Source organism: Apium graveolens, chromosome 3, assembly GCF_009905375.1.
Source record: "Apium graveolens cultivar Ventura chromosome 3, ASM990537v1, whole genome shotgun sequence".
Lineage (NCBI taxonomy): Eukaryota > Viridiplantae > Streptophyta > Magnoliopsida > Apiales > Apiaceae > Apium > Apium graveolens.
The window spans coordinates 191,109,394-191,181,482 of NC_133649.1; the positions used below are offsets into that span (position 1 = coordinate 191,109,394).

Consider the following 72,089-nt stretch of genomic DNA (forward strand, 5'->3'; position numbering starts at 1 on the left):
TCTGCCATTCCTCTTTTTCCTCCATACTTTCACCAAATATACTCCCAAAAACCTCATCTAAGTTTGCAATCTTGTCTTCACCCCTGACTTCAATTCCTTTCTCATTTTCAACTAGACTTGACTTTAGCTTTTGTTCAAGCTTTGCTTGTGCTCTTTTGTCAGCCTTGAGTTTTTCAGCTTCTTTCTTTAACCTTTTGGTTTCTTCCCTCTTGGCTATTGAGAATTTGGGATGTCCTTGCATCACACATATGCTCTTTCCCTCTCTAAAGATAATAGCCATGTTTCTCCTTACTGCCTCATCCATGGTCTCCTTGTGTTTTATGATGCTAGTACCCAAAACTTTGTCTTCATCAGGCTTTGGAAGAGGAAAGTCCACTTCTTTCATCTGAGCAAAGTCTAGAGGGTTCTTTGTGGAGTCCTTGCTGGATCTAGTGTTGGGCTTGAGAACCATAGGTTTTAGATTCTTGAAAGAAGTCTCTCCACTGGCTTGTGCTCCATATTGATTGGTTCAACCTTTGTGCTATGTTTCACAGATATTGATTTATCTTGTGTAGAGCCAAACAGTTGTTGCATCCTTTCATCAATTCTCCTCCTTTGCTCTTTCACTTGAATTTCAGCTGCTGCTAGCTGGATTAAATCAATTCCATCAGGCTTTCCTTTGATTTGAATGATTGGAGAAGTAGTGATGGCAGGAACTAGCACTTTAGATATTTGGATTTTTGTAGATGGCTCTCCTTCCCCTTCCCTTTTACTCTCCCCCTTTTTGTTATCATCAAGGAGAGGGGTCAAGCCCTGTGCTTTTGCCAGCTGCATAAGTAGATTTGTTTGAGATTGTTGGTTGTGAAGAATGGTGGCCACAGAATCTTCAATAACTTGAACTCTGTCTTCCAATTTGGCCAGCCTCTTTTCAGTATGTGATTCCTTTTTCAATCTCAACAAAATGTCCTGCATTGTACCATAGGGCATGACTGAATCCAATTTTTCAGAATTGTAGGATTTCAAGTCAGCAATATCCTTTCTGAGTTCATCCACACTCAGATTCTGTCTTACTTGCTGCAACTTCATGAGATGCAGGGAGTCCAAGTGAGCTGTAAGGATAGCCTTTGTACCAGCATGAGAAGTTTTCTGAATGGCCTGTTTGATAGTACTGATTTGTTTGACTAAGGAGACATTGAATTGCCCTGTTGTAGACTCCTTTATGAAGGCCCATTCAGGTAGATTTGGAATAGAACTAGGGCCTTCATCTCCCCCTAAGTTCATGCTTCCATCAGAAGAAACAAAGTCATCATCATCAGAATTTACTCTAAATTCTTCAAATGACTCACCAGCTGTTGAAGGCATCTTGTTAATAGCAGCTTTGTCCCTTTGAAGAGATGTTGTTGTATGTACTAGATGTAGTGTCTTTTCTGCCTCCACATTACCCTGTGCAGCCAATAATTGATAGGCTGAAACAGGATGAGTAAAAGTGTCAGCATCCAAGGAAATGTTATCAATAACAGCTTTGTAATGTTGCTGAAATTGTCTTTCCTTTTCAGCATCATTCACAATCATTGACTCACTAGCAATGGCTGGATCCATCCTTATTTCTGCTGTACCTGCCTTTCTCTCATTTTCTCTATGTTCTTGCATCAGGGGCTCCCCCTGGCTCACACAACTCACTCCCTCACCTTCACCTACTAAGGTAGTACTCCTCTCACTTACTTTTGCCATGCTGGAAAAAATAGCATGCATGTTTGAGCTCTCAATCTCTCCTTTTGCCTGGGAGCAACCCAGCCTCTCACTCAAATTGTCACTCCCTTCCCTCAGTCCTAGAAGTGATTGTACAGTAATCAAGTCTTCTACACTTGGAATTGTTTCAGTTGTGTGTGTAGAGACTATCAACGGATGAGGAATAGCCGTTGAAGGTGAAACTGATGGTATCAACGGATAACTGCTGTTAAGCTTATCCGTTGAAGAACAACCACTTGTCAACGGATGAGTGATATCCGTTGAAGAAGGAAAAGAAGTAGAAATTGAAAGTGATATAACTGTTGAATCTGTGTAGATTGATATGAGTTTTGGTGACACAGATCCTTCAATTACATCTGAAAGAATTTGCGGGTGATCCAACAAATCATCTAAAAGATGATGATCACCTGTATTTGAGTGGGGCTCCTCCCTGAGTTGTAAAGAGGGAGAATCAGGAATTGATGGGAATAACATATCCACATCTAGAGATGGTGAAGAAGTGTGTGGTGATTGATGTGTGTTAATTGTGAGAGAATGGGGCTGTGACTCCACATTTGTTGGAGCCACATCAAACTGAGTTTGAGAAGGCATAGATACAGATGGATGTATCTGTGCAGTGTGTGCACCCTGTGTAGAAGATTGGGTTCTTGCTCTCTTTCTTCTAATAAAGGCTTTTGTTGGTGAGTGTTTGGCTTTAGTGTCCCTCCCTCGTTTGTTCTGTGTTCCTGGTTGGGAACTATTTTCAATAGTTACATCCTTTTGGGAGGATGCAGCTAGGGATATGCTAGTAACCCTTTCAACCACCACAGCTTTTTGAGAAACTGTGGCTTGGCTAGCTTGGGAAGCACTTATCTCTCCTTCCTTATCCTGGGGGTTTCTTTGATGTTCACCCCTCCCCTCACCACTCACACCCTGTTCACTCCCTTCAAGGTTAATGGTAGATGTTACAACTGTTGTCTTTTGAGAAACAACAGAGGTAGTTTTCTTTGTCTTTGATTTTGAAAGTTTAGTTTTGGTGACCTTGGTAGGAATCTGTTGGGGCATTGTCACAGATTCCATGGCCACACTAGAAGATAAAGAAATAGAGGGGTTGGAAGAAGTAGGAGTTGTAGAAGCAATTACCTCACTTACCTGAGGTGCATTCATGATTGGTAAATATACCAATGGTACACTGCTGTTGAGATCCATTCTCAATAAATCTGCAAGAACTCTTTTCTCTTGTGCCCAGCACTTGAGTTTATTATTCTCATTGGTTATGACCAAACCTTCAGCAACATGGTTAGCCAATAACATAAAGAATCTAGCATAATAGATGTTATTAGATCTATTAGCTTTGTTACCTAATCTAGTACCCAATTCTAGCATAACATAGTTGCTAAAATTAAAATACCTATCAGAAACAAGCATATAGAGCATATTAACAAGAGATGAAGTTATGGCATCAAAATTTCTAATTTTCCCAGAGAAAACCTTGATAAAGGCATCCCCAAGAAAACTCCATTCTTTCCTAAGGCCTTTTCTTTTAATACTCCCTAAACTAGCAGAGTTAAGAGAATAACCTATGGAATCTAACATGCTGGATACATCATTATCAGTGTGTGGTGTCATGGCATTGTTCTCAGGTAATTTAAAACATGCTAGTAAATCATCACAGTTAACACAGTGATTTTTACCTTTGAGAGTGAAGAGATGGTCATATCTATGGAGTTGAACTCAGCAGTTGTCCAAATCTCCTCAACTACTTCACAGTAAATCGTTGGGGCTTCCAGCATTGCATAGCTAAGTTTACAGTTTTTGATGAAGTCCATCATTTTGTGATAATCTGAGTGGGCTTCATTCTTTGCTACCAAAGCTATGAAATTGTTCTTCTCATAGATGAATCCCAGATTGAGACATAATCTTTACTACTGGTGCCATTGTTGTGAGTAGAATTTGCAGAGAATAACTTGAAGGTTTTGCAGAGAGAAAATGGTAAAAGCTTTGAAATTTCAAGAAAGCGTAAAGTAAAAAAAATGAAAAATCAGAAGGGCTTATATACTTTCTCAAATTAAAAAGCATAAATAAGAGATTAAACAATAAATATATGTAAGTGAATTTCAGCCGTTTAAGAATAAACTGTAAGTATTCTAAAAACTACCTTTAAAACAAATACATACAGCTGTATGTATGAGTATCAACGGTTAAGATAATAGAATCAACGGCTGTGAAACACCTGAATCGACTGATGTGATATTTCAATGGATAAGGTAAACTGTCATCCGTTGAAGAGCACTTTAGTTTTATCCGTTGACGGATAAAAATTCCAGAAATGTATATGACTTTCAACGGATAATGAACATCCGTTGACAGAACAATTTTGACTTTCAACGGATAGGGAATATCCGTTGATGGAATAATCTGTGTTAAAAATCAAATTTGTTCTTACAGCTAATACATTTCAGGCTTCAATTCAAATTACAATAAGGACATGAATTTTAAGAGTAATTAAGCATACCTAGCTCACTTACCAATCTTGTGAATGTTGATTCATCAAGTGGCTTGGTAAATATGTCTGCAATTTGTTGTTCACTTGGAACAAAATGAAGTTCCACTGTACCTTTCATCACATGTTCCCTAATGAAGTGGTACTTGATATCAATGTGCTTGGTTCTTGAGTGTTGCACTGGATTTTCAGTAATGGCAATGGCACTTGTGTTGTCACAAAATATTGGAATTTTGTCAACAGTCATACCATAGTCAAATAACTGGTTCCTCATCCATAGTATTTGTGCACAGCAACTACCAGCTGCAATGTACTCAGCTTCAGCTGTTGATGTGGAAACAGAATTCTGCTTCTTGCTGAACCATGATATGAGCTTGTTCCCTAGAAATTGACAGGTGCCTGTTGTGCTTTTCCTGTCTATTTTGCAACCTGCATAATCTGCATCTGAGTAGCCAATTAGATCAAAACCAGACTCTCTAGGGTACCAAATTCCTAGATTTGGAGTTCCCTTGAGATATCTGAAAATTCTTTTAATGGCCACTAAGTGAGATTCTTTAGGGTCAGCTTGAAATCTAGCACAAAGACATGTAGAAAACATTATATCAGGTCTACTAGCAGTTAAATATAAAAGTGAGCCAACCATGCCTCTATAACTTGTAATATCCACAGACTTTTCAGCCTTGTTTAATTCAAGCTTAGTGGCAGTGGCCATGGGAGTTTTTGCAGGTGAACAATCCATTAAGTCAAACTTCTTTAAAAGATCATAAATATATTTAGTTTGACTAATGAAAATTCCACTACTAACTTGTTTTACTTGTAACCCAAGAAAGTAAGTTAGCTCTCCCATCATGCTCATTTCATATTTACTTTGCATTAATTTAGCAAACTTTTTACAAAGCTTATCATCTGTAGATCCAAATATAATATCATCTACATAAATTTGTACAAGTATCTTAGAGCCATTAACATTTCTAAAGAAGAGAGTTTTGTCAACAGTACCTCTTGTGAAATGATTATCTAGAAGGAACTTTGACAAAGTCTCATACCAGGCTCTAGGTGCTTGCTTTAGTCCATAGAGTGCTTTCAACAGATAATACACATGGTCTGGAAAATTTTGATCTTCAAAACCTGGAGGTTGGCTTACATAAACTTCTTCCTCCAATTCCCCATTTAGAAATGCACTCTTGACATCCATCTGATAGACTTTGAAATTGGCATTAGCTGCATAGGCTAGAAAGATTCTGATGGCTTCAAGTCTTGCAACTGGAGCAAATGTTTCATCAAAATCTATTCCCTCTTGTTGAGAATAGCCTTTAGCAACCAATCTGGCTTTATTCCTTATGACAATGCCATTTTCATCCATCTTGTTTCTGAATACCCATTTTGTGTCAATGGAACTCTTGTTCTTTGGCTTGGGTACCAGCTTCCAAACTTTGTTTCTCTCAAATTGGTTCAGCTCTTCCTGCATAGCTAATATCCAATCTGGATCCATTAAGGCTTCTTCCACTTTCTTAGGTTCCTCCTGAGATAGAAAACTACTATACAGACATTCATTTTGAGTAGCTTTTCTTGTTTGCACTTTAGATGATGCATCACCAATGATCAGTTCAAAGGGATGATTCTTGGTCCATTTCCTTTGAGGTGGAAGATGTGCTCTAGATGAGGTGGCCTCAGTATTGTCGTGATGTGAGACAGAGTGTTGATCAGTTGAAACTCCCCCTGAGTTGTTGGTCCTTTGCAGGAAACTTGGAGTTCTATCAACTGATGATGTAAATCGATTATCCGTTGATGAACTATGATCAACGGATGCTTCATTATGTACTTCAACGGATGATGCACTATGTCTTTCAACGGATACTGCATTGCCTCTTTCAACGGATGCAGAATTCTGTGCATTATCCAAGGGCATATCTTGAATCCCTTTTGAAGTGTCATCTCCATCAATCTCCTCTTCACTATCATCACATATATCTCAATGTTGTCAAATTTGAGTCTTTCATGGTGTCCCTCATCTTTTAGTCCATCAATCTTTTTATCATCAAACACAACATGCACAGATTCCATAACAATATTGGTTCTTAGATTGTAGACCCTATAAGATTTTCCAGCTGAGTAACCAACAAATATCCCTTCATCAGCCTTTGCATCAAACTTCCCTTTATGGTCAGGTTGATTTCTCAGTATAAAACATTTACATCCAAAGACATGAAGAAAGTTTAGAGTTGGTTTTCTTCTCTTGAACAACTGATAAGGAGTCATGCCTTTAGCTTGATTGATCAAAGAAATATTCTGAGTGTAGCAGGCACAATTAACAGCTTCAGCCCAGAAATATGTTGGTAACTTTGATTCTTCAAGCATTGTTCTAGCAGCCTCAATTAAAGATCTGTTCTTTCTTTCAACTACCCCATTTTGCTGAGGTGTTCTTGGAGCTGAGAACTCATGCATGATTCCATTTTCTTCACAGAACAACCTCAGTGTCAAATTCTTGAACTCAGTTCCATTGTCACTCCTGATATTCCTAACCTTCAAGTCAGGATGATTATTGACTTGCCTGATGTGATTGATAATGATTTCACTTGCTTCATCCTTTGATCCAAGACAATAGACCCATGAAAACTTTGAGAAATCATCTACAATCACCAAGCAATATCTTTTTCTTGCAATTGACAATACATTGACTGGTCCAAACAAATCCATATGTAGCAGCTGTAATGGTTCATCAATTATTGTTTCAAGCTTCTTTTTGAATGATGCTTTCCTTTGTTTGCCTTTCTGACAAGCATCACACAAACCATCCCTTGAGAATTCAACAAGAGGAATTCCTCTAACTAAGTCCTTTTTGACTAGATCATTCATTGTCTTGAAATTCAAATGGGATAGCTTCTTGTGCCATAGCCAACTTTCAGCTGAACTTGCTTTGCTGAAGAGACAAGTAATAGATTCTGCATCTGTAGAGTTGAAGTCAGCTAAGTACACTTTTCCTTTTCTAACTCCAGTTAGAACCACTTTGTTGTCTTTCTTACTGGTGACAACACAGGCTTCTGAATTGAAGGAAATTGTATTCCCTCTATCACATAGTTGACTGATGCTCAGTAAGTTATGCTTGAGACCATCAACTAATGCAACTTCATCAATTATGACATTCCTTGTTGAAATCAAGCCATATCCCATAGTAAACCCTTTGCTGTCATCTCCAAAGGTTATGCTAGGGCCAGCTCTCTCCTTAAACTCTGTGAGCAGGGAGAAATCTCCTGTCATGTGTCTTGAACAGCCACTGTCCAAGTACCATAGATTTCTTCTTTTTCCCTGCACACCATAAAATCAATCAAGTTGATTTTGGTACCCAAGTTTCCTTGGGTCCATTCTTGTTAGCCTTTCTCCTAGACTTCATTCCTCCTGCATCTTTAGACTTAGGTAACTTTGAGTCAACCTTGATCTTAGATGTAGTTGGTTGAGGTGTAGGGTTAGTCACAGAATCATTTAGCACATTTGGAATTTGATAAGGCATGGATTGTGCAAGCATGTTATTCCATATTGGCATATTGTATGGCAATTGAGGCATACTAAATGCAGCAAGATAAGGATTGTTAAAATATGGCATGTTTGCAAAATGTGCATAAGGATTATGTTGAGACATAACAGGCATAGCATGCAGAGGTGATGCAGACATATTAGGCATGGAAGAGGGCACAGGTATGGGAGTTTTCTTAATAGATTTGCAATTAGCAGATAGATGATTAACACTACTACAATGCACACAACTTTTTCTAGGAGCATACTTATCAGGTGTGTAATTGTTATGTTTGTTAACCCCTACCTTCCCATTTCTATTAGATTTCCTTTTAGTTTCCTTTTTATCCTCAACCACTTTGAGCCTATTCTTTAACTGTTCTAAGGTCATGTGTCCTATATTCACCTTACTGAAATCTTTGGATGTGCTTGCTTCTTCTTTGACAAAGTTCTTGGAAGTTGAACCAAACTTTTTGTTGAGTTTCTTTAGTTTTTCACTTTTAGAAACATCTGCCTGTTTTAATTGAGGAACCTTCAACGGATGCTCCTTTTCTTCCTTCAATGGATAACTTTCATCATCCGTTGATTCCACATCCGTTGACAGCCCGTCAATTAATTCCATTTTCTTTTTGTTTTTATCCCAGGCAGTCTCACAAAATGATTCAATTCCTTGAACCTTGACAATTTGAGCACTAACATCCCTAGATGTCTTCCAGGCTTTAATCACCTCTTGCTCTCTCTCTAATTGATTGGAAAGTATTTCTACTTTCTTAACAGATTCAGCTAGTTCATTTTCAACAGATATACAATGTAGCTTAGTTTTCTCTAGGTCAATCAACTTATCTTCTAACACAGCATTTCTATTACTTAAAAACAGATTGTTCTCTTTAATCCTACTATTTTCTTTAGCAAGAGATTTAAGAGACACACGCAAATGATACAATTCAGTAGACATGTCATTAAAAGCATCATTGCACTCTTCTTTAGTAAGCTGTGTTAAATCAGTAGTGATTACCTGGTTGCTTGATGAACTAACTTCATTTTCCTCAGAATCAGCCATGAGAGCCAAGTTGACATATTCCACATCTTCATCCTCTTCTTCTCCATCAGCTGCCCAGTCTTTTTCTTGAGTAATGAAAGCCCTCTCCTTTTGCTTGAGCAGATCAAAATATTTCTTTTTGTAATCTACTTGGTCAAATTTCTTCTTTTCAGAAGTTGGCTTTCTGCACTCACTTGCAAAGTGTCCACTTATACCACAATTGAAACACTTGAACTTGGATTTGTCCACCATGTTCTTATGAGGTTTAGTGGCTCTAGTGTTTTTCCTAAATTTCATCTTTGCAAATTTTCTGGACAGAAATGCAAGATGCTCATCAATACCATCAGAGTCATCTTGGCTGGAGTTGTCTTCATTCTCAGCAACTTGCTCCTTACCCTTGCTTGATTCTGATTTGCTTGTGCCATCTTTGGAGTTTAATGTTGATCTCACAGTTTCTTGTCTGCATTCTTTCTCATTTTCAGCTACCAAGGCAACTGAACCTCCTTTCTTTCTTCCCTTCTCCAATACCTCATCCTGTTCCAGCTCTAGTTCATAAGTCTTCAAGATTCCATATAATCTTTCAAGAGTGAAGTCCTTATAATCTTGAGAGTTTCTCAAGGAGACAGTCATGGGTTTCCATTCCTTTGGCAAGGATCTTAAAAATTTAAGATTTGAATCCTTCACCTGGTACACTCTACCATACAGCTTCAGTCCATTCAACAGCTTTTGGAATCTATTGAATGTGTCATTTAAAGATTCATTTTCTTCAAAATGAAAATACTCATACTGTTGAATGAGAAGCTGCATTTTGTTTTCTTTTACTTGTTCTGTACATTCACACAGTAGCTGAACTGTGTCCCAAACCTCTTTGGCAGTTGTGCAATTTATCACATTATCAAACATATCCTTGTCAAAACCATTAAACAAAATGTTCATAGCCTTCTTATCCTTGTGGACTTCTTCTGTGTCTTCCATTGTCCATTCTGCTCTAGGTTTTGGAATGGATTGACCAACAGCAATTGTGGCCGTAGCAACTGTGGCTACTTTGTGGGGAATGTGAGGACCATTCTCAATGCAGTTTACATAACCTTCATCTTGGGAGAGTAGATGAAGGTGCATTTTCACCTTCCAATGGTGATAACTGTCTTTGTCAAGAACTGGGATTTTTACTCCAATATCCTTCTTACTCATCTTTGTTAGTTTCCAAGATCTTTAAACTCTTTGTGTGTCAAGAGCTTGCTCTGATACCAATTGTTATTCCTAATGAACTAACAATGAGATTTACAGAAGGGGGGTTGAATGTAAATCTCAAAACTTTTTCAAGTTTTGAGCAGTTTCAAAGGCTATGTGTTTAAGATAAACAAGTGTATGAATTGCTTTAAGCTAATACTGACAGATATATATTCAAACACTAATGTAAAGAACACAACAGACCTTAAAAACTTTTCTGGTGGATTGTTGTTCCACCAGAGATGGTATTTCAGAAAATCTGTGATTCAAGAAGTTGATCACAGCTGCGTCCTAGTACAAACTAGATAATTTTTCTCTCAAGATTTTTCTAAACAGCTCTGGAAAAATTCTCATCTAATTACTAGCTGCTACTTGGTTTATATATCACCAAGTTTACAAGTGAAGGCAAAGATAAAAAGTACAATAATAAAATAAGTTCTCCACTTGTTTCTTCTCCATTTTACTCCAGTGCAATGTTGACTATTGCCTCTTTATACTAGAGTAGAACGGCTGCTTTTTCTGATGATCCTGAAATAGGCTACCACATCTCAGTTGTCTCTGTCAACCCATGTGCCTCTGTTTGTAGGTACAACTACCACTTGTTAACTGCTATTTAACAGAACATCCGTTGAAGCCTTCATCCGTTGATGGCTTTATCCGTTGATGTGTTAGCAGTTGAAGCTCTATCCGTTGATGCACTCATCCGTTGAAGGATGTTATCCGTTGAAGCTTTAGAGACATCCGTTGAAGCTTTGTTTCTCATCCGTTGAAGGTCTTTAAGTAATCCGTTGACACCATTTCATTTATACAAAACTACAAGGCATGAAATACTTACAATTGGCCTTCCTATCTGCATATCCTCTAGTAGTCAACATGACTTATAATTTCCCTCAACATTTAAGAATTTATATCTCAAATTCAGAGACTGAAATATGCTACAACACTAGACTTATTTCTAAGTAAAGCTACACCATCAACGGATAGCCAAAATGGTCTTATCCGTTGAGGCTACAAACACTAGATTTCTACTTAAGTGTTTTGTTAAACATATCATCAAACTAATGCACATATATTCCTAACAATATTCAATATCAACTAGAATTTATCTTGTAACTGTGTAGTATATAAACACAGACATAGGATTTACACTATATGTGTTATCATAATCGAAGTTATTATTCATTGTAACCCTAGCAGCTCTCGTGATAAGTTGTTCATCACTGAGAGAGGATAGTTCCATATTGTAACAGAGTTTATTGTGTTGAATAAAATCTGTTTTTTGTTACTTGTGTTCTTATATTCGATTTGATTGTGATAAATACTGTATTCAACCCCCTTCTACAGTGTGTGTGTGACCTAACAGAGTCGGATCCCTAAGATTTTGAGCGAGTATTTAAATCCCCCCACAAAAAGAAATATTTAAATTATAAAGGAGTTCTGGGATCCGTTTTAACTTTTAAAATCATTTTGAAGATTTGAAAAAAAAAATTGAAACGGTTGAGGTAAAGATTATTCAATAAAATAAATCAGTTTCAAAATATTAGAAAATATCTAAATATTCTTTAAATAATATTCTAATAAAGAACAACATTTTATAAAAATATGAAGTAAAAGTTTTTAAACTAATGCTTGAAACGAATAATAATTAGCAAAAGATATACTTATACGAAAGTAAAAAATTTATTTGGATATTCGAAAAAAATATTTGATTATTATTCAAAACAATCGAATATACCTTATTCGATCAATAGTTATAGAAAACTATATATAATATACTCTGGAACCTCGCCTCCCGGTTTTAGGAAAATTGTTCAACTTTGGGTCCCCTATACCAAGGGTATACACAAATAATGTTTATCTCTAACATAGGTATTATGAAGTTCATAATCTCTACATTAAAGCAATTGTATTTGACAAAGGAACATCACGATTTCAACACGTGCATGCATATATATATACATATCATCATGATTTCCAAAACATAAATCATGATTCCCAAAACATACATGCATATATATATATATATATTAAGATTTTTCTAACAATATTCATGCAATTATCGCAAGATAACGCATATATATAACACATCACAACAACAGTATTACGGGTAGAAAACTTGCCTGAGCGATATGGGGTGGGAATGGGTCTGTGAAAAGTCCGGTAACCTATAACAACACCTAAGTCGGAATCAATCCTCGGTCGCTTAAAAACTAGACTTTATTCATTCATACCCTAACGCTCGCTTCGACGCTTAAGGATTTATATTAGTCGCGTGAGTACTATCGGCTCCACCATTTTCATAAAATTAACCGTTAAACATTTTAAGGTGACTCTTTCGCGAGGGATTTACAAACTGCCTAATCCACTTTTCATAATGTTTCGTGTTTCAATAAGTTTTTTAGGGGCCTTAAACATGGTCTTAAATTTACTCGAGGGGTAAGGGTCCGTTCACGAAATGCCGTTACTTAAAACGGTCGTTTCTCCCAAACCGTAAGTCGGATTTAAGCGAATCACATATCAAAACGAAGCTTAAATCATATACTATCTAAGAATTGTAGTGGTGAGTTCATAATATTGGGTGTTCGGATCCAAAATCTAAGAACAAAAAAGTCTCTAGAAAAATGGCCATTGCGATGGCTATAAGTTAATGATTCCCAATTTTTTAACTATGCAAATCCATACCAAACCAGCACAATCCACCAAAAACTCATTCATCAATAAATATCACTCAACAACCATTCTTTTACCATGGATATAAGTCAAAATAAGCCAAGAACCATCAATAACACAAGTATCAATACTAACTCTCAAAATCAACAAAACACTTTAACAAACCAAGCTCTAAAACATGCTTAATCACCTACTATACTTAATCCACCATCTAAATATCATAACAACTCAAACTAATCACTTAATACTAAGACCTTGAAGAGTCATACCTTCCTTGGAGCTTCTAAACAATGCGAGAGCCTTGGACTGCCTATGGAGCCCTGATCTATGCTTAAACTACCTTGATCTTACATATAAAATCAAGAAATCAAAATTAGTTCTTGAAATTTACTATTCTTCATCTTCTTTGATGAATTGTTTGAAATATCTAGGCATGGAATTAGGAGCTCAAAATCCTAGAGAGTGTGTATCTAACCATCAAGAAGCTAGGATAATTACCTTGATAAATAACAAGGAGTGGAGCTTGGACTTTGATTTCCAAAAAAAGGGGCTGAAAGCTTCATGTGAGAAAATGGGGGAGAAATCTTGCTTGCTTCCTTGGTTGTATTGGTTTTGTATGATAAAGGGTTGGCTGAGGCTTAACCTTAGTTAATCAAGAGTTAAAATGCTTGGCATATAATCAATCTTGCAAAATATCTACTTAACTTGCTTACATCATCTTGATGATCTCATTTCCATGCCACATGTTATTATCTTTTGGTTTAATGATGTCACCTTATTTCTAGTCCACTTGTTCAATCCCCCTTGCTTCTTGCACAAGCTTGTTCCTTGACCGTTTATTTTTTTTACGGTTCGCTTAACTCTCGTTCTCGTTGTTCATTTGAAGGATCATATCCGGGATCCTATTACTTGGGCTTCCCTAAACCTTTCTTAATATTTTATCTTCCTTTAATGATCCTCTATTAAAATCCTTGAATTGAATTCCTTTCAATCATGTTACCTTATACTTAATTCTTTCAGTATCTGGTGGATTTTCGGAAAAAACCAAAGTGTTCGAATTCGAATTCTAACGACCTGTACATACACTCATTTACTTTATGGAATACTAATCTGATCTCAGAATTTCCATAACAGTACTCCTATATAGTGTGGTTTGATAACTTTTTTCAATCAACAAAGATTAGCAAAAGTTATTATTCATCAGGGTTTCGAAAATTCCAAAAATTGGGGTTATTACACTGACAACAAGAAGCTCTAAAACGTTGTGGAAAAATTCAGGGAACGCTTTTTGAATATTCATGTCTTCTTTCACGAGTTCAGTCAGATAATCACTGATGTGACGGTGAATACTTTTAAGAATGAGTGGAGAATTTATGTTAATGATATAGACGGGATCTCAATAAAAATATCCACCAGTGTGCTGAGGAAGTTAAACATAGTTGAACTGTTTGTCCTAAATACAAAAATCCCATGGTTGACTTCACTGGAAAATGAATACTTCAAAGGAAAGCATTAATGAATGTGTGTCCTCAAGCATTCCTTGAACCATTTATGATCAAGATATTTTTAGATGGAAGAATGATGAACATGACCTTATCTAATGAACATTTGAGACTCATTCGATATCTTCACCTCACTTTTTCTTGAAAGTCAACTTAGAAGCAAAAGAGAAAACCTGGAAGCTCCTAGAGTGAAAAGATCAGAAGCATAACTCAAAGCTGCTGAAGAACTGTATGCTTACATGTTGAATGATAAGATGATGAAAGAGTCGGAAAAAGACAAGAGGAATCTAACAAGAGCATATCATGAGATGATGTTTATAAATGGGGTGGCAGAAATTGATCTCCTGAAAGATAGTGAACCTATTATCAGCAAGGATAATGAAGGGGATCAAGTCTTTGAGACAATAAAAAGAAGATTAAAATCAAAGATTTTAGAGCGAGTGAATCAGATTCAATCAAGCAAGCCTTGTTGGAAGTCAAAATTTCAATATGCAAAGATGACAAGCGTGCCTTGATTTCAATCATGGAAATACTTGAAGAAGTGTTGGAAGAAGTAACTATCAACAACACAAAAAGAGTACAAGACTTTATTAAAAGGATAATTGTCTTTGTAATGGCAAGAAAATTAACATTGTTATTTAGTCTTCTCACAGAGTTGTCAATATCAGGTATCTTCAACTAATGCTCAAAGAGCTGAACAATCCACCACCTAAGAATTCACTTGAAATTGAAGCTCATGATTCTATTCAAGCTAGATTGAATGAACTTCTGAATAGAAAGAAAGAAAAAGAGAAAGAAGCATCTCATCCGGTCTCCACACAGGCATCAGATCCCAAGAAGAAAGCTACCAAAAGAAAATATGTTCAGACTAAATCTACTCAGGAAGGAGAAGGTAGTCAAGGAAAGAAGCTGAAGAAAACAAAGACAAAGAAGACTTAGTTTATTTTTTCCGGATATAGGAACACTTCTTATCTTTTTAACTTGTAATTTGAGAAATATGGAATTAAATATGTGATCCATAATGCATTAATATTATTCTTGATTTTCAGTAAGTACTTTTTTCATTGTCAGTTGAGTTATCCTTTAAGGATTTGATTGGAGAACTCTAACAAACAAATAGGGGAGATTGTAAAGTATAATGTAACGTAATATGTAACTGAGGAAATATAATTTAACCTGAAACATAAACTAATAAATAATATTAACTGTGAAGCATAAGAACCCTGAAGATGAATACTGGATAAATACAAAGAATCAAAACATGGAACTAATGCTCCAAGTCCGTAACCAGGTCATGGAAAGAAGTTCATTAATATGTTCAAGCCTCCATGAAAAATAAAATGTCAAAGGACTTCTAGTGACAATAAAATGTATTGATTTGAAGTATTGGAGATCAAGGGTTTCAGTGATTAAAGCAATGAATGACTAACAGGTTGTATCAGCTCAGAATTGTAAAGAGATTGTGTGAATTCTATCTGGTACTACACTACAAGAAAAACATCAATAGACATCAGTTATTGACCGTTGTGAAAGATGTAAAAAACCGATGTCTACGTGGGTGTAGTAAAAGGTCCCTGTTTTTCACATCGATTCAGGACCAATATGAAAAATAACATTATACATCATTTCTAGATAAATAACCGATGTATTAGATATACTAAGACATCGGTTAGTAATCAATGTGGAAAATAAGAAACGATATCAAATGTGCATATACAACAACGCTTTCATAAATTAAAACGATATATTAGACATAATAAGACATCAGTTAATGACTGATGTCTATGGTTACATATTTACCTATTATATATATAATAGGTATATGTATATATATACATTAAAATACCAAAAACTAAAACAAGTAAATTGAATCACATCTAAATAACCACAACTTTCATTATTATTATCAAACTAATACAAAGTATTCAAATATATCATTGACAAAATCAAAAACATAATTCTCAAATCTAGACATTATCAAGTCAAAATGAAATTTTCCTACTACTCTCCTATGTTGAAGCAGATCATATTCCACAGCAGGGCAAGCACCTCTCTGGAGCATTGTAGGTCTTCAACAGAAATCATCATACCCCTTCATGTCACAGGGCCTATTCAAGAACTACAAAGAACTTCTACAGCTAAGCTTTTAAGCATTCCAGGACAAGGGTCCCCAAGTATAGCTGCGGAGACAGGTATTGAACATTTTTGCTTTCCAATGCAAAGCTGCGGTTTTTATTAAATGTCAAAATTCTGATATTTGCGATGAATAAAAATGTTATAAATTTATCCAGCAGCAGAGGAACTATGAGCTAACTGTGGAATAGAGCAAAGCATATTCATTATTATTAATTTATACTAATACATCATCGCCCGCTATATAAGGAAAATAAGAAGATTGCGATGTTTTTCCCAAGGAACCGAACCTTTCTTGCAAGAAGTTTAGGCAAATGACGATATAAATATCAAAATCAAAAGGAAGCCAACATCTCCTGAACTTTTGGGCAGACCATATGCTTTCATGGTAGTTTATGGCCTAAAATGTGTCATTTATGTATGTACAATTATATATGAATATATTGCATCTTTACATAAGAACTGCTCCAAAGATGCAGCTTATTTAAGATGCTCACACATATCGTATGATTTATTTACTCTCGTTTCATATTTCAACTTTTAAGAACATATAGCATGCTCCCAGTAAAAAATTGACAACTACGAATTTGTAACACCATTTCCGGTATGAACCAAGGAACTCCAAAATAAATTTAGATAAAAGTTCATTGCAAGATAAATCTAGATAAAACTTGAAAATATCTTAAATACCAGTTTGATTAATATAGGAAAAATTTACTCACCTTCTAGTACTGAACCTTCACTGACACCTTTGTATGCCCAGTCACAAGCTGCTCTTATACCTTCAGTAGCATATCTACAGCAAGTATAGAATGTTTAAATTCCTCCTATTTTTTTTTAAAAAGGACCATGCAGGCCGCCTCTGCATTCTTCTTACTTGGTTCTACTGGCAATGGTCTTGCCCAAAACCTTGCCATGCTCATTGTTGGAAGGCTTTTACTTGGTGCTGGAATTGGATTCGGAAACCAGGTCTTTTAACTTATGATCAACAGTAAACATTTTATTGATAATAATGCACTTGTTTTCTTTTGAGTTATAGCCATGTAATGGTTGATAATGCAGGCAGTGCCACTATTTATATCAGTGCCATTATGTTCCAGTTGCTAGTTACAGTAGGCATTTTAGTTGCAAATTTAGTCAACTTTTTCACATCTCATCTCCCTCATGGTTGGAGATATTCACTTGGCAAGAAAGACCGAGTTATGAAAACACTAAAGAAAATCAAGGGCAAGCATATTGACGTTGACAAGGAGTATCAGTCAATTGTAGATGCTACAGAGATAGCTCAGAAGTTCAAGCATCCTTTTAAACATTTAGTAAAAAATTGCATGCCACAACTTATATGCGGGACCATAATTCAAATGTTTCAGCAGCTCACAGGGATTAATGTTATCATGTTTTATGCTCCTTTTTGTTCAAAACAATGGGATTCAAAAATGACGCCTCTAAACTTTTCAGTTACATAACTGAAGCACACTACTATAACATCCAAACTTACATGTCTGGGCAAGTTGGCTTATTACCGCCACAATTCTCCCATGTTGGGACTTGGTCTTTCCATTCACCCTGATAGGTATAAATTAAGGCGATATAATAAGAATAAAGGTGAAACAGCAAAATATTTCAATTAGTCTGCAGGCGGAAAGGCTGCTGTTTAAGTATACCGTAATATTCTTCCGAAGTAAATCCTACATGAAGTGGCTGCACATACATGTATCATTGTGTTATGATAGTCTTGTAACGTGCTCGTCAGGATGCAAGTTTGAAACAAAGAAAACTTACTATCAGATTAAATTGCATACCTGATGAATATCTCCAATAAAATGAGAGAGAAAGAGAAGAGCTTCCGTTATATTATCTGTGGGCAAGAGAAAGATTGGTCATGTTTTAGGATCTGTAAATCCTATAGTTGGCTATGTACTAAAAGTATTTATATTGTTATTATTACAGAGACTGAATTCTACGACATGTAGCAGTGTTTTATTCTTAAGCATCACATTGTCAAGTAATTATACCATTATCAAAAAAAGATGCGACAAACTCAAGTAACAAGTGTTTGTAAACAAAATTAAAAAGGAATATCGTGAAATTTGCTGAAGAACTCTACCTTGTCCGATTTGTTTTTACACAGTTGAACTCCGACTGCACCTCAAGTGACCTTCCAAATACTACTATACTAGATTTATCAATGTCTATCCTTTGAACAAGATGATCTAATGCAGCCTAGCCAACAATAAGATACATGCTTTTCAGAATCGATAACATCTCTGTTACAGGTAAAGTAAAATTATTAGAAATAATAGAATAGTAACCTGGGAATCTTTTACAATGCCCTGCTGAGATGGGAAGCCTTCACTAGCACCAAATCTGTCCTTTCAAGAATCATTACATTCTAGATTTAACAAGTAAATAATTTTCCGAAAAATCTGCTATTCTAGAAGGTAGGATGCATTTACACAACAAGGCCAGAAGCATGACCTTTAATGCATACCCTCTATAAGAAAGCATAAAGACATTACATTGTAGTTTTTGTAACATCATGCACACCATCTCAAGCCGGTGAGCAATATCTGTAGGAAAATTATGAAGGCCTCACACGAAAGTTGAAAAATAAGAAAGGACTTTGTAAACATAAGCTTTATGGAACATGGAACAGGAGAGCAATCTAATAAGTAGGTTAAAGAAAGAGTAAGGCCATTCCTCCAATAAAGAATTACAAACACAAGCAAGGATACTTTCAGCAGCCAGCAAAGTGTTGTTAGAATTTTAGATTTCACAGAGCTACGATGAAATTAATGAGTGAATATAACTTGCTTCATTCCCAGTTTTTGTTGTTCTCATTATCTCTGCCACAAGTTTTCTCTCCTACAAAATTCAATACACTCACGATCAAACTTCTAATTCATGTCAACAGAGTGAAAAATTCACCTACTGCACACGCTAACAACTTTTACATACGAATACAAAAACAACAAAAAACCCACATCAACAAAACAATCAAGAACCAAAATCAAGCAACCCATTTCACAAAAAGAAAGAATTAAATACCGAAAATTGAATTTTGAAAAGAAATTAGAATAACACTTACTAATTACAGCGGATTCGAGCTAGGGTTCAACCTCCTTTACACAAATCGACCAATGTTCAACCTCCTTTGCACAAATCGACGAAAACTTGCAGCTAATCGGCCATTTCAGTTGAAAGTTAGGGTTCGATTACTTGAAATCTAGGATTCAAATTAGGGGTTTCAAATCAACGACTTTAATTAAGGTAGTATAAGTTTGGGTTTCAATGTTTAAGGATGAGAGTGAGTGAGTGAGTGAGAGAGAATCGGGAAAAAGAAGGAGATGAAGGAGAGAGTCGGGCGAGAGAGAAGAAAGAAGCAGCGAGAGAGATGGAGTAGTTTAAACATCGGTTTTGATTTTAACTGATGTAAAAAATGGTCTATCGGTCATTTTCTTGTAGTGTAGTTTTTTGTGAATCAGACCAGCGCACTAAGCATCAGCACATAAAAAAAGGATCAATTTAATCATTCAGAAGATATCAAGCTGGTATAGCATAGAGAGAATCAAAGACGGCAAGAAATTGAGGTATGGTAGGAAGAAAATCAAAAAAATTAAAAAACCCTTTCTTATCGTAAGTGGAGAGAAAATATTTTAAATACAAAAAATTCTCTCCTTTAGCGCAATGGCAATAATTTTCTGAGGTAAAAGCACTTGAATCTCTCATGGCGTAAGTGGAGGAAAGCTAAAGGTTAGAAACTCTTCATGGCACAACTGGAGAATAATTCTAACTGAGAATTATTTCATGGCACAAGTAACAACTCTAGGGAAGCCTCCAGGCACAACTGAGAGATATTCTAAGGCATGGGGGTTGTTTTCTTGTTGTCGTAATTAAGGGAAAAGAACTTCCTCTCTTGGTGCCAGTTAATTTATTCTCCAAGTGTGTGCACACTCTAAGAGTAACTAATGACTTGGTCAATTCATTTGTTTACAGAATTAATTAAAATTAAGTGGTTATAATAAAGCCACATAATTTGGAAAATTAAAAGTCTACACAAAAGAAGCAGAATGAATTGAATTCAATCATTTATCTTCTTCAGCTCCCAATTGTATTTTACGAAGCTCTATTGAGGCCAAATTGTTAAGTTTGTAAACATATTATTATGTTGTTGAATTTATTGTAGTTAATCATTTGATTGATTAGAATGTAGCAACCTCAAGATTTATATTAATAAAACAATATATTCCTTCAATTGTTTTGTGTCTATTTTGAGTCCGTAGATTTAACGAAGAACTTGAAACAAATCGAAAAAGATTGCAGGTATCGTATTCAACCCCCACTTCTACGATACTTTGGGACTAACACTTAACATCTGAATCCTTAAACAAGACATCATCACTCCTTACATCAATAGTAGTAGCAGGAGGAATGGGGTCATCCTCCATAGGAGTCACATCCTGGAGAGGAGAAGTAGCGGCCTCGACTGAAGAGGTTGGAACAAGAGAAGTCGTGAAAGTAGAATCTCACGAAGACTCCCAAACCTCCTCAGATGATGACTCTTGTCCATGGATAGGAGGTACTGGATACACTTTGAGAGTCACTCCGGGAACGTCTTCCCGATTTCTTCCACGATCTGCTCCTAGCAAGGGGTAAAAGTATCAGGGAAGCTCGCATCATACTCGGCATTAAGGATATTCTAGAAGTCCTTAGACGCCTTATACTCGCGATCACCTCAGCACGGCCTCTTTGAGCGGCCAACTCCAACCTACAAACTTTCTCCTTCTCATCCGCCAACACATTCTCCACTTCCGAAAGTGAGTAAAGTTAGCCTCTGAGACATTGAGATACCTATCCCTATCCTTCTTGGCGATAGTCAGGTTAACTCTCACCTCCTTCAGGTTATGAAGAGCAACCTGAAGGTAGGTGTTCATCTGCAAAACCATGGTACGATAAAGTACAAGTGCAAGAATAAGCAAGTAAGAACGACACAAAAAGAGAAAACGGATTTACCGAGGCCACAGCCTAGGAGCCAAGGCGCTCAGTCTGCAAGTCTACAGAAGACTCCACGATCTCAGCCTAGTCGTGTGGTATAACCACACTCTCAGACCAAATAGCAGCAGTATTTGAACTCCCTACCACTGTATTTCTTCTCTGTCCTCATCAAGGCTGCGAGGCCTCTCGGACACAAAGGTGGGGATGGTCTCCGCGACGGTGATCGAAGGGACGTGTCCAATCATCACTCGTTTTTTGTGCTGAGCCACAACAGAAGTACCGCGGCTAGCACATGCCTCCCTTCTCTTGAAAATGGAGTCCAAAAATCGCCTTAGTTGAAAAAGTTCGCGAATATTAGTAAAATAATAAAGCATGAGAAATAAACAACAAAGTCAGAAGGGAAAAGAAATACCCTCAGGACCCAGGTCACTAAGGCCTAAATTTTTCAAATTGCCCTCAAATAGGATGATAGCACAACAATGCAAGTTACAAGCTGTTATGGCCTTGATGGCCGCATCTTCGTCTATCCCTAATTTCAAATCCCTCAAAGAACCATCTACGCATTTGGAAAACTTGGCCTGAAAAAATGGTCTCAATTCTCCTCGGCATTTAAGTAAATATAAAACGACTCACTCTTCCAGTCAGGATAAGAATCAGGGTTAGTGTCAGAGATGAAGCAAGAACGAGTCAAAGACCTATGAACTATCTTGACCCAACCTTGGTCATTAGGGGCATTTAAAAATTTAAATAAATAAGAAAAACACACATATTATGCTCAAAGCCATTTTTGCGGGATTGAGCCATATACCAATGAATAAAATGCCATGATTTGGGAGTAAGTTGGGTTGGACATATACAGGCTTCGACCAACAAAAGAAACACAAAAGGGTGAGGGGAAAGACGACAACCCGCATAAAGAGTTTCTTTATAGATACGAATATCCCCTATCCCCAGGCTTATGGTAACACGCCCTGTCATTTGAGTCGGGGGCCTCAACCCTATAGGGAGCGGAAATACCAAACATATGAGCTATAAACCTACTTTATCATAATCATATCCATAAGGATACATATATGCATCTAAATGGAGCATGTTGGGGAAGACTTGGCCAAATTCAGTCAAAAAAATCCCCAAGTAAAATAACAGAAGCATGAATGAAGACTCTTTACCTTGATTAGCCTAGTGGAGCGAGAAACGGTCTGAGGAGGTTTTGAAAGGGACGAGTTAGAATCCGTCATTGATATTTTTGCGAAGAGTGCTTGAAACCCAAAAAACTTTAAAGAAGGGGTAAAGAAGATGAAGATTCAAACGGAATCTTCAAAGAAACCCCAGAAAACGGTAAGGGAAGTGGTGGTGCGGAGCACCAGAAATTGCCTTGTGGTGGACAAAGAGCTGAGGAAATTGAGAGAGGATTTTTGCATATTAATTTTGTTTGAGTGAAGTGCGAGAAATTAACCACTCTTTTACTCCTTATATAACCTCCACCAACCGGTCACTCAGCGGCTGTAGAATGTAATTGGGCCCAAAAACATGGGTCTGCCGGTATCCACGGACGGGAAACCCACCAATTTCAAAATTAAAAAATATTCCATCAAACTCTGGAAAAGTATAGAATGTTTTATACCAAAAGGAAAGACTGTTTAAAAAGTCTTTAAATATTTGTAAAATATTCTTTTTCCTCAAAAGATAAAAGAAAATGAACAGTGTTTTCTAAATGAAGAACGCCCAGGAAGCATAATTCCTAGACGCAGTTCAAACAGCGTTTCCTAAGCGGGGTGACCCATGCCTAGGATTTATAGAGTAAAAAATCCTTACATTAAGAAAAATAAAAAAGTAAATGTTAAATTAAACAACGCCTAGGAGACATAATTCCTAGGCGTGGTTCAAGCTACGTCCCTAGGCGAGGGTTATCCACGCTAGGATTAGAGATGCACAAAATATATGAATTCGAAAAGCCTGTCCGATCCAATCCGGAAAAAATCCGGTAAAAACTTGATCCAAAAAAACCCCGGCCCGGTCCGATCCAGCCCACGGGCCTTAAGGGGCCTCATATTTTTCGTAAAAATTCGGCCTGAACCTGATCGGGCCTGTTAAAAGCCCGAATTTTATGTTGGTTTTAAATAAATATTTGAATAGAACACTGGAAAAATTATGCCTTATCCAAATTTATTTTATAATTAAATATAATTTCGAATAAAAGTCCTAAATTTATAATAAATTCTTTAGAGAATTGATAGTTACACATCTTTTACTTATACGTAAATATCTTTTGTTAATATTAAGATCGAATTACGAAGATGTAAATTTAAAATTTTAAACTATTCTAATATATATTATGAATAATTTTGTCTAAATTTTAATTAAGAGTGTGTCCGTATAAATAAAAGCCTAAACTTACAAATACAATCCAAAAAAATACGAAAATCACATATTATTACTTAAAAAAATAATATTATTTAAAAAATTCTAGCGGCCCGGCCCGATCCCTCCCGATCTGCGGGCCTAAACGGGCCTAGTTTTTTTGAAGGAAATTTGGCCCGACCTGGCCCGATTTAAAAAAAAAGCATCGCCCGACCTGATTTCAAAAATTCCAACATTTTATAAATCCCGGCCAGAATCTGGCCCGATCTAGTTTTTGTGCATCTCTACCGAGGATTTATGAAGCAAAAACCCTTTTATTTATAAAAAATAAGAAAAAACAAATATTCTGGAAAATAACGTATAGGGAACATTAATCCTAGGTGTGGTTCACGCACTACTTCCTAAGCGGGGTTATCCACGCCTAGGATCTATTAGAGCATTAAAATTTCAATTTTATCACTAAAAAAAAATTGGGGGAGCCAAAGCTCGCCTAGGAGACATAATTCCTAGAAATGGTTCAAACCATGTCTCCTAGGCGAGGGTTTCCCACGTCTAGGAATGACTTGAGCAGTGGAAAGCTAAACCACGTTTAGGAAGGATACTTTCTAGGCGTGGTTCAAACCATGTCTCCTAGACCGGGGTTACCCACGCTTAGGAACACTACACCAAATATGGCCTATTGCAAGCACAAAATATAATTGTGTTGCAGAAAATGTTGCAGTAGAACAAATTTTTCAACTATATTGCAATAATTTATAAAAGTGTTACATAAAATACGTTAGTGTTGCATGGTTAAGGTCCAATTTGAAAAAATTGTAAAACGTGTAACATATTTCAAATAATGTTGCAATAATAGTAACGCTTTTGGTCAAATTGACCGAAAAGACATGCGGGAACACTGAAATTGGGGATGGCGGGATACCAAAAATTATTTTACACTTTTATTTTGGCACCAAAAATTGAATACACTTTTATTTGGACAAAAATTCACCCCCAAATCTATTACACAGAAATTCACACCTCTCTCTCTTTCACCTCCCTCGCATCTCTCTCTCTGACCTTCCTCGAATCTCTCTCTCGCACACCTCTCTCACACCTCTTTCACATCTCTCCTTCACACACCTCTCTCACACCTCTCCCACATTTCTCCGTCGCAACTCGAAGCTCATCTCGAAGACTTTCTCACATCTCGAAGGCTTGAAGCTCATCTCTCTCACTTGAAGCTCGATTGAAGCGCGATTAAACTCGATTAAAGCTTGATATAAGGTAAAACTCATCTCTCTCACTCTTCAAACACTCCTCTCTCTGATTATTTGTGAATGCATGTAAAAATTTTGTATATTTTTTGTGCTTTTTGTGTTCTTTTGTATTTTGTTTTGGTTTTATGTTTTTGTAAAATTAGTAGGTTCTTGGTCTGACTATTTCTGAGAATTTTATTTTAATTTTTTGATGTTTTAAAGTCAAAATACCCTGTTATTTTAAGTCAAAAGTGCCCTGTTCTTGGTCTGTTTTTTTGTGTTCTTGTTGTAATTATAAGTCAAACTGCCCTGTTCTTGGTCTGTTTTTTTATTCTTGGTTGTTGTTGTTGTTTGATTGTGTTGAAAACTTAAGTGAATTTTGTGGTTTTGTTTCAAAAAATTTATGTAGAAAATGGATGTTGAAGGAGAGAAATGGGTAACACTTCCCAAGTACAGTGATAGATATAGGAAGGGAGTTGAAGCTTTTGTTAACCAAGCATTTTCCCGATATGCCGTAGGAAACGAGCTTAAGTGCCCTTGTAAGAAATGTGGCAATCGTTTTTGGAGTGGTGCTAAGGCTATACACGAACATCTATTCTGTAATGGTCCTTGTGCCCATTCCGTTGAATGGATTTACGAGGTCTCAACCCATGAGATAGATAGGGTTGCTGATGAGATGGATATTAATATAGGTGTAGGTCTTGGAGATGAATTTGATGCTATGATACACAATGCATATGGTACTAATGACGTTACTGACCATGTTGGTAGAACAGGACTAAACGATGATGCAAGGAAATTTTATCGCCTTGTTAAGGAGGGTGGACAACCGTTATATCCCGAGTGCAAAAAAATTAGTCGATTAAGTTTCTTAGTTAGGCTTTATCAACTAAAGTGCATTCATGGATTTAGCGAATCAGGATTTAGTGACTTACTTGAATTGATAAAGGAGGTTTTCCCTCATGTAAATCTTCTGTCTTCTTTTAGTGCGGCAAAGGGTATGATTAAAGACCTAGGACTTGATTACCAAAAGATACATGCATGTCCAAATGACTGCATGCTCTTTTGGGCAGAAAACGAGAGGCTGGAGAATTGTGCTAAGTGTGGAACATCAAGATGGAGAGTAGTTGAAAAGAAGGCGAAGGCCAGGTCTGATGCAAATATAGAACTAGCATCGAATCCTAAAATCCCGGCTAAAGTGATGAGATACTTCCCTTTAAATCCAAGGCTGCAGAGAATGTTCTTGAGCTCTGATTTCTCGAGCTCAATGACATGGCATGCTTTATCACGAAAGAAAGATGGACGGTTAAGGCATCCGGCTGATGGAAAGGGTTGGAAGTCGATGGACAGTAAATATCCTGAATTTGCTGCCGAAATGCGAAATATACGATTGGGTTTAGCGGCAGACGGTTTCAATCCATATGGATCAATGAACATATCTCATAGCACCTGGCCAGTAGTGCTCATAAATTATAACCTCCCCCTGGTTAATCATGAAACCCGAAAATCTAATTCTTTCAACCTTAATCCCTGGTCCAGTTTATCCCGGTAATGAAATTGACGTGTATATGCAACCGTTAATTGCAGAGTTGAAGGAGTTATGGGCTGTTGGAATAGAAACTTATGATGCCAGGTTAGACAACACGTTTAAGCTACATGCAAGCCTATTATGGACGATAAGTGATTTCCCTGGATATGGGATTTTATCCGGTTGGAGCATGAAAGGAAAGCTGACTTGTCCTTCATGTCACTATGAGACCTCATCGACATATTTGAAACATAGTAAGAAGGTTGTGTATTTAAACCATCGAAAGTTTCTCCCTCTAGATCACAAGTGGAGGTCCGATAGGCGCAGATTTAATGGAGATTTGGAAATGCTATCATGTCCTGATATATTAAGCGGAGCAGAGGTTGAAGAACTATTGCGTGGTTACGAAAATGATTTTGGGAAGCCGCTGAAAAGAAATAGAGGACCATCAGATTGCCCTTGGAAGAAGAAGTCCATTTTTTTCGAGCTACCATATTGGAGCAATAATATGGTTAGGCATAACTTAGATGTTATGCACATTGAGAACATTTGTGACAAGATTTTGGGGACTTTGTTAAATATCGGAGGCAAGACAAAGGACCATCTAAATGCTCGTCAAGATTTGGAAGAAATGGGGATTAGAAAAGACCTTCACCCTGTCAAATGTGATAATAAACATGTTGAAATTAGGGCATCTAGTTTTGATATGACCAAAAAAGAGAAAGAGATCTTCTGTTCAGTTCTAATGAATGCTAAGCTACCATACGGATTTACATCAAATATCAGCCGGTGCGTTAAAATGAAGGAGCGAAAGATATCGGGTTACAAAAGTCATGACGCGCATTTTATTCTGCAATTTCTATTACAATTTGCTGTCGTAAAAACTCTGAAACCTGAGGTAGCAATTCCATTAATGAGGCTGGGAGCATTCTTTAGAGGCGTATGTGGAAAAGTCATTGAATTAGAAGATGTTGAAAAATTGCAGAAGGAAATAATCGAGATACTTTGTGAGCTTGAAATGATTTTTCCACCTGCATTTTTCGATATAATGGTTCACTTACCAATTCATTTGTGCAAGGAAATAGAATTTGGTGGACCGGTGCACTTAAGGTGGATGTTTGAAATTGAACGGTATTTGTGCAAATTGAAGTCATACGTTCAGAATCGGAGTAAACCTGAAGGGTGCGTATGTAATAACCCCAATTTTTGAGAAATTTTGAAACCCTTATGAATAGTGTTTTTGCTGAACGAGAAAACTTTTCATGCCACACTATGTAGGGGTTCTGTTATGGATATTCTGAGATTTTATTAGTACTCTATATGGTATATCGTCAGAATCCAATTCCGAACACTTTGATTTTTCCCGGAAATCCACTAGATACGGAAAGAATTGAGAAAAAGGTAACAGGATAAAAAAGGATTTAAATTAAAGGATTATAGGAGAGGATCATAAAAGGAATATAATATATTGAGAAAGGTTAAGGGAACCTAAGTAATAAGATCCCGGGTATGATCCCTCAAACGATAAACGAGAACGAAAGATAAGCGAACCGTAAAACAAATAAGTGACCAAGAGACAAGCTTGTACAAGAAGCCAGGGATTGTGACATCATCAAACCACAAGGTGTGGACAAGTGGGAGCATTATGACATGTGCAAGGTGACATAGGCATGACAAAAAAGGAAGGAATTGTTGGATGATTGTAAACCACACAAAGTTCAAGGTTAGAAGGGTAATTAACCAAAAACAAAACCAAAACAACCTAGCTAGCCAAAACAAATCAAAGCAAACACAAAATTTTTCATTCTTCAAGCATTGCTCTCGGCTTTTCATCTTTTTCAAAGGAAGAAAAATCAAAAATCAAGTTCCAAGCATTGTTAAATCACAAGGTAATTATCTAAGCTTCCTTGTACATAGATATGGATATGCTATAAGTTTAAGCTCCTAATTCCTTCACAATCTCTTCCAATAAATCAAGGAAGAAGATGGTGAATAGTAACCTTCAAGAAATAACTTTAGTTTTCTTGAATTTTTATGAAAGATTAAGGTTATACAAGCAAGGATCAAGGTTCTTTAGGCATTCAAAGTTCTTGTGTTGTGTTAAAAAGCTTCAAGGAAGGTATAATCTCTTAACCAAGCTTTGTTATTGAATGTTAAGAGCATAATATGAGTATTTTAGTTCATGAGAGGCTTGATGGTTGTGTATGTAGAGATTAGTGAGTTTTGGGATGTTGTTGGATTGGTAAATGTTGTTGTTTTGATTAAAAGAACTTAAGTATGATTAAAGTTAAGCTTAGGCATAAGTATGAATGATTAAATTGAATTGGTTGGGGTTGTTATGATGTGATAAGGATGGATGTTGGTTGTATGTTGGATTTGAGATTGATTTGGGATGGTTTTGAATGGTTTAAAATATTGGAAATCGCGTAAACATAGCCGTCGTAATGTCCGATTTTCTTTAGACTGTTTTTGTGCATAACATTAGGACCCGAGAACCCCCTGCTAAATTATGACAATTGCCATTTCTAGATAGCTCATGTTACGAGCTTCGTTTTGATATGTAGTTCGTTCGATTCCGATGCACGGTTTAGGAGAAACGACCGTTTCAAGTAACGGCGTTTCGCGAACGAAACTTTTCCCCTCGCCTTACTTTGAAACATAGGTTAAAGACCAAAAAGGGTTAATTAATGTATGAAACATTTATGGTAAGTGTGTTAGGCAGTTGGTAAGACACTCGCGAAGGAATCGCCTTAAAACTCGTAAAGGTTAAATTATTAAAAATGGTGGAGCCGAGGGTACCCGGGTGACTTAAGCAAATCCGTAAGCGCAAAACGAGCGTTAGAGTCTGAGTTGGTTAGAGTATAGATTTACAAGTGACTTTGGTTTAATTCCAACTTACTTGTTGCTTATAGGTTACCAGACTCGTCCCGAGCCATTCGTAACCCCCAGTCGCTCAGGCAAGTTTTCTACCCGTTATAACTGTTGTTGTGATGAATATATGTATATGCATTATCTTACGATAGATGCATGTTGGTTAATTAGCAAATGTTGCGATATATTGAAGCATGCTGATATGGTATATATATGCATGCCTGTTTCGTATTCTTTCCATATATATCTGTTGGTTCAGTTGATAATACATATGCTAGAGAATAGCGGTAACTTGCATATACCCTTAGTATAGGGACCCAAAGGTGAAAACATTTTCTAAAACCGGGAGTCGAGGATCCCGAGTAGATTTTATATATATATATATATATATTTATATATATGTTAGGTCCCAATGTGTTTGTAGAAGGGGGGGTTGAATACAAACGGTACCAAATAATCGAATAAATGCGGAATAAAAAATGTGAAACAAAATTCAAGTTAAATAAAAATATTATTAAACTTGAAAGGTGTTACAACAACTGTATCGATTACAAGGTATTAATCTCAAATCAATTATCACAAATCTAGAATAAATTCGACATGAACTTTTTCTATTTTTGTAATAATTAGAATCAAATGCTAAACGTGATTTGAGATTAAGTTCTAGGGATTTTGATCCGCTAGATTGTTACACAAGAACAAGATAAATAATTCTAGTGGTTTGGATTTAACATTAACAAACTAGAATTTTGATCTTGATGTAAGCAGATGAAAAATGAAATATTTGTTGCGGCTGCTGTGTTCTTGACTTGTGTGTTGGATGGATAAAATGAACTGCTGCTTGTCTGCTTCTTTTTAATCAACAGAATAGAATTGAACTGGCAAGATAATCCTGAGCTCAGCAAGACAATCGGTAGGACAATGGATTGAACTAGCAAGATAATCTGAATGAACTAGCATGACAATCAGAATGAACTAGCATGACAATCAGAATGAACTAGCAAGACAATCCTCCTCCCAGTGTAACTTTCGGTGAGACTATTGTTTGTACTAGCATGACTTTCGGTATGACTATTGATTGTCATACCGATTGTCATACTAGTACAATCAGTTTGACTTGCTGAATTTAAATGAATTTTAATCCAATTTAAATTCTGAAAATTCCTAAAATTAATTCAGAATTAATTAATCAATTAATTCAATTAATAAATAAATTATTCTTCGCAGATATAATTTATTTTCTTAATTAAATTAGATGACTTAATTAATTAATAGAGAATTAATTCTAGTCTTCAACAGCACCCATCCTTCTGCAAATCTTCTGAAAATCACTGAAAATTATGAATCAATTCCACCACTTCAACGTTGACACTCGATGTACTGTCTGGTTCATGAGTGACTAACTTCCGTGACGTTTCTTCATGTCTTGACTTTGACACTTTGATTTTCTTCAGATTAAATCCTTGTAATTAATTGATACCCTGACGAGATCTCTGTCACTTGATTAAATCCACGATCTTGATTTATATCACTGAGGCATGATCAACTTCTTGAACTTCTTCCAGTGAATTACCTTCTCAAGTCTGTAGATGAACCTTGTTTCTGAATCCTTTGACAGATATTACTTTGCGAGATCTCTCTGACGGTCGATCCACTATTTACTTATTACATTCTTATTTGAGTTGAGTTGAATCCTCGAATATACAAATAGGCTATGACATATGACTTACAATCTCCCCCTATTTGTTTGTTAGACAATAACATACAAATACCTAGAGGATAACTCAACTAACAAATAAGAAAAAGATATAAACATACATGCAAAGTAAATAGCAGAAAAGTTCTGGATGAGATTTAACATTTTCCAGATTCCAAGTAGATGTTCCTCTAGACTGAACATATCTTCAAGTAGTTCCATCTTCATTTGTACAACCATATTTCCTGTTGAGAAGCCCATATCTCTTGCTTCTCCCCCTATGAGAATCAACTGATTAAAGAAGATCACCTTCGTTTTACCACCTCTCCCGTACAATAGGATCCGCAGATAAAAACCAATGGTACTCCCCTAACAGCTTCTTCCCTTACTAGGAAATCACCTTGTGTTTACCACCTCTCCCGTACAATAGGATCTGTAGTTAGAAACAACAATGGTGTGGTGTAGTGTACATTTTTAGGATCTTTTTCTTACTCCCTGCTATTTCTCCCCCTTAGTTGAGGAATCCTCCAAACTATTACTTAAGCTTTTATCTCCCCCTTAAAGAAGGAATGTATGCTGTTGTCTGAAGGAGTTCTCATATTTCACTTGGTTGGAAAAGAAATAACAAGTAGTTTCTCTTTCTTTCTCACTGTGAGTGTGTGATTCTGTTTAGTGTACCTCACATGTGTTTCACTCTTCTCTCCACTCGTGTTTACACTCATTCTCACAAGTGTATCACTCCTCTCATAGCTCCATATTCCAGCTGTACCTGCAAGGAAAATCACCTTAGCCATCCTTAAGGAGGTCACAGGTGGTGCAATCGGAGTTCACAAATCCCCATCCTTGTTAAACTCGTCAGATGAATCTGAGTCATAATTTACAAGTTGCTAGTTTCCCTTTTAGGGTTCCAGATTTGAATTCTGGGAAGGTAAACAATGATCCAACGAATTTAGCATAAAGATCAAAGTTCCCTTCTAATGTCTGTGAAGACATTTCCTTGTGACATATCAGGTAATATCTGAATCATTGTCAACAAGTTACCGATCTGCACCTATGTCAGATCCACTATCCGCAGATGCATCCAGGGGATTTAAGCCTGGGGAGGTAGACACTGACCACTGACATATGGCTTTTGGATCAGTATCCTCTCCTAATACCTGTAAAGGCAATTGGTCCACTAACGAACCTTAAACAATCGAATCTGACCTTAAAATGGTCGAAACTCTTGTTTCCGTCAACTCATCCTTTGTGTGTGTAACCTATCCTTGTGCATCAAGAATTGATTATGTTTGAAGTGGTGACACTACATCGGATACCTTGGCCGACAGGCAAAATTCAATAGACTCACCCTGTTGAGAGAATGAATCTAGTAACTTGCTTTTGTGCCTTTTCAGCCATTACATCTTTTTGAGAAGATGTATGGGGGCTAGCAGTTGTCTCGGTTTAAATACTACTCATCTATGTAGGAGACAGAGCTACTGGGTTGACTACAGAACCTTCCTTATGTGGTGCACTAGGCACTATCTCCCTCACGCTCATTCATACTACTTTTAGTGGTAAAAGAGTGTTGGTTGGTTCTATTTTTGTGTTTGTCTTTACAGTCTGGGATAGACGTTGTGGGTTTTCAACCTCATGACTGTCAATGAAAGAAAGTCATTGGAGACTGAACCTGTAACACAGAACATATGGTAATAGAGAGAAAATGATTTACACTAGTGATTTCAAAAGATTTTATATGAAATAAGAAACCACTAATGTAGAAAGAAGTTTGATTTTGTATTTCAATATGAATGAGTTTTTGATAAAACATTGATCACTTAGGGTAAAGTCTAAGTAATTCTCATTCATGTCAAAAGCTTACAAATATCTGCAACATAATGTTAACAAGATATCATTGACCGATACTTGTCAAGTACTTTAGATACTAATTGTTATGTTGCATAAACAATATACCATTGCACATATAAAACAATATGATTGTGCTTAGTGATAAGATAGTTATTAATATGACGACTCTACTTATTCATATAAAATTATAACTTCTGTTAGAGTGCCATACCATGTCCTTGACGATTGCTTGAGCAGTATACTAGTTCATACCATCCTGAAGTGAGATTGTGAAGAAGAAATTGCATAGTCCAATAGATCTGCAGCTGCAAAGTCCATGAACTGTGGTGCATTGACTTCCTCTTTTGACTTACCAACCAGGAGTACACTTGTACACATCTTACTAGAGTACAATTCCAAGTGTAATGTGCAGCAGGTGTCTGATATGTCGTAATATTCTCAAGTCTCGTCACTGGTGCTATATGTTGGATGATACTTCCTGATAATAACCTAGCACACTATACAAAATTTTCAATGATAACATTCCCAGCTTGCAAACAGCCATATCCCTCGGATAAACCTTTGCTGTTATCTCCAAAGGTAATCAGGGGGCCAGCTTTCTCAACCAGATTTGATAGCAGGGCTCTATCTCCGGTCATATGTCTTGATGATCCACTGTCAAGAATCCACACTTCCGGTTATACTTGTTTAATGTCCTGCACTACAAATGGATTAGACCTTCTTCGGAACCCAAACTTGGTTGGGCCCGGCATACTTGTAGAACTGTCCTTTGTCAGGCAAAACAACATTTTTAATTTTAATTATCTCAACTTTCTCAATGACTGAACATTTGACCTTGTAAACAGCCTTAACAAATTTCTGTTTAAGCTTAGGCACAAATGTCTCCTTTCTAGCCTTAGAAGGACTGGCAGTCTTAGACCTATCATGCTTCTTGTTATTCACATGCTGACGAGGAGTAGTCTTATCATTAGACACATGCTTACCATTAAAATAAGAATACATCATATTAAAAGCACAAGACATACAATTAGCAACACCACATGCTTTATGAGAGTGATTAACATCAGGTAATTTATGCATGGTAGACATGGCATTATTGTTATCCAACTCATGTGTGTCTGAGTTAGTCTCAGTTGCTTTCACAACTTTGACTGGAACTTTCGACTCACTTGACTTGGAAACAATCTTCTCATAAGCATGATCCTCAGCACGTATTTCTTCTTGAATAACAGAAGAGGTCGCATCAAATGGTTCAGCAATTGATGCTTTATAGAGGGGTTCATCAACACCCTTAAGCACATGTGGTACTTCCCTCCCTTTAGCACAGACATGAGGAGGGGAGTTTATGCCTAATTCTCCAATAGCAGCATTGTAATCATATCCTATTCCAGATGTTTGATTAACAGCTTGCTTACTGTAGAACTCTTTAGCCTTCGAACAAGAATTGAAGTAGGCTCTAACCTTAGTCTCAAGACCGGTGATCTTGTCTTTGAGAATAGTTTCGAGTTTTCTATAACAGTCAACTCTATTCTCTAGAAAAGATACCTGTTCTTTTAATTTGTCTTGATTAATATGCACAAGTTTTAATTCATTGACCTCTTTCTCAAGGTCTGTGATCTTTAAACTTAACAGTTCATTATCACGACGTGCACAATCTAAGTTACCTCTTAGATGATAAACCATTTCAGCATCAGAAAGTTTTACCTCTATTCTTGACGATGAAGCTTTTCCATCAATAGCCATAAGAGCAAGATTTCCTTCATCTTCATCTTCACTGTCAGTATCATCCCAGCTTCTTCCCTTTGCCAGATAAGCCCTTTCAGAGTTCTTTCTTACTTGCTTTGGCTTTCTACATTCTGTGGCAAAGTGTCCCAACTCATTGTAGTTATAGCATCTAATGGTGCTTCGATCAACCATCCCTGTTTTGTACCCACCACTGCTGGTGTTAGAGGATGAAGATCCACCTTTCTGGAATTTATTGTAGTTGGACTTGTACTTAAGCTTGGGATTCCTCCTGAATCTGACATGGGAGAATCTCTTGACAATTTGGGCCATTGATTCATCTTCCAATTGCTCCAGCTCTTCCAAGGAATAAAAATCATCACTTGATTGATTTGTAGTAGGAGGATCATATTCTGCTACTAACTCATATTCCTCACCCTTGGAAAACTGTACCATTCTTTCTAACTGTTGAGATTGTTGTTGTTGTTGACCTTCAGCTACAAGTGCAGTAGATGTGCTGACCATTCTATCCTTCCCGTAGACTTCCTTCTGTTGAATCTGCTCCAACTCATAGGTTTTTAACACTCCATAGAGCCTGTCCAAAGAAATCTCACTCAGATCTCTAGCTTCTCTAATGGCAGTGATTCTATGTTCAAGATGAGCTGGCAGTGTTAAAAGGAACTTTTTGTTGACCTCCCTGATTGAATAATACTTTCCATTGATGTTCAGGTTGTTGATCAACGCATTGTACCTCTCAAACACTTCAGTAATTCCTTCTCCTGGATTTGATTTGAAATGTTCATATTCAGAGGTTAGGATTTCCAACTTGTTCTCCCTAACTTCCTCTGTGCCTTCATTAATCACCTCAATAGTTTCCCACATGTGTTTGGAATTTTTACAGTTCATCACATGTCTGTTCATCAAGGGATCAAGGGAATCAATTAATATTAATTGAAGGCTGGCATCCAAGGAGGCTTCTTCCTTCTCAGCAGGAGTAAAATCTTCAGGCTCTTTTGGATAGGTTCTAGCTTCAGTAGTCACCACACCATCTATTATTACCTCCGGTTCAATAACCATCGGAGTTTTTATACCCTTCTTTAACAAGTTTGAATATTTGGGATTTGCAACTTGTAAAAATAATAGCATCTTCTTCTTCCACATGATATAATTCTCTTTATCAAATTGTGGAATTTTAACGGTTCCAACTTTATGTGAAGTCATTATGAATTTTTGAATAAATAAAAATTCAAGGAGTTGAAAAATCACAAAAGTCTAGGATCTTGATTTGTTCGTCAATCAGAAGGCTCTGATACCAATTGTTAGGTCCCAATGTGTTTGTAGAAGGGGGGTTGAATACAAACGGTACCAAATAATCGAATAAATGCGGAATAAAAAATGTGAAACAAAATTCAAGTTAAATAAAAATATTATTAAACTTGAAAGGTGTTACAACAACTGTATCGATTACAAGGTATTAATCTCAAATCAATTATCACAAATCTAGAATAAATTCGACATGAACTTTTTCTATTTTTGTAATAATTAGAATCAAATGCTAAACGTGATTTGAGATTAAGTTCTAGGGATTTTGATCCGCTAGATTGTTACACAAGAACAAGATAAATAATTCTAGTGGTTTGGATTTAACATTAACAAACTAGAATTTTGATCTTGATGTAAGCAGATGAAAAATGAAATATTTGCTGCGGCTGCTGTGTTCTTGACTTGTGTGTTGGATGGATAAAATAACTGCTGCTTGTCTGCTTCTTTTTAATCAACAGAATAGAATTGAACTGGCAAGATAATCCTGAGCTCAGCAAGATAATCGGTAGGACAATGGATTGAACTAGCAAGACAATCTGAATGAACTAGCATGACAATCAGAATGAACTAGCATGACAATCAGAATGAACTAGCAAGACAATCCTCCTCCCAGTGTAACTTTCGGTGAGACTATTGTTTGTACTAGCATGACTTTCGGTATGACTATTGATTGTCATACCGATTGTCATACTAGTACAATCAGTTTGACTTGCTGAATTTAAATGAATTTTAATCCAATTTAAATTCTGAAAATTCCTAAAATTAATTCAGAATTAATTAATCAATTAATTCAATTAATAAATAAATTATTCTTCGCAGATATAATTTATTTTCTTAATTAAATTAGATGACTTAATTAATTAATAGAGAATTAATTCTAGTCTTCAACAGCACCCATCCTTCTGCAAATCTTCTGAAAATCACTGAAAATTATGAATCAATTCCACCACTTCAACGTTGACACTCGATGTACTGTCTGGTTCATGAGTGACTAACTTCCGTGACGTTTCTTCATGTCTTGACTTTGACACTTTGATTTTCTTCAGATTAAATCCTTGTAATTAATTGATACCCTGACGAGATCTCTGTCACTTGATTAAATCCACGATCTTGATTTATATCACTGAGGCATGATCAACTTCTTGAACTTCTTCCAGTGAATTACCTTCTCAAGTCTGTAGATGAACCTTGTTTCTGAATCCTTTGACAGATATTACTTTGCGAGATCTCTCTGACGGTCGATCCACTATTTACTTATTACATTCTTATTTGAGTTGAGTTGAATCCTCGAATATACAAATAGGCTATGACATATGACTTACAATATATATATATGGTTATAGTTTTCAAAACTATTAATCGAATAAGGTTTATTCGATAACTTTATTTTATTAATGAATATTATCTTGAATATTCATTCGAGGACTTATGACTCCTTTATATTATTTATTGAATATTACTTGGATATTCATTTGAGGATGTATGACTCCTTTATTTTATTTAATGAATATTATTTATAATATTCATTCGAGGTATTATGACTCCGCTTATTACTGAAATATATTCTTTATTTTATTAAAGAATAAGGTGTTAATAATCAAACTTATTTTCGATTATTCAAATAAAGATAATACTTTCATATAAGTGTATCTTTGGTTATTTAATACTCGTTTCAAGTATAAGTTTTAAAACTTCTACTTCAATTATTTTTATAAAGATTATTCTTTATGGGAATATTATTTAAATAATAATATTCAGATATTTTCTAATATATCGGGACTGATTTATTTCATTAAATCAGCTTTACTCCAAACATTCTTAAAAATGTTTTCGAGTCTTCAAAATGATTTTAAAAGTTAGAGCGGATCCCAAAACTCGTTTTCCGATTTAAGATCTTCCTTTCGAAGGAGACTTGAATATTCGCTCAAAAATCTTGGGGATCCGGCTCTGTGGTGTATTTTATATTCGCAACATGGTTGCTGTTTTGAGAAAACAATTTGATTACTTGCCCAATGTTCGGGAAGTAAGTCCATCTGATTGAGTCGGCATAAGCGACAGGCCGGGGTACGGTCTATAAAGTGTAAGTGGCTGGGTGGCAGTCCATCAACGCGTGAGTGGCCGGGTAACGGTCTAGCGCGAGGTTCTAATGCGGCCAGGGTGATGACCGGTGAGGAATTCATCCATCTACAGTAGAAAAGGTTACTTATTGGTATATTTGCCTGATCAGCAAGATATCTGGTTTATGCCAAAATTCTTTTCCTTCCAAATTCATTGGATATTGCAACTCTGTTCATACTTTACATGATAGAGGTTTTCAGGAAATGTATGGGAGATATATATGAATATATTTATATATTGGGTCTTAATGAAGTATCTCGTAACTTCATTATTTATAATGATATTCAAAGATTGAATCTATTCAAATCTTGTCTTGTAGTCTCATCTATGTGATGAACCTTTGAAACTGATTATAACTTGAACGGGTGTAGTTCAAGTAGTATTTGGGAAAGATATAAGTATATTGGAGTATCTTGTAACTTCATCTTTTAAACTTAAATCTAGTAAATGATTATCTTATGCATGACAAAGATTTTCAGAAAAACGTTGAGACAAGGTTAGATATATGAGATCACCTTGCAACGATATTTTTATACAGTTATACACTGGAACTCTGTGTGTATTATGCATGGAAGAGGACTTCCCATATTTTGAAAAGTATATATATATATATACTGAATATTTTGCGACTTCATCGCATTAAGATATCAACTTGGTTCATTTCTTTTGACCAAGACTTTCATGAGTGCTATGAGAAGGCTCATATATTGTTAATCATTATTCATATTATTTTGGTGGGCTTGCTGCTCACCCTTGCTTTATTTCTTCATCACACAACAACAGTTAGGAAAGATGGCCAGACTCCAGCAGACCCAGCGCAAGCGCGTGGGAAGCGTCCCGCGTCTTCCCGTTGATGTTGTAGCTGCTATAGCTGCAGAGGTAGATCTATTGTAGATCAGACCATCTACTTTTGAGAATCAATTATGTATAATTATAACTTGTGGCAGATAATGGCAATTAACTGTAAATTTATCAAGTAATCATTTTGGGTTGTAATAACTTTTAAATTGTGGATTCAAAGACTTGTACTTATTTAAATTTCATCTCCGAGACTATAACGGGTTGTGGTGTGTGTTAGTGTGGGGTCACAGCATAAGGTTAGTTATTATTAATTAAGTGAAGTGATATTGTGGAAAGAAAGACCGTGACGACCCGGATCCCCGACCCCAGATCTGGGGGTGTTACAGAAATGGTATCAGAGCTAAGCGTTATAAACCTCAGAGATGATGGGACGTTAAGATAATAAGTTCACTAAGATAATAAGAACTCTTGTCAAGTTCATAGTCGGACTACCTAACGTAGTACTGACAGTTAAAACCCTTATGGGAACCCTTATAAATGTAGCGATAGAAGCGTAGTTCGTTATCGTATAGAGTAGCGGGACTCCGAACCCTGAGGTTGAGGAGCAACAGCGCGATGATGTTTTATTACTAATTGGAGATCAGATTGTGGATCCGATAGAGTGTCCTAATGCAGGACCGGATGATGTTGATATTGAGGATGTAGCGGTTGAGGATGTTGTCCTAGATGGGATTGTTGCTGAGGAGGATCTCGTGGAGGATCCTGACAAGAATGAATAAAGGACCACTGATGAATTGATGACCATGGTTAGGGCAACTCCCAGAGGTAGGATTGGCCGGTCACTACCGGAGGTTCGTTCAAGTTTGTAAAGATAGTAGCCCCTTTAACGCGGCTTACTCGTAAGACTGAGAAGTTCGAATGGACAGAGAAATACGAGAACAACTTTCAAGAACTGAAGCAAAGATTGGTGATGGCCCCTAGTTGGCATTGCCGGATGGAAAAAGGAGATTTTGTGATTTGTAAGTGACGCTTCGCATAAGGAATTAGGGTGCTTCTTAGCACAGCAAGATAATCGCGTCTGCGTCAAGACAATTAAGGTAATATGAAATTCGATATCCCCGCCCATGAGCTTAGGCTCGTGGCAATAGTTTTACCCTAAAGATTGGAGGCACTACTTGTATGGAGAGAAGTGCGAGAATTACCTCAGCCATAAGTGCTCTAGTACATTTTCACGTAGAAAGAGCTCAACATATGCCAGAGGAGGCAGTTAGAGCTAATCAAGAATAATGATTGGGAGATTCTTTATCATTCGGGGAAAGCCAATGTGGTGGCTGATGCCCTTAGTAAAAAGGAGAGACTCAAGATGATAATGCCTGTGGGAGAGTTTATAAGAGATTTTGGAAATAGTAGTGAAGGTAACCGGAGCCGGTACCGAAAAGCTGTTTGAGATTTCAATAGAGACCGAATTATTGGAAAAGAGTATATTGTGCCAGAAAAAGTGATGAATGAAGGCAGAGAGCCAACAATTAGATAAAAGATTAATACCGAGAAAGATGATAAAGGAATAATGAGGTATTCCTACAGAATTTGGGTTCCAAATGTTTAAGAGCCTAAAGATGAAATCTTAGATGAAAGCTAGTTTGAGGAATAAGATTTAGAGAAAACCCTGAACGTGATAGTCAGGGAGGTCGCCATCAAGATAGAAGGAACCCATAACATAATAAAGTGGAAAATGAGGATTGTAAATTAAAAGATGACCCCAATTATGGGGAGTAAGATGAAACATTTCATACTAAGGAAACAGAAAGTCGAGTAAGGAAAGGAAACCCGAGACGGTACTCCTATACGGCAATTCATGGACCTGTCTAGACAGAACTTAGACTATTATCCCCAACCACCACCTTGAGGAAACAATGCGATAGGAAATTCTTTCAGGACCTGTAAGTCTCTAAGCTCTCAGAGTTCCAAGGAACAGGTTGACCCAATCGAGGCAAGAGCCTGGCTAAAGGAAATATAGGAATCATTTGAGATTCTAAATGATTGACGAATCTCAAAAGGACTATTTTTGTCACTTACCCTCCTAAGAGAGAGACCACCCGCTGGTGAAAGACCAAGAAAGGCACGGAGCAAGAGATTATAATAAACTGATTTAAGTCCAGTCAATTGTTTCGGGAAAGTAATTCCCAAAGATAAGGAGATAGTGTAAAAGCTTTAGAGTCAGAACAAAGGCAGACAAGTATGATAAATTATGAATCTAAGTTGTAAAAGTTGTCAAGATTCGTTCTGAGGACACGAATCCAGAATGACGGGATGTTTGAAATCAATACTTATGTTGTATTAGTTCATGAAATAATAATAAGAGAAAGGAATATAACGGCAATAGAGTTTGAGGAATGATAAGGGAGTTGGGTATGAGGAAACCCTAAAGACTCGTAGAAATAGAAATAGAAGAGTATGTGATCGTCAAGATGATGATGATCCACCATGAGTTAAAATTGATGGTTGAAGGCATAAGAGATACATATATTGTACCCCCTTTAAGTTGGGAGGATTCGAGGAAACCTTGAGATAGTTCGAAGGATAAATATTGAGACACGGATAGACTGAGGAGACAAGAAAGTAAGAAATCAGGAAAAATTGGATGAAGGAAGTGACCTTCAATAATGTGAAATGTAAGACCGGTGGCTCGATACCCAGAAAGGGAGACGCCAGGTATGAGAGATATCCCAATATTGAGATGACTGTTGAGATAAACAACAAAAGTAAATAAGGAATTATTAAGAAGAGGTTCACGTTGAACATGACCAATATCTTCCAGAACATCCATGTTATCATTACCAAATCAGGAAAGAAAAGCGGATGACCATTGTTATCTTTTGGAGGCCATATGGATTGACCTCAATTTGAATAAGGATGCTATTATGAAGTTAGGTATAGACTATCGAGGTGGGAATGATGAATAAGATAATCTATCAAGGATATATGACTTGATTTATCCATGGAAGGATGCATGTACCTTTTTAAAGGTGGAATTAAGAATAGAACATCGGTAACTTAAAATGAATCCTAGGGGAATGCATAAAGGTTGGCATTTCACCCTTAATAGGGACAGTATGAGTTTTGACAGGATGAATTGGAAAGGATTAAGGTAATAACAACCTTTAAGAATCAGTGGAGAATTTTTTCAGAAGTATATAGACAATGGTTCTAGTAGTAGTAAATGGTATTTTGATATGCCCTGTATCTAAGGAATACAGGAGGAACGATTCAAGGATAACCCTAGAGGTTTTACAAGGAGAAAGGTAATATTCAAAATTTTCAAGAATAGAAATGTTGATAAAGGAAATATGACGTAATTATATTGATGCCAAGTGAGGCACGTGTTAAACCACGAGAAGGTATGGATCGAACCAGTAATGGTCAAAATTGTTCAGGGAAATTAGGACTTAAGATAGAAGATGCTCTAAGTATAATTGAGAGTCAGTCATGACAGTGATTAACCTCTAAAGACTGAGGCAATAACTTATGGAAAATGGTGATTTTTTTTTACTCATCAGATTTTAAGGAAAACATCTTCACATAAGCTGTGATTGAAATAAGGTAGAAAATTTATTTGGAGGTGGTTAAAGTGACATTGACTGTAAGGAAATTTTACTATCAGGAAAGGCCAAAGAGGTGGCCGACACTTTAAAGGTAAGAGGATAATTATAGGCGCTTGTGCCAAAAGAATACAGTGATGATGGTTAAAACTGTGAAGGTTGTATTATGGTTTGGAAGAGTGACATTCCTTCTGATGACTGTGCAATACCCAACCGTAATAGTAGTTGGTAAATGTTTAATTTGTGTAATCGCCATGAACGGGCTATCTATCTTAGAAGGTCCTATCTTGAGATAAGCCAGGACCATGTTTCAAAAAGGACCAAACAAACCTTTGAGTTAAGTCTTCTATTTAAGGCATATGATTAAGAATGGTATTAACCTGCTATCGTTGCTTTGATTGAAACTCTTCTGCAATTTTATCTGCTTCATGTCATGAAAGTACGTCAGAGTTTGGAGTGTTCTTCATGAATTATGATTGGTGGTTATGTTAACTCCTTAGGAGAATTAGATATGATATGAATGGACTCCGTATGGTTAGCTATTAAAACTTCATGGAAAGCGAATGACTACAGTAGGTCAACAGTGGGCCATAGTAATGCAGCAATGATTCTGCGAGTAATGAGCTGATTACAACCGTGAGAGTTGTATTGGAATGGATGTTGAGATTGAGTACCACTAATCGGGTCGTGGTAATGTATAAGTTATCATTGATAGACTAATTAAGTAGTGTATCTACCTATTGAATATTTATTCCTTCTTATGAAAAGAGAGTCGTATTATTATACGAGAAAGGTTGCGGTGCAAGCATAGAATTCTAGTAACGATGATGTATAGAATGAGATCCCAGATTCGATTTTCGATGTCAAGGGAGTTTCAAAGGTGATTATGTATAAGCTCGAGGAAGAGTGTGGGTCCATAGAATGATGGACGGGATAGCGAAAATATTTAGGCATGGGAAATACGAGGCTATAATGTTTAATGTTGATTTATATACGTATATGATTTGTTCTCCTATGACAAACCTCTATAGTTCAGAGGTAGGTTCCAAGCCAGATATTTTGTGGCAGTATATTTTTTTTTTCATATATACAATTCTCTTCAATTCGTTCTTTTCTCTTCTTTTCATTTCATGTAAGCTGAGAAGAACAACCCTTCCAGAAAGGGGAGGTATTGCTGAATGACTATCTATCTGTGTGATAGAAGCCTAGTAGGATACCAGCTATTGTTTAATTGCTTGTCAAGTACTAAAGGCTGGCCACCTTCTGTACTAACTAAGCGATATAACAAGTGTTCATGATCATAGTGAGCTCTCAACAAATTCCTTTACTTCTATATGAAGGATTAAGCTTCCAAAGATAGAAGCAGCTGAAAAAGGAGTAGTAAAGTTATGGTGGTATTCAGAATGGAAACACGTTCATGATACTAAGGTTGACGTGGTTATTAAAAGGTTATAGAACACTAACGAGCAAAAGTGTAACTAGTATAATATTATGTACGGAAGATAGCAACGACTACGAACTGGAAAAGGATGGGTAGTGAGAAGTAAAAGATATAATGCTAGAAGCTATAATGAGAGCCGGTGCAATAGACTTGAAAGAATTTGAAATGATCACTTAACGCAGATTAAGTTATCTCATGATAATCGATCGTATGTTAGTATCGAGGTATCGCCTTATGAGATCCTTGAGGGAAGACAATGTCGATCTCCCTTATGTTAGGATTAAGTTGTAGAGCGCAAGATGCTCGGACCCGCAGTTGTCCTAAGGACCAGGGATATAATAGATCTAATCAGAGGACGGCAGGTAGTAGCCCAAGATGGACATGATAAATATGTTGATTTGACACGAAAGGACAAAGAATAGGAAGTAGGGGACCTAGTGTTGTTATAGGTATTCCCTTGGAAATGAAGGATGAGGTTCGGAAAGAAATGAAAGCTAAGTCCACAAATTGTTGGACCCTTGGATATATTAAGACATATTGGGAAGTTATCATATGAGCTAGCCCTAACCCCGAACATGTAACAAGTTCGTAACGTGTTTCACGTATCAATGTTAAGGAAGTGTAATTCAGATGCCAGATAAATAGGGGCATATGAGCGCATAGACATGCAACCCGACGTAACCTATATGGAGCAACCAGGAAGGGTTATAGAGTGAAAAGGAACAAGTGCTTAGGGGAAGGATTATCAAACTAGGCAGAGTTTGGTGGCAGGACCACAATGTGGGAAAATTGACTTGAGAGTTAGAAAGTGCAATATTAAGAAGGTATCCCTATTCATTTCTATCTGATTCCGGGACGGAATCCTTTTAAGGAGGGGAGACTGTAATAACCCCAATTTTTGAGAAATTTTGAAACCCTTATGAATAGTGTTTTTGCTAAACGAGAAAACTTTTCATGCCACACTATGTAGGGGTTCTGTTATGGATATTCTGAGATTTTATTAGTACTCTATATGGTATATAAGTGTATGTAAAGATCGTCAGAATCCAATTCCGAACACTTTGATTTTTCCCGGAAATCCACTAGATACGGAAAAAATTGAGAAAAAGGTAACAGGATAAAAAAGGATTTAAATTAAAGGATTATAGGAGAGGATCATAAAAGGAATATAATATATTGAGAAAGGTTAAGGGAACCTAAGTAATAAGATCCCGGGTATGATCCCTCAAACGATAAACGAGAACGAAAGATAAGCGAACCGTAAAACAAATAAGTGACCAAGAGACAAGCTTACAAGAAGCCAAGGATTGTGACATCATCAAACCACAAGGTGTGGACAAGTGGGAGCATTATGACATGTGCAAGGTGACATAGGCATGACAAAAAAGGAAGGAATTGTTGGATGATTGTAAACCACACAAAGTTCAAGGTTAGAAGGGTAATTAACCAAAAACAAAACCAAAACAACCTAGCTAGCCAAAACAAATCAAAGCAAACACAAAATTTTTCATTCTTCAAGCATTGCTCTCGGCTTTTCATCTTTTTCAAAGGAAGAAAAATCAAAAATCAAGTTCCAAGCATTGTTAAATCACAAGGTAATTATCTAAGCTTCCTTGTACATAGATATGGATATGCTATAAGTTTAAGCTCCTAATTCCTTCACAATCTCTTCCAATAAATCAAGGAAGAAGATGGTGAATAGTAACCTTCAAGAAATAACTTTAGTTTTCTTGAATTTTTATGAAAGATTAAGGTTATACAAGCAAGGATCAAGGTTCTTTAGGCATTCAAAGTTCTTGTGTTGTGTTAAAAAGCTTCAAGGAAGGTATAATCTCTTAACCAAGATTTGTTATTGAATGTTAAGAGCATAATATGAGTATTGTAGTTTATGAGAGGGTTGATGGTTGTGTATGTAGAGATTAGTGAGTTTTGGGATGTTGTTGGATTGGTAAATGTTGTTGTTTTGATTAAAAGAACTTAAGTATGATTAAAGTTAAGCTTAGGCATAAGTATGAATGATTAAATTGAATTGGTTGGGGTTGTTATGATGTGATAAGGATGGATGTTGGTTGTATGTTGGATTTGAGGTTGATTTGGGATGGTTTTGAATGGTTTAAAATATTGGAAATCGCGTAAACATAGCCGTCGTAACGTCCGATTTTCTTTAGACTGTTTTTGTGCATAACATTAGGACCCGAGAACCCCCTGCTAAATTATGACAACTGCCATTTCTAGATAGTTCATGTTACGAGCTTCGTTTTGATATGTAGTTCGTTCGATTCCGATGCACGGTTTAGGAGAAACGACCGTTTCAAGTAACGGCGTTTCGCGAACGAAACTTTTCCCCTCGCCTTACTTTGAAACATAGGTTAAAGACCAAAAAGGGTTAATTAATGTATGAAACATTTATGGTAAGTGTGTTAGGCAGTTGGTAAGACACTCGCGAAGGAATCGCCTTAAAACTCGTAAAGGTTAAATTATTAAAAATGGTGGAGCCGAGGGTACCCGGGTGACTTAAGCAAATCAGTAAGCGCAAAACGAGCGTTAGAGTCTGAGTTGGTTAGAGTATAGATTTACAAGTGACTTTGGTTTAATTCCAACTTACTTGTTGCTTATAGGTTACCAGACTCGTCCCGAGCCATTCATAACCCCCAGTCGCTCAGGCAAGTTTTCTACCCGTTATAACTGTTGTTGTGATAAATATATGTATATGCATTATCTTGCGATAGATGCATGTTGGTTAATTAGCAAATGTTGCGATATATTGAAGCATGCTGATATGGTATATATATATGCATGCCTGTTTCGTATTCTTGCCATATATATCTGTTGGTTCAGTTGATAATACCTATGCTAGAGAATAGCGGTAACTTGCATATACCCTTAGTATAGGGACCCAAAGGTGAAAACATTTTCTAAAACCGGGAGTCGAGGATCCCGAGTAGATTTTTTATATATATATATATTTATATATATATATATGGTTATAGTTTTCAAAACTATTAATCGAATAAAGTTTATTCGATAACTTTATTTTATTAATGAATATTATCTTGAATATTCATTCGAGGACTTATGACTCCTTTATATTATTTATTGAATATTACTTGGATATTCATTTGAGGATGTATGACTCCTTTATTTTATTTAATGAATATTATTTATAATATTCATTCGAGGTATTATGACTCCGCTTATTACTGAAATATATTCTTTATTTTATTAAAGAATAAGGTGTTAATAATCAAACTTATTTTCGATTATTCAAATAAAGATAATACTTTTATATAAGTGTATCTTTGGTTATTTAATACTCGTTTCAAGTATAAGTTTTAAAACTTCTACTTCAATTATTTTTATAAAGATTATTCTTTATGGGAATATTATTTAAATAATAATATTCAGATATTTTCTAATATATCGGGACTGATTTATTTCATTAAATCAGCTTTACTCCAAACATTCTTTAAAATGTTTTCGAGTCTTCAAAATGATTTTAAAAGTTAGAGCGGATCCCAAAACTCGTTTTCCAATTTAAGATCTTCCTTTCGAAGGAGACTTGAATATTCGCTCAAAAATCTTGGGGATCCGGCTCTGTGGTGTATTTTATATTCGCAACATGGTTGCTGTTTTGAGAAAACAATTTGATTACTTGCCCAATGTTCGGGAAGTAAGTCCATCTGATTGAGTCGGCATAAGCGACAGGCCGGGGTACGGTCTATAAAGTGTAAGTGGCTGGGTGGCAGTCCATCAACGCGTGAGTGGCCGGGTAACGGTCTAGCGCGAGGTCCTAATGCGGCCAGGGTGATGACCGGTGAGGAATTCATCCATCTATAGTAGAAAAGGTTACTTATTGGTATCTTTGCCTGATCAGCAAGATAACTGGTTTATGCCAAAATTCTTTTCCTTCCAAATTCATTGGATATTGCAACTCTGTTCATACTTTACATGACAGAGGTTTTCAGGAAATGTATGGGAGATATATATGAATATATTTATATATCGGGTCTTAATGAAGTATCTCATAACTTCATTATTTATAATGATATTCAAAGATTGAATCTATTCAAATCTTGTCTTGTAGTCTCATCTATGTGATGAACCTTTGAAACTGATTATAACTTGAACGGGGGTAGTTCAAGTAGTATTTGGGAAAGATATAAGTATATTGGAGTATCTTGTAACTTCATCTTTTAAACTTAAATCTAGTAAATGATTATCTTATGCATGACAAAGATTTTCAGAAAAACGTTGAGACAAGGTTAGATATATGAGATCACCTTGCAACGATATTTTTATACAGTTATACACTGGAAATCTGTGTGTATTATGCATGGAAGAGGACTTCCCATATTTTGAAAAGTATATATATATATATATATATATACTGAATATTTTGCGACTTCATCGCATTAAGATATCAACTTGGTTCATTTCTTTTGACCAAGACTTTCATGAGTGCTATGAGAAGGCTCATATATTGTTAATCATTATTCATATTATTTTGGTGGGCTTGCTGCTCACCCTTGCTTTATTTCTTCATCACACAACAACAGTTAGGAAAGATGGCCAGACTCCAGCAGACCCAGCGCAAGCGCATGGGAAGCGTCCCGCGTCTTCCCGTTGATGTTGTAGCTGCTATAGCTGCAGAGGTAGATCTATTGTAGATCAGACCATCTACTTTTGAGAATCAATTATGTATAATTATAACTTGTGGCAGATAATGGCAATTAACTGTAAATTTATCAAGTAATCATTTTGGGTTGTAATAACTTTTAAATTGTGGATTCAAAGACTTGTACTTATTTAAATTTCATCTCTGAGACTATAACGGGTTGTGGTGTGTGTTAGTGTGGGGTCACAGCATAAGGTTAGTTATTATTAATTAAGTGAAGTGATATTGTGGAAAGAAAGACCGTGATGACCCGGATCCCCGACCCCGGATCTGGGGGTGTTACAGCGTAGCAGAGGGCTACTTGGTAGAAGAATGCCTTACATTTTGCTCTAGATTTTTTGATGAGCAGTCTAAGAGTGGGACCGATACCAAGGACAGTCATACAGATGGTGGATATCCTATCGGGTCTCGGAGAAGCAGAGAAGGAAAGTCTATACATCTGGACAACAAGACATGGACAAATGCTCATCGGTACATATTATTCAACTGTGAAAACGTGGAAATCGAAAAGCTAAAAAAGTAAGTTCTAATTAACAACCAAAAATCAAGATTAATTAAAAAAAACTTTAAGACATTATAATATTGTGCTAACTTGCTGCTAATCCAATTATAGTGAACACCATACCCTTGTTCAAAAAGATGACAAATTAAAGAGATATAAGCGTGAAAGAATGCATACAACTGACTTTCAAAAGTAATTGAAATATATGGTTCAAAAAAGAGATGGAATTTCACTGAAATTGTCCTCGTTGGCAAGGGGCCCTCTTCGTTTGGCAAAGAGATTTACAGGTTACAATGTGAATGGATATAGATTTCACACCAAGCTCAGAGAAAGTAGGTGTACGACGCAAAACTCTGGTGTGTTCCTCACTGCCTTAACCACCAGTTTTGCGAGTGCAAAAGATAAGAACCCAATAGTTGGGGATGTGGGATACTACGGTGCAATTGAGGAGATTATTGAAGTGGACTACTGGGGTGCGGTGTCAGTAGTACTTTTTAGGTGTTGTTGGTACCAAAAAGCTGGGGATTACTATGGGTTAGCAAGAGTGAACTTTAGTAGGTTATGTCAAAAGGAAGATCCCTTTGTCCTCGCTACACAAGTACAACAGGTCTTCTATATTGAAGATCCCACTGAAAAGAATTTGCAATTTGTTCTTCAGAAATATCCAAAGGATCAATACTCTGAAGTAGAAGAAGTGTCTGACATAGGTTATATCCCGCGAGTTGACATACCTGATACATTCACTTGGTCCAGAGATGATGTCCCGAAAAAACAATTCCCTGTTACACCTAATGAAGACCTGGATGATATTGATATATGACATTGCACTGATTTATAATTTGTTTATGTAATTGGTACTTAGAGTTTGCTTTGTAATTTGTTAGTTGAATGAGTTGGTCTGTAATATATTTTGAACTTGAGTTGAACTTGAGTTGGTTTGTAACTTGAGTAGTAATTTATTTGGAACTTGCGTTGGTTTGTAATCTATTTGTCTATTTTCTACATGAGCCTCAATTAGTTTCTTGTTTTTTTTAATTTGTAACATCTAGGACTTGTATTTATATCACTGACAATTTGTTTGTACTTTTTAATTTTCAGGATGGCAAGTACAGATTATGTTCTCAGGTTCTTTCACAAGGGAACTTTTACAAAATCCAAATATGTCGGTGGGACCTGTAAAGTGATTTTGGAGTATGTTGATGCAGACCGATTCTCGTACATGGTTCTGATGGAGTATATGCTAGATGTGCTGAAATACAAGGAAATTTGGTGGTGTTTATGTGAAGTAGGTTCCTTCAGGTTGGCACTTGATTCAGTCCGATGCTGACTTAACTGCATTCCTAAGCAAAGTTGAAGGTGAAAGGTTGGATTTTTATGTCGATGATGTGGTTGACCAATCTGTAGAGGCTAAGCAACAGGTTCAGCCCCATGTAGTTGTGCGACCAAGAACACAATTTTTTGAAGGTAATAGATTTTCATGTTGATGATGCATTCAATTTGTGCATATTAAAATGTTACATATTGTTAAACTGTTATTGCACCAACAGGTCTACAAGCAAAACAAAATTTTGTGACAGTGGATGCCCTGCAAAAATAGAGGACAAGTCGCCGATTGGCACTTGAAAATTTGCAGGTAATTTTTCTTTATGTTTTCATGTAATTACTCTTATCAGTTATGCCTTGGATCTAATTATTATTTGATCCCTTTTTTTCAGGTAACAGATTATGAGAGGAAAAGAATGTTGCAGATTGAAGAAAATAAAAAGAAGTTGAAGGAGTTGGGAATAAATGCGGAGAAAGATAAGAAAGGCACAAAAATCACTCCACCTGATGATGATGAGGAAGTTGATAGGGAGTACATTCCCGAACATGAGAGCTTGTCCGATACAGAAGAAGAAGATGTGCGAGTTGTTACAAAAAAAGTTGAGCAAGTTGGTACAAGAAAGCAAAAAATAAAAAGGTGACAGTTCCGGTGAAAAGACCGAACACACGTTCAAGGGCCACAGCTCCTACTGAACCTACTGAAAAATCACCCCAACAACCAACTCGAGAATTAACCCCTCCACTGCCACCTCCCCCTCCCTTACCTGAAGTTACATCACCATTCTTCCCATTGAAAGTGGCTCCTGCCAAAAAATTCAATAATTTAGGAATTGGTACGATGGAAGCTTATGTTTTAATGAAAGAATGTCAAAAGAACCTTGAAAAAGACAAAGGGCTAGGGGATGCTGGTGGTCAAACATCTGAGCCACAACCTGATGAGGAACTGAGTGATGATAATTTAGGAGGTCAATTTCTATTTCTTGATTTTGGCTTAATTCTATTGTTATTTTTTTTCTTGATTTAATTGGCATTCAACTATTAATTAAGTGTTTTGTAATATATTTAGGTGCACCCAAGAATAGAAAGCGTCGAGGACCTACACTCATGAATGATGTTTACAGAAGAAGGCCTGATGAAAGAAAGGTCATTAAACTGAATTGCGAGCTTCAGGCCATCGCTGATGATGACAAGGTCCTCTCTGAATTTACCTACTTTTTAGGTACGTTGGCTAGGCAGTCTGTCCCACTTGATTGCCTCTCTTGGCATAAATTTCCTGAACAGCAGAAGGAAGAGCTCTGGAGTTTTGTTAAGGTAAACCGGAAACATAAACACGATAATTTACTATGGTATATTTTGTACTGTCTTTAGGTTTAGATCGAGTTGCACTAATTTTAACAAATTTTGCTAGTCAAAATATGATATTCCTGAGGAAGGAAGGACGTACACATTGCGAACAATTTGTGCTTTGTGGAGGCTGCACAAAAGCCGATTTAAGAAGAACCATTATCTTAAGTATGATAATGATGATGACAGACTCAAAAATAGGCCAAATGTTATTTCAGTCGAAGAATTTAAGATTTTACTTAAATACTGGGGGGATAAAGACGTGAAGGTATGCATTTTAAATATTGAACAGCTAGCCAGTACTCTACATCATGTTGGAAATTAATTATTTGTTTGCACATTATTGAATGATCAGGATCGAGCTCAGAAAAATGCTAAAAATCGCAAGTTAATTGTCGAAACGCACACTGCTGGTCGTAAAAGCTTTGCACAAATTGGGGAGAAAATTGTATGTCCATAATTTATAAAATCGATGTTTTTTTATTATCTATTTACGATTTCATAGATTCACTTTTTCTTGTGAATTTTTCTTGAGTTCTTGGTTTATCTTTGTAGAAAGCAAAGAAAAAAATGTCACCTAAGCAACTAGCTCACATGGATGAAATTTATGTGAAAACCCGTAAACGAAAAGAAGGACGCGAATACATGGTAATTTAAATTACTCATTTTCAGTTACAGGGAGCAAGTCATTTTAATTTTCATTTTTAAGCTACGGAACATGATACTAATATTTTATACCTGTTAATTTGGTAGACTACATTGGTTGCTGAAGATGGCAGTGGGGACCAAGCTGGTAAAAAACCAAGTCCTGGACCGAATTGGCTTCTTGGCAGATCGGGGAAATGCAGAAAAATAAAGAAGGCTCAGCAGCTAAAAGATCTAGGCAGTACTGTGCCTACTGATGTCACTGACTTGAAAAACACAATAAGGGAGGAACTCATGGCTGAAATGCAAGAGATGATAGAAAGAAAGGTGTTTGATAAAATGACCAAAGTGGTGGCAAGACTTGGAGAAATCAATCCAGATTTCAGCAACATTGATGTTCAAGAGCTTTGTGCTGCTGCTACGGATGAAAGCGAGGATAGTGATCATGGTGATGAGAATTTGGAGGATGACAATCAGGTGGACGGCGAACAGGATGATACTGAAACTGCAATTTCTGATGAATGATGCTCAGTAGTTTTATTTCTATGTGAATACTTTTGGTACTTGGTCTTTTGATATTTTAGTCCAACAATATTGTTGCTGATATTTAGACTATTATCAGTACTTGGTTTGATATTTAAACTATTATCAGTACTTGGTTTGATGTTTAGACTATGATGCAGTATGTGGTTTGTTGCCACTTGTTATTGTTGGATTTGCTAAATTGCAAACTGGAATGTGTTTTCAGGATTTTGACAAGTATAATTTGTCAGGTTATTGTAATCACAAACAACATATTGCAGTTTTACCATATAAAAGTGTTGCACAAAAATGTTGCCATATACATTTAAAGTATTACACTAGGAGATAAAAATGTTGCAAGCACATGTTACTAAAAACCCAAAATTTGTTACAAATAGTATAAAATGTTGCAAAAAATGTTACAACAACTCGATTTTGTAACATTTTAAATATAAAAATGTTACACTAAAGTGTTGCAAAGTTCTATTGTAATACCCTTAAATGTTACAAAAACAGAAATAACTGTTACTAAAACTCCATTTTGTAACATATTTACATATTAAAATGTTACACAAAAGTGTTACAAGATCTATTGTAACAATTTAAAAATGTTACAACAAGAGGAAAATGTGTTACAACAAAGCTCTATTGTAATAACCAAGAAAGTGTTACAACAGACTAAAATTCGTTACAAAAAGGGTCTATGGCAACGGCCGCAAACGCAACGCTGGTTTTTGGAAAATATGTTACCATATATTGGGTCTACCACAACGCTTTTTTGGTCTTGGAAAATAACGTATAGGGAGCATTAATCCTAGGTGTGGTTCACGCACTACTTCCTAAGCGGGGTTATCCACGCCTAGGATCTATTAGAGCATTAAAATTTCAATTCTATCACTAAAAAAAAATTGGGGGAGCCAAAGCTCGCCTAGGAGACATAATTCCTAGAAATGGTTCAAACCATGTCTCCTAGGCGGGGGTTTCCCACGCGTAGGAATGACTTGAGCAGTGGAAGGCTAAACCACGTTTAGGAAGGATACTTTCTAGGCGTGGTTCAAACCATGTCTCCTAGACCGGGGTTACCCACGCTTAGGAAGTATTAAACCATGCAGCCTATTTTCTGATTATTTAATTAATTAAAAAATAGGCTAAAAATAGGAAAATGGTGGAAAATTTCCAAATATAGGGGAAAATAAAGGGGAAAATTCCAAACATTCAGGGAAATCAGGAAATAATTTTTAAAAATTATTTTTTACATATAACATTTTTGAATTATCACCAAAAAAAGGAAAAATATCAGAAACTACTAAAAATTATTGGAAGAATGCGGGAATGTGTTGTGTAGTTGCTAGAGGAGCTACAAAATAAATTCAGAGGGGGTTTAATACCCACAACACTTCCGATGTGAGAATTAGAGAAATATTTGGAGAAGATGGGTAAAAATGGATGTTAGGTCCAAAGGATGATTACAAAGGGTGTGTGAATGTAATCATAGTTCATTTTTTATTCTTGTGCGGCGTAAAATTAAAAATCAAATCAAAATATTGAAATCTAAAAGAAACAATTGATATTCAGGATTAAGTTCTTTTATTAAAAAATTAACTGCAAGAGTTTGCTTACAAAAAATAAATAAAAATATTCAAAACAATAAATGACCTAAGTACGCTAATCTAAATAATGAATAAACAAGTGCTTAAATCTCTCTTTACAAGGAAGGAATCAAGTTATGGTTGAATCAAGAAAGACAATGATTATGTCCTTTATTTAACGAGCTACAAAGAAAATATAAGACTTGAAAGGTAAGACTTGATTTTAATATGACATCTCTATGTAAAAGTTTTAAATTATGTGAAGAATATGAATGGCTTTTTAATTTTCAAGAGCTTCGCATGTATCTTTGTAGAGAGAAATTCAATCAAGCTGCACATGTGATTGTTATATAGATTTGTATCTTGGAGAGAGGAAAAGAGATACGCAGCTGCCTATTAACCAAGAATTTTGAATCATCTTCGTTATGATCATAAAGCTGATGTGTTCATTTTTTCTATTGTTCAGTGGGAGCTTTTAACAACGAAGGTGTATATAGCTCAATCTATTGTGCAAAATTGTCAAATTGCATACAATTGAGTTGAAGCTAATTCTTTGAACTTACAGAAAATCTTTACAATAATGTTATATTTTCTGATGCAGATTCTTTATTGTACCATGACACCATTACAAGCTACCATGGGAGTGATACAGGTTAGTAAAACCTTAAATTATATAAGACGTAACAAAATGCTATAATTTTTAATAGCCTTTTATGAATAAGCATCCTTCAAATTAAAAATGCAGTGTTCTTTGGATTATAAAACTTTATGTCAAGTCATGAAACATGCATTTGTATGCGTCTGAGAAATCAAAATACGCTAGCCAGTATAGTGGCTCTTAAACAATACAGACATCCTCCAAAATATGTGAGTTTTTGATAGTTGTATTCATCTCGGCTGAAGGTCTGAGTTGTCAGGTGTTGGCCAGTGCAAAATGTTTTGTAGCTTTTGGTAATTGCATAGTGCTCTACCGACATCCTATCACCTTTCAAGAAATAGCTGGTCATTATTGCAATCGATAAACCCACTTCAATATTTTGTTCATAAATGGAGGATAAAAGATCAAGGTATTCATGGATGTATTACAAAAGGCGTATTTTGGAAATTAGTTTTAGTTCTTTTATTTTGCGGTTAAGGTAATAAAAATTTTGTTTTGGTATATAGGATTTTATAGAGCAAGCCATTCTTGTTTTATCAGTGATATGAGAATAGTAAATTTATTTTGTCAATGACAAATTCAATTTTAGTTATTTTATGGTGTGATTTAGTCTTGGTAATTTTAGCGCCTAATTAGTGTGTAAACATGCACATCAAACTTTATAAATAACAAGGAAAACATCAGTTTTTTAAATTAAAATCAATGTCAAATGTAATCAATGTGATGTCTAAAAAAATTATTATCAGTTTGTAAAGAAAACATGATGTCTAATTTTTTAGGTCAAAAGGTACATAAATAGGGGGTGGTGAATGTATGTTCTTTTTTTATAAAATTAATTGCTGGGGAATATGAAAATTAAAACAAATTAAACACACAAAGAGATTCTGGGTAAATATTTTTTTTATTTAAAAGTATAAATACCCGGAGGTTTGCTTACAACTCCAAATACAAAGATCTGAAGCAACAAATATAAAAAAGAACCAAAGCAATAAGCTATAAATCTAGGGTTCTTCTTATCACTCTAAAAAGTAAAAGCTCCTACCAAAATGTATTAAATACAATCAAGAGATCTTTAAATAATGAGTGTTACAAGTCTGTAAGGCTTTAAATGGTGTGGAACAAATTGGACATGACCTCCCCTTGTCAAATCAAGTTTTTAAGAAAATGCTGAAAATCTTTTGCAAGAGCTTCGCACTGTTGAAAAATAGAGGAGATTCAAATTCCATATGCATCTATTGTTTATATAGACTTGATAGGTTGGAGAGAGAGAAAAGGACATGGGGCATCACTAGGACCAAGCATTTGAATTAATACAGTTTGCACATTTGAGTTACTTGCTTCCATGTACCCTTTTCTTTGTTACTTGCGATTAGGAGGCATTTAGGACTTAAAGAAACAATTAACAAGAGTTACTTGCGACTCCAAGGAAGCAAACCAACTTGCCTTATATAACACCCTCCAAATCCGGGGTATAGATATGGGGTATTACTGCCACTAATTACATTATTAAACCTGTACAATAATTATGTAAATATATAATTACCCATTTTCTACTACTACTAAAGATCTTTTAAGGTTAAGGTATGAAAACAAGAACAGGGTCATAACAATCCATATAAACACACAAAATCATTCCTCAGACTCAGGGGAAGCTATGTCTAACATCAAAACAAACAAACGATTACTTAAAATCAAAAACCGAATTTGAGCTCAAGAACACAAGAAATCAATTTTAATAAATAACCAAACTCAGTTGATGATCTTTGTATCAACAGATTACGAGGATTAATTTGGTTACTCGAGAAAAATCAGAGGTTTAGTAAATCTTCCACAATCACCGTTTGATTCTCAAGCTTCCTCAAGAACAAAAACTTCACCCCCAAACTAATTTTCTAATTTTCTGATATTTTTAATAATCATTTAATAATTAATTAATAACTAATCATCTATTTATAGTAGGGTTAAAATACCCCTAATTAAAATTAAGGCCCTAATTATACATCTAATAAAATTAATTGGCCCTTAATTATATAACTTTTGGGTACTAATTTTGAATTTTTAAGTATCCAATAAATATAAAATATATGTTAAAAATTCCCAAAAGATTGTGAATACTACAAAAATGCAAAGTAATATAATATTTGATAATTTCATGATCCTATAAAAATAAAATTTTGATTTTTGTGGGGCTTTTGACACCCGAAGGGGCCCGGAAAAGTCATTTTTCGCGAAACGAGAAATTTTGTAAAACGAGTAGATGTTTAGAATATCGCTATGATATAAGCCATACTAGGCAAAATAAGGCCAATGATTTTATATGAAATGTCAGCTATTAAAACACTGTTTGGGCCATACAACTTTTGATATAAAAGCATTTAACCTAGAATAAAATACCCGATAATTACCCAAAACACGTTCTGACCGACACAAAATACACATAGCACATAGCAGCTAGGGTTTTATAACTCAACACACTTAATAACATAATAAAACACATAAATCATCTTTATTAAGATATAATACAAGCGTAATTTCTCAGTCGTTACATCTTCCCCCCTTATTAGGATTCTGTCCTCAGAATCTCGCTAGGAAAATAACTGGGGATACTTCTCTAACATTTCACTTTCGAGCTCCCAGGTTGACTCTTCAGCCATAGGATTTCTCCACAAAACTCTTACTAATGGTACAGACTTATTTCTCAATACTCTCTCTTGCCGATCTAGAATCCTTATTGGCTATTCTATATATGACAAATCAACTTGAAGCTCTATCGGCTCATATTCTATTACATGCCTCGTATCAGGATTAATTTTCTTAAGCATTGACACATGAAACACATTATGGATATGCTGCATATGGGGCAGTAAGGCTAATTCGTATGCGACTTTTCCAACTCTCTTCAAAATTTCAAATGGACCAACGTATTGTGGCTTTAGTTTGCTCTTGTTGCCAAATCTAGTCAATCCTTTCCATGGTGATATTTTCAGTAATACATGTTCTCCTTCTTGATAATCCACATCCTTCATGATTTGATCTGCGTATTTATGTTGTCGATTTTGTGCTGCTTCGAGTCGCTTTTGAATAAGTTCTACTTTTTCCTTGGTCTGTTGAATTAGTTCTGGACCTAGAATTTTGCATTCTCCAACTTCATCCCAAAATGTGGGTGATCTAAACTTCCTTCCATATAAGGCTTTATAAGGTGGCATTCCAATGCTAGCATGATAGTTGTTGTTGTACGAGAATTCCACTAACGGTAAATGTTCGTCCCAACTGCCTTCAAAATCTATTGCACATACACATATCATATCTTCAATTATTTGAATCGTCTTTTCACTATGTCCGTCCATCTGTGAATGATAAGTTGTACTCATATTTAGTTTAGTGCCAAGGCATTCCTGAAGCTGTCTCCAGAATCTCGAATTAAAATGTGGATCTCGATCAGATATAATGGATACAGGAACTCCATGTCGCATCACTATCTCCTTAAGATATAAACGCACTAACTTGTCAAGCAAGAACCTCTCGTTGATTGGAAGAAAATGTGCTAACTTTGTTAACTTGTCAATAATAACCCAAATCGTATCATGGTTTGCTCTGGTTCTCGGAAGTCCTACTACGAAATCCATTGCTAGGTGTTCCCATTTCCATTCTGGAATATCCATTGGTTGTAGTAATCAACTTGGATGTTGATGCTCTGCTTTGACTTGTTGGCACGTATAACATTTACTGACCCATTCGGCTATTTCTTTCTTCAAATCTGGACACCAAAAGTTTTCCTTTAAATCTCTGTACATCTTGGTGCTCCCGGGATGAAGTGGATATCTTGAATTATGAGTGTCTCACAAAATTTCTTCCTTCAATTCCGGTACATTGGGTATCCAGATTCTCGAGGCAAATCGTAAGATCCCCTTGTCATCTTTCTGACTTGTAATTTCTTCTCCTGTCAAATTGTCAATTTCATGATTCATTACTTCCTCCAGACACCTTCTTATCTGTTCCAATAATTCTGGCTGGAATGTCATTGCATAGTTCATTTCGGTGGAGTTTCCTGGAATACGACCTTCAATTTTTAATTTATCAAATTTTCTGATTAGCTCTTCTGAGGAGGTCAACATATTTAATCTTTCTTTTCGACTCAATGCATCCGCTACAATATTTGATTTACCTGGATGATAGTTGATTGTCACGTCATAGTCTTTGATTAGCTCTAACCAATGTCGTTGTCTCATGTTGAGTTCTTTTTGCGTAAAAATATACTTTAGACTCTTATGATCCGTGGAGATTTCACATTTCTCGCCATAAAGATAATGTCTCCAGAGTTTTAGTGCAAACACAATAGCGGCTAATTCCAGATCATGTGTCGGATATTTTTGTTCATAAGGTTTCAGTTGTCTAGAAGCATACGCGATTACATTGCCATGCTGCATTAGTACACATCCAAGTCCTCGATAAGAAGCGTCGTTGTAAATGACGAAATCTCCTTGATCATCTAGTAGCACAAGTACAGGTGCGGTAACTAGTCGATTCTTCAATTCTTGAAAACTTTCTTCATATTTTTCATTCCATACAAACTTTTCATTCTTCCGAGTCAGTTTGGTTAATGGCGTAGCTATCTTCGTAATGTCTTTAACAAATCTTCGGTAATAACCATCAAATCCTAAGAAACTTCTAACCTCTGCTGGGGTCTTTGGTCTTTCCCAATTTAAAATAGCTTCAATCTTTGCTGGGTCGACTTGAAATCCTTCCATACTGATTATGTGACCTAGGAATTATACTTCCTTTAACCAGAATTCACATTTTGAAAACTTTGCATAAAGCTGCTCCTTCCTTAAAGTTTCCAAAGTGATTCTCAGATGTTATACATGTTCTTCTCAGTCTTCGAGTAGATTAAGATGTCATCAACCAATACAATGATAAATTTATCCAAGTACTTTTTCAACACTCTTGTTATGGATAAAAAGCTAAGGTTATTACTTGCTGTATTTATTACTAAGATTCGGGAGCTCAAGGCCTTTAAAGGCTGCTCTCGTGTTTCGTGACTCAATCTGCCTTTACGAGATGCCTACGTATCTCTGTGAATTAGAGAATCAAGCCAAAAAACATAGTTCTGATTTGTGGGGTGAGACCCCTTATATAGATGTTGGTGGTCCTTGAATTGGACTTGGTATAGGAGACTTGGTGGGCAAGTCTCATAATTAGAATGGACTTTGGAGTCCTAGATAGTAGGAAACTGATTCCTTATCCTTTTAGGTCCCCTTGAGGCTTATCTATAAGGATTTATATCCTTATCAGGACTCTTCTCAACAGCTGATTTTTCCCTTATTAATTAATTACGAAATTAATTAATAATCAGGGCTTTTGGGCCTTTTTTATTCGACCAGACCTGATCTGGTCCATCAGGCTTAACCTTTCTGGTCTGAATATCAAACACCATCTTATTGGGTCCAGCAGCCCATTATCAGGATTTATTTATCCCTATCATTTGCCCCCCAACTTTTGGGAAACATTGATTATGTTTCGCAGAAGTTAAGTCTATTCATTCCCTTACAGGGTTTCGTTCTTGCGTAAAGTGTGGAGCGACCTACACGTTTACAACGAATTTTTCCTTTTAGGAATTATTTTGATTTCCAGGAATTTTTCCCTTATTTCCGGGATTTTTCCCTAATTTCTGGAATTTTCCCTAATTTTTCTGGGATTTTTCCTTATTTTCCTGGGATTTATCCTTAATTTCTGGATTTTTCCCTTAATTTCTGGATTTTTCCCTTAATTTCTGGGATTTATCCTTAATTTCTGGATTTTTCCCTTAATTTCTGGATTTTTCCCTTAATTTCTGGGATTTATCCTTAATTTCTGGGATTTATCCTTAATTTCTGGATTTTTCCCTTAATTTCTGGGATTTATCCTGGATTTATTCCTTATTTCTGAAAATATTAACATTTTTCAGAAACTATTTAAGGAATTTCCTTATTTTTTTGTAATTTTCCAGGATTTTTTCTTCCCTTTTTCTTCCTTTTTTCTCTCTCTTTTTTTTTTTTTTTTTTTTACAATTTTCAACCAGGAATCCATTCGACCAGGATCCTGGTCGAATTAGCCCCTGCTGTGCCTTGGTCGAAGGATTTTCGAGGAGATTCCATTCGAGCAAGAATCCTGGTCGAATTTCGGCCAGGATTTCTCCCCCTTTTTTTTTTTTTTTAAATATTTCGACCAGGAATTTTCGACCAGGAATTTTTTTTCAACTTCGGTTAAGATTTTCGGTCAGGATCTCCATTTTTTGACCGAATTAACCATCATCTCTTGCCTTGGTCGAAGCTATTTCGAGCTGGATCATTTCGACCAAGATTTTATCTTGTTCCCTGGTCGAAAGGATCAAGGAACAAGGTCGAACATTATTCTGGCATTTCGGTCAAAAAACAATCATTTTCGACCAAGATTTTTGGTCAGAATTAATTTCTTGACCGAATTAGCTTCTTTTATCAGCCCTGGTCGAGGGAAATTCGACCTCAGACCATTCGACCAGGATTTCTCTGTGTTTTCTATTCGAAAGGGTCAAGAATATATACATATATTTTTTTGTATATACTTGGATATAAGCTCTTAATTCTGGGCTAAGACTTGGGCCCATTTTAACTGGGCCTATTTTCTTATTTGGCCTACCCTTTTTTCTGGGCTTCAATAGAAAAACCTTGGGCCCATTTTTCTTGATCCAACTAGGTTTTTGCAATTGGCCCATTGTTTTAACTGGGCTCCCTTTCCACTCTTTTTTCTTAAACATCATTTGGGCCTTAAACAGGGCTTTTTAAACACTTGGGCCCTTAACCGGGCTTGATTTTTTCTAAAATTAGGCCCTTTTCTGAGATGGGCTTTTATTTTCTAAGCCCAAATTCCAAATCCTTTTAGGGTTTTTCTGGATTCTTCCAGATTCTTCAAAAACTCAAGTTTTCTTCTGATTTTTGCTAGAATTCTCTTGAATTTTCCAGGAACTTCCTGGATAATTCCAGAACCTTCTAAGTTTTGGGCCCAAATGGGCTTTTTTAAGGCCCATTATCCCCCTTCCTTGGCTATATAAAGGTGGGGTGAGAGTTTGATTTCTCCACACCTCTCATTTCACCTCTCTACTCATTCTACAACTTCTCCTCTCTCAAATCCCCTCCTTTAGTTTTCCAACCTCTCCTTCCTAGCTTTACTAATGGCTGACAAGAGTTCTGAGAGGGCGGCCAAGATAGCCTCGGCTTCAAAACGAGGTAAGGATATCGAGATCCGTTCTTCATATATGTCTTTAATTGATATGATTAACACTAGGGGGGATGAATATCCCTCCACTGCACATCTCGACTCTTTTAATCATTGTAATACTTGGCACAACATAGATTTCAATAAACTAAATGCTCGTTATAACGTCCTTCCTCCCCTTAGATTAGTTCCAGTCTCTGGTGGTGATCGTACTTGCCACTGGAGACCCGATACTCTCTTCATTTACACAGATGCCCTTAATGCTGGGCTTAGGTTTCCTTTTCACCCCTTTATTCCTCATCTTTTGGCTGATTTACAAATCAACCCGTGTCAGCTTCCTCCAAACGCCTGGAGGAACATTCTATGTTTTATGGTCTGCTGTCTTAGGGAGGGCTTTCCTCTTTCTGTAGCTGTTTTTAGGAAAGTCTTTCAGTGTTACAATAGTTCTTCCAGCATCTGCGGCTGGGTCTATGTCAAGCAAAGGCCCAAAAGCAAACATATCTTTAACAGTGCCTCTATTCCTGATAATAATCAAAATTGGAGGAATAGTTTCGTCGGGTTACGTTGGGAGAATGGTGACTGGGGCACACTTTTTCGATCTTCCTTTGGGAAGGTCAGTGATGGTAGCCTCAAATCCATTCACTTAACTCCTGAAGAAACTATTATTTATAATGGGCTTACTCAGGATGATGGCACGACCACCAGCTGGACTCTCTTAGAGGAGTTTTCCCTGATTCATGTGGGACTATCCTCTGTTTCTCAACAGGGTATTTTTCTTCCCTTCTCAATTTTACTTCATTTCATGCATTATTAACTTCACTTATTTTGTCCTTTGCTTTGTTTCAGCTGCTAAGGAGATTAACGAGGACAATGTTCCTTTGGTTGAGGAAACAGCTAGGATGAAGAAAGCTCGGCTCGCAGGCCTAGACACCCGGGGAAAGGCCACGGAGCCTATCTTTTTGAAGAAGCAGAAAGAGCCTATAGGGGAGGCTTCAACTGAAGGAGCTGGGGGCCATAGTGCTCCTATTACTGCTGCTGCCCCTACTGCTGCTGCCACAGGAGCCTTCCAGCCTCTCTGGGGATTCCGCCGAGGGGACACCGTGGTTGGTTCCACGAAACATGCTTGGGATTGGTCCTACCATAGCGTGACTCCAAAGGACTTTACTGATGTGGTGGCCACCCCTGACCTTGAGAGGATTAAGCTCATGGGAGCCCAATCTCTGGCTTCGGTATGCCTTCTCTCTTTTAAATTTATCTTTCATTCTTGTAGCATTTTCTTGCCTTATACTTCGTTGGTTGCTTTATTTCAGTCTAACGCCTATTTTCAAGGCGCCGTGAGGCAAGCCGAATCATGGAAGCGGGCTTCTGATAAGGCCGATAATGCCCTCAGGAGGCAACAGAAGAAGTATGCTACCCTGGAGAAGAAGCTCAAGCGCAAGGAGGAAGAACTCGGAGAGTCTAACGCCGAGCTGGTGGTACTTCGGGCGGAGAAGGATAAAGCTATAGACAACTATCTGGACTCGGAGGAGTTTGCCCAATCTATGAGGATTAGGGATGATTCAGTCTTTCCCGAGTTTTTTAGGACTGGTTGGGACACGGCCCTTGGGACCGTGAACGAGCCTTGTCCTGATATTAACCCGGCGGACTATATCTGCCCTGATGATGAGGCTTTGCTACAGAGGTTTCGTACCCGAGTAGTTGTCTCAGACCATGTTCCTCAGGATCCACTCCTTCCTCCTCCCGAGTCTTCTTCCAGACCTGCTGAGGACGACAGCTCTTCCTCCTCCTCCGAGACGACAGAGACATCCAGCGAGAGTGGAGAGGACGATGATATGGATGCCGAGGGTACTTCAGCTCCTTAGAGCTTTTTCAGCCCTGCGTGGCTTTTTTTATTTTCGAGACTTTATTTATCAAACTTTTGTAACATCTATCAGATCTATTTCATTTATCACCTTTTATGCTTGCATCCATGCATTTGATTTTTATTTGTTAGGCCACAAACATACTTTGAAGAACTTATGAATTTCATAAAATTGTCTGGGATTCGTCCCTTACACAAGTCTTAATAAATTTCGTAATAAAACTAAAACATATAAATCCTAAGCAAGCAAAGCTTCAAGGTGCTTTTCAACCTACTCGCCATCCTGACGAGTGAGAATCATACTTCGACCATCTCACACGTAGTAAACCTTCAGGTTTTGTGCGTGCCAGGTTCTCGGGACTTCAAAACCATCCATAGTCTCCAGCTTGTAGGTTCCTCTACCCTGAACGCTCTTGACTCTATACGGCCCTTCCCAATTTGGGGCAAGCTTTCCTTTCTGTCCGACACCAGAAGCCTCTATTTTTCTCAAGACTAGGTCACCTTGTTTGAAAAACCTCTCTTTAACCCTTAGGTTGTAGTAGAATGAAGCCTTTTTCTGATATTCTACTATCTTTGCGTGTGCTTTATCTCGCACTTCATCGATTAAATCCAGGGCTAACTTCTGCCCTTCCTCATTTTCTTTTTCATCAAAAGCCTGAATCCTTGGAGAAGAATGTGATATCTCCACGGGAACTACTGCTTCCGCCCCATATGCCAACATGAAAGGAGTTGCATTTGTCGTGACTCTACAGGTAGTCCTATAGGCCCACAATATGGGAAGTATCTCATCCACCCAATTATTTCTTGACTTTTCGATCCTCTTCTTTAGTCCATCCAGGATTATCCGATTTGCTACCTCCGCTTGCCCATTGGCTTGCGGGTGAGCCACAGAGGTGAACCGTAACTCAATTTCATTTTCTTCGCAATACTTCTTGAATTCCTCGTTGTTGAATTGTGTTCCATTGTCAGTGACGAGGATACGGGGAATTCCATATCGGCACATAATGTTTTCCCACAGGAATTGTGCAACCTGCTTAGTTGTGATTTTGGCCAAAGGTTTGGCTTCGATCCACTTGGTGAAATAATCAATGGCTACAATCAGAAACTTCCTTTGTGCTGTGGCCATAGGAAAAGGCCCTAGAATATCCATCCCCCACATAGCAAAGGGAATAGGTGAGTTGATAGAGGTCAGCATCTCGGGGGGTTGTCTGGCGACTGGTGCATGCTTCTGACAACGATCACACTTCTTTACATATTCTTTGGCATCAGCCATCATTTCTGGCCAATAGAAGCCTAAACGAGTTATCTTATGAGCCAAGGCCCTGCCCCCCAAGTGTTGCCCACAAATACCTCTATGCACTTCCTCAAGAGCTAAGCGTGCCTCATCGGGCCTGAGACACCTCAAGTAAGGAACCACGAAAGATCTTTTATATAGAATCCCATCTATCAAAGAGTACCTTAGTGCTCGAACAGTTAACTTCCGTGCCTCAATTGCATCACTTGGCAACCAACCGGTCTGAATGTGAGCCTTGATGGGATCAATCCATGACGTCCCCAAGCCTACGGGAGCCACAAGCTTAACATCTATGCTTCGTGTCTTCAAAACACGGAAGTACACACTTCCTGAACTTTCTTCAATCTCAGATGAAGCAAACTTTGATAGCGCATCTGCTTTAGCATTTTCTTCCCTTGGAATGTGTTCAACATGGCATTCATTAAATTGGGTCATCACAGCCCTTACTAGGCGAACATACTTAGCCATCGTATCATCCCTTGCTTCAAATTCTCCCTTTACCTGGGATATGATCAACTTCGAGTCTCCACGGACCTTTAAGTTTTTGACTCTAAGTGTCCCAGCTAGACCAAGGCCAGCAATCAGGGCTTCATACTCTGCCTCATTGTTTGTGGTTGGGAAGTCTAGCTTCATGGCATACTCAATTAAGAATCCATCAGGGCTTTGCAAAACCAACCCTGCTCCACTGGAATTTGTTTTTGATGCTCCATCAAAATAGAGAACCCAATATTCTTTCTCCTTGTCCCCATTGTCGACTCCCTTCTCTTGAGGTATGGTATCTTCCTGCCCCCGACTTCTTGGTTGGGTATGGTACATTCCACCACGAAGTCAGCTAGTGCCTGGGCTTTTATGGCCATACGTGGCTTATACTTGAGATCGAACTCTCCCAACTCTATTGCCCACTTAATCAGTCTCCCACTTGCCTTGGGACTGTGAATGATATTTCTCAGTGGCTGATTTGTTAGCACTTCAATTTGGTGACCTTGAAAATAAGGACGCAGCTTTCTTGAAGCCATTACCAAGGCTAAAGCGAATTTCTCAATGGCTGAATAATTCAACTCAGCACCATGCAAAATTTTACTGACATAGTATACGGGTTTCTGGACTTTCAGTTCCTCCTTAACCAACACCGCGCTCAAGGCGCTTTCTGAAACAGCCAAGTACAAGAATAAAACTTCACCCAGAACTGGCTTGGCCAACAACGGGGCCTGGCCCATATACTTCTTTAACTCTTCAAATGCCTTCTGATTTTCCTCACTCCATACAAAGTCTTTAATGTTCTTTAATGACTTGAAGAATGACAAGCACTTGTCTCCTGACTTGGAGATGAATCGTCCTAGCGCAGCAACCCTTCCTGTGAGTTTCTGAACATCCTTGACAGTTTTTGGGGGTTCCATGTCCAGGATTGCCTTTATTTTATCGGGGTTAGCCTCAATTCCCCTCTTTGAGACCATCAATCCCAAGAATTTTCCAGATCCTACTCCGAAAGCACACTTCGTGGGATTCAACATCATCTTGTGGTACCTCAGGACCTCAAAAGCTTCCCTCAAATGGGTTATATGATCAGTCTTTACTAGACTCTTGACTAGCCTGTCATCAACATAGACTTCCATAGTCTTCCCAATAAGATCCTTAAAAATTTTATTCACCAACCTTTGATAGGTGGCTCCTGCATTCTTGAGACCAAACGCCATAACAAGATAACAATAAACACCAAAGTCAGTGATAAATGATACCTTTGGAATGTCATCCTTATGCATTTTGATCTGGTTGTATCCGCTAAACCCATCCATGAAACTCAGCATCTCATGTCCAGCGGTGGCATCAATCAAAGTATCAATTCTAGGCAGCGGAAAACAGTCTTTGGGGCATGCATCATTCAGATCGGTGAAGTCTATACACATCCTCCACTTTCCATTAGCCTTCTTCACCATTACAGGGTTTGCTAACCACTCCGGAAATTGAATCTCCTCAATGAAACCAGCCTCTAAGAGCTTTTCCACTTCCTGCTTTATAGCCTCTTGTCTTTCCGGGGCAAAATTTCTTTTCTTTTGTTTCACTGTCTTCCGGCTTGGATCCACGTTTAACTTGTGAGTAATTAACTCCGGGTCTATGCCTGGCATATCAGCTGCTGACCATGCAAACACATCACTATTTTCTTGCAAAAATTTCACTAACTTCCCTCTAAGGGGCTCCTCTAATGTGGCTCCAATGAAAGTCATCCTCTCAAGATTCTTGGGATCTAAAGGAACCGAAACCAATTCTTCTGCTGGCCTTCCTCTATTCTCATCATTTTCTCGAACATCCATATCTTCAATAGGAAGAACCTGCCCCCCGACTCCATCTGCCCTCAAAGAGGCCACATAACAGCTTCTAGCCATTTTTTGATCTCCTCTCTCTTCTCCAATCCCGTTTCGGGTGGGAAACTTCATGACTGAATGGTAGGAAGAGGGGACTGCCTTGAAGGCATGTATCCCTGTTCTCCCCATGATAGCATTATAAGTTGAACTAGCCTTTACCACCACAAAATCCAGCATCTGCGTTGCTTGCCTTGGCTCCGTACCTATGGTGGTTGGCAATTTAATTATCCCTTCCATAGGACATTCTACTCCAGCAAATCCATATATCGGCATGTCGGTTGGTGTCAACTGGGAGTCGTTATACCCCATCCTTAGAAAGGTGTCGTGGAGCAAGATATCCACAGAAGCACCATTATCCACAAGGACCCTCTTAACCGGGCTATTTCCTATTATCGGCGTTATGACCAGCGGGTCGTCATGGGGAAACTTCACACCCTCTAGGTCGGAATCATCAAAAGCCAATGTTACTTCTGTCCTGGCCCTCTTCGGGGCTTCTCCAACAATATGCATAACCTCTCTAGTATATGCCTTTCTGGAATTTTTGGACAATCCAGCAGCAGTTGGACCTCCAAAGATCGTGTTTATCACAGGCCCTCGAGGTCTCGGCCCTCCATAAATGGTGTTTATAACTGGTCCTCTAGGTTGGGGATTCCGCCCCTGATCATCTTGGTCCCTCCTACGATCTTCAAAGTTCTTCCTTCCATTATTATTTCTGTCTCCTCCATCTCCAGTATACTTGTTCAATCTTCCTTTTCGAATCAAAAACTCAATTTCATCTTTCAACTGCCTACACTCATCGGTGTCATGGCCAACATCTTTGTGAAACCTGCAATACTTGCCCTTATCTAGCTTGGCGGGATCAGCCTTCAAGGGCTTAGGCCAGCGAATATCTCTGTCTTTCTCAATCTCCATCAAAATCTGACTTCTGGGAGCATTCAGCTTAGCGTATTCAGTGAACTTTTGCCCAGGTCCTCCCTTCTTGGGGGTTGAATCAGGATTTTGTTCAGTTCTAGGATATTTATCCTTAGCGATATACTCCAAATCAGTTTTTCGTTTCTTGCCTCCAGTGGGCTCATTACTTACTACGGTCTTCCTCATACTTTCTTCAACCTTGATATACTTCCCTGCCCTCTCTTGGAGCTGCAACATGCTCTCAGGGGGTCGTTTGGCCAAAGACATCTTGAAAAACTCATCCCTAGTTCCTTGTTGCAGTGCTATCATGGCTACCTTATCATCAAGGTCTGGGACTTTTAAAGCCTCCTTTGTAAAACGATTTAGGTAATCTCTTAAGGATTCTTTAGCTCCCTGCACAAGACTCATAAGAGATGCTGAACTTTTCTCATGAACTCTTCCACTGATGAATTGCTTAATAAAAGCCTGACTTAATTCTATGAATGATCCAATAGAATTTGGGGGTAGGCGACTGTACCATATTTGAGCCATACCCGACAGGGTTTGAGGGAAGGCCCGACATTTTATAGCATCATTCACGGGTTGCAGCAGCAGTGCATTAGAGAATGTCCTAACATGATTAGCGGGGTCTCCCGTGCCATCATAGGCTTTGATAGTGGGCATCTTGAATTTCCTTGAGATATGGGCATTCATTATCTCTTCTGTGAAGGGTGGAGTTGGATCATCAGGATCTCCAAGGGGAAGGAGATTGCTTGGATCAGTTCTTGGGACAGCAGCCCTTCTTCTTACCGGACCATCCAGGTCTATGATAGGAGGAGGATTTCTCCCCCTAGGAGGTATGTGGGGTCTGGTGGCTTGGTGAGCCTCCAAATCACGCCTCAGCCTTTAGATTTCAGCCTCATGAGCCCTGATCTTTTCCTGCACTTCTTGGGGATTCGCCCCTGGGGTGCTTTGGGGGCGTTGCCTTCCATCGGCCATTGGCTCTTTTCCAGGACGCCTCCTCCTCGGGGCCACTTCATCATCCGAAGATTCGGAGTCTCTCTCAGTGTATGGACCAGAAAATTCCCGATCCTCAGGGATAGGATCCAAACCTCGTATATAGGGGGGCGACCGCCCTCGTGCTTCGCTTCGCCCAGCATATCCACTTCCTCCAACCTCAGGGTGAAGGGGCATCCCATAAGGGGGTTAGTAGTAACAATAGTTGAATATTCATACCCGACGGGTCGAGAATTCACAGGTATATGTATTTGTTGAACTTGAGGATTCGTACCTTGAATAGTCGGGGGAGTTGTCCCTTGTGGCTGAGGATGAGTTGCCCCTGTCTGGGCTTCCCCCTGAGTAGATGCATAAGTTGAATGGGGAGGAACCTCCACGGTTGATGAAATCACCTGGGTTGTCCCTGATGGTGTTCCCTCCTCCAGAGTGCTGGTTGTTCTCCGTGTTCTCGCCATGGTTGTTGTTCCGTTTTTCCCACAGACGGCGCCAAATGTTATGGATAAAAAGCTAAGGTTATTACTTACTGTATTTATTACTAAGATTCGGGAGCTCAAGGCCTTTAATGGCTGCTCTCGTGTTTCGTGACTCAATCTGCCTTTACGAGATGCCTACGTATCTCTGTGAATTAGAGAATCAAGCCAAAAAACGTAGTTCTAATTTGTGGGGTGAGACTCCTTATATAGATGTTGGTGGTCCTTGAATTGGACTTGGTATAGGAGACTTGGTGGGCAAGTCTCATAATTAGAATGGACTTTGGAGTCCTAGATAGTAGAAACTGATTCCTTATCCTTTTAGGTCCCCTTGAGGCTTATCTATAAGGATTTATATCCTTATCAGGACTCTTCTCAACAGCTGATTTTTCCCTTATTAATTAATTATGAAATTAATTAATAATCAGGGCTTTTGGGCCTTTTTTATTCGACCAGACCTGATCTGGTCCATCAGGCTTAACCTTTCTGGTCTGAATATCAAACACCTTCTTATTGGGTCCAGCAGCCCATTATCAGGATTTATTTATCCCTATCAACTCTATTCATTAAATCCATGAACACCGCTGGTGATTGGTCAGTCCAAATGCCATTACGAGAAATTCGTAGTGTCCGTATCTCGTTCGAAAAGCAGTCTTAGAAATATCTTCCTCCTTGATCTTTAACTAATGATACCCTGACCTTAAATCGATCTTTGAAAAACACGCCGCTCCCTTCAGTTGATCAAATAAATCATCAATCTATAGCAAAGGATATTTATTCTTGATAGTTAATTTGTTTAGCTCACGATAATCGATACATAGTCGCATACTGCCATCTTTCTTCTTCACAAACAATACCGGTGTATCCCATGGGGATACACTAGGCCTTATAATTCATCTGTCTAGAAGATCTTGCAATTGCATTGTCAGTTCATTCATTTCAACTGGTGTCATTCGATACGGAGCTTTCTAAACTGGTTCAGTACCTGGTGTCAAGTCAATAGTAAACTCGATTTCTCGATTCGTAGGTAGTCTTGGGAGTTCATCTGGAAAGACATCGTAAAATTCACACACTACGAGAATGTCTTCAATCTTTGGACTTTTTTTTTCTATATCTAATATATAGACTAAATAAGCTTTACATCCTTGACGTTACAATCATTTTATTTGCATCATCGTTAAGAACCTTTGCTTCTGTTTCTCGCCTTTGAATGTTACCGTTGCATTTTCTCCAGTTCGCAGATTCACTCTCTTATTTGTGCAATCAATATGGGCATTATTGTCGGCTAACCAGTCCATTCCTAGAATAACATCAGATTTTCCTAACTTAAAAGGTATCAAGTCAACTGAGAAATGATGTCCCGCTATTTTAATATCGCAGCCCGGACACACTCGGTCTACTGTAATTTGATCGTCATTTGTTAACTTTATGATTAACATTTCGTCCAACCGTTGGATTTCACAATATAACTTATGAATAAATTCTTCTGAAATAAAAGATCTTGTGGCTCCAAAATCAATTAATACTTTTGTATCTACAGAATTCACAGGAAGCGTATCTGCAACCACGTTCGGACTCTGAACAACTTCTTTCATTGACATATTAAAGGTCCTTGCCTTGGGCTGATTCTGCTGTGGTAGTGGTGGTAATGCCAGAACTCTTGGAATACTGGCCGCCATTGTTGCTCCACTACAGTCTTTAACAATATATCCCTTTTCTCCGCATTGGAAATAAGTGATCTATGTCTTCCCTGTTGGGCATTCCCCAGAGTAGTGTCCCTTTTTCTTGTATTTGAAACACATGACATTTGTCTTATTACAGATCCCTGTATATTTCTTCCCACATGTCTTGCAATCAGGTGGTGGTGGTCTAA

At 37.2% G+C, this 72,089-nt stretch overlaps 2 protein-coding genes across 14 annotated transcripts; one reads left to right on the plus strand and one right to left on the minus strand.

Moving 5' to 3' along the window:
* Positions 1 to 16,043: 16,043 nt before the first annotated feature.
* Positions 16,044 to 20,226, minus strand: LOC141712989 (alpha/beta hydrolase domain-containing protein WAV2-like). Of its 13 annotated transcripts, none has more exons than XR_012571749.1 (10): positions 19,383 to 20,204; positions 19,030 to 19,159; positions 18,773 to 18,864; positions 18,607 to 18,661; positions 18,402 to 18,517; positions 18,097 to 18,152; positions 17,959 to 17,995; positions 17,793 to 17,860; positions 17,017 to 17,240; positions 16,044 to 16,384 (listed from the first exon to the last, which is right to left on the minus strand). XR_012571749.1 is itself a non-coding variant. In XM_074516162.1 (10 exons), exons 3-6 carry the CDS (start codon positions 18,842 to 18,844, stop codon positions 18,149 to 18,151), a joined length of 234 nt encoding a protein of 77 aa, XP_074372263.1. In that variant the 5' UTR covers positions 18,845 to 18,959; positions 19,030 to 19,159; positions 19,383 to 20,223; the 3' UTR covers positions 16,044 to 16,384; positions 17,017 to 17,240; positions 17,793 to 17,860; positions 17,959 to 17,995; positions 18,097 to 18,148. The 13 variants fall into 13 exon arrangements, 5 of the variants coding, with proteins under 5 accessions (XP_074372263.1, XP_074372265.1, XP_074372262.1 ...); XR_012571748.1 differs by having other exon boundaries at positions 18,814 to 18,864; positions 19,383 to 20,203; XM_074516162.1 differs by having other exon boundaries at positions 18,786 to 18,959; positions 19,383 to 20,223.
* A 5,074-nt stretch (positions 20,227 to 25,300) lies between these two features.
* LOC141714755 (uncharacterized) lies at positions 25,301 to 49,033 on the plus strand. The gene is made up of 3 exons (XM_074518256.1): positions 25,301 to 26,297; positions 26,476 to 27,602; positions 48,860 to 49,033. Exons 1-3 carry the CDS (start codon positions 25,301 to 25,303, stop codon positions 49,031 to 49,033), a joined length of 2,298 nt encoding a protein of 765 aa, XP_074374357.1.
* Positions 49,034 to 72,089: the final 23,056 nt, after the last annotated feature.

Bases quoted from the DNA above. Each gene is read 5' to 3' on its own strand.
- LOC141712989 (XM_074516163.1), bottom strand. From the start codon at position 18,844: ATGGTGTGCATGATGTTACAAAAACTACAATGTAATGTCTTTATGCTT. The intron at 18,662-18,785 runs GTATGCATTAAA...TTGAAAGGACAG, and splicing joins TTTATGCTTTCTTATAGAGG to ATTTGGTGCTAGTGAAGGCT. The intron at 18,518-18,606 runs GTTACTATTCTA...ATTGTTGGCTAG, and splicing joins GCATTGTAAAAGATTCCCAG to GCTGCATTAGATCATCTTGT.
- LOC141714755 (XM_074518256.1), top strand. From the start codon at position 25,301: ATGGATGTTGAAGGAGAGAAATGGGTAACACTTCCCAAGTACAGTGAT. The intron at 26,298-26,475 runs GTTTCAATCCAT...CGTTAATTGCAG, and splicing joins ATTGGGTTTAGCGGCAGACG to AGTTGAAGGAGTTATGGGCT. The intron at 27,603-48,859 runs GTATGTAATAAC...TTTGATGAGCAG, and splicing joins GGAGTAAACCTGAAGGGTGC to TCTAAGAGTGGGACCGATAC.